Genomic DNA, 72,089 nt, shown 5'->3' on the forward strand with positions numbered 1-72,089 from the left:
TCATACTACGTGGAACATTTCAGTGAAGTGAAGTGAAGTGATGTGAAGTGAAGTGATGTGAAAAATGTTTTGAATTCCCTAAATGTAGATCATGCAGCCAGAATTGCCACCGCCCAAGAATGTTTTGCTACAAATGGCATTCAAGAAACGATACAGTACATCTATATCCGTTTCTCCAAAATACCTGACATTTTAAAGCAGCTAAAAGTTCAAAATAATTACTTGGGACTAACACTTTCTCTGAAAGTTTAGTAACATTGTCGTCAGAAGCACTAGGGTTGCAAAACTTGCATTCGAGAGACTGAATCGGGCGCTAGAGAAAAATTACGGCTTCAAATGACAGTGTCAAATTTTTAAAAAGCTTTCTGGGGAAGACACAACTGTTGAAGAAGAATTCACTGCGATACATTTCACATGCATCTGCGCCGACATCGTGAGACGTCAGAAGAACATTTTACTGTAGAAAACATTCATGACAGACGCAGGTATCTTACACAGAAAAGTTCCCAGAAAGACCTACCTTGTGTACTGCAACAGCATTTAATAAGGTAGAAGCATATTTGAGTGTAGCCATTTTTGCTTATTTTCACGAATTTTCCTGCTATTTTCTTGCTTATTTTACTGATTTATTGTGCGTTGAAATCCAGACTTTTGTCATGAGAAACTTGGGTTATTTTTTAATAAGAAACGATTCCTGAAAACTTTTTTTATTCCTCAGCTCAGTTTTACGTTTAAGGCCAACACGATTTTAAAACTTCGCCTACCATATTTACTATTTAAAGACAATGCGAACGTCGGCTTTATTCTTTATTCTATGAACCAGCTCCTAAAAGTGGTTAAAGTTACAACAAGCCTAACACCTAGAGAAAGGGCAGTTCTTTTTGGGACATTTCTATATCCGTTTCTCCAAAATACCTGACATTTTAAAGCAGCTGAAAGTTCAAAATAATTACTTGGGACTAACACTTTCTCTGAAATTTTATAACATTGTAGTCAGAAGCCCTAGGGTTGCAAAACATGTGAAAGGTTTATTATGCTCTGTAAAGAGCATCGTTGGATTTTTCGCTGGTGACAATACAGATCAAATCATTTTTACAAGGGATATCCTTAGAAGATTTAGTAGACAGTATTGCAGCACCATGAGATTATTTCACGTTTTTCTGTCACCTTACCATAGACGAAGATTTGTCGTACCACATATAATGTCTTATTAGCCAATGATGCTTCAAAAGTATCGAAATTTAACCAGGTGAGCTGTCAACATACTCTTGCATGGAATTTGGGTGTTGATGAACACTGTGTGACTATTTTGCGCTATCTTTAGCTTTTAGCAGAAACCAAATGTCAGCAACATACTGACCATTATTATCACGACTATTAATTTCAAATTCCAAATAACTGCAGAAAGTCTTTTTAAGAGCTTCACATTATGCTGTTTGGAGGATTATACATTCATCGTGATTTATTTAAAATAAACAACGGTGGTTTTCGGTAGATATGCCGCTACATACATACATTTCGTTCTCTGACAGGCGTCTACCACTGTTTGTCCACAGGGAGCCAAGAAAAACCGCGCACTGGTATGTTTGGACGAATTTGGTAATAACTTCGCCATTATTCACGTTTCCGCATTTACCACACACACGTCGAAAAGATACGAATGCCACACTAACTCCTGTGCTGATTTTCGGCACGATTGCGTTCTGGCCGCGAGTGTTAAGATCGATATTGGCCTCGCCGTAGGTACTGGGGCGGCGAGTGGCCCTCTGGCGACTAGGAGTGGAGGATTAGAGGGGTACCGAGCGAGAAGGACAGAACTGTAGTGTTGGGGGTCCTGGATGGTCCGAATTGTGCATTTAATAATTCTTGCACTCTGCGGCTATGGACGGATGGTGAAACCGAGACGCTTGGGAATTAAACGCTGCTGTCGAACGATAAGCCGCGGGCTCTGCGGCCGTATGGACGCAATTGCGGCGAGTTGTGGCCGATGTCGTTTGTAGGTGTTTTGCCGGGCAGATAAACAAGACAGCGTGTGCCCAACCTGAACAAGCTCTGCTGTAGCATGTTCGCCCACAATAAGGACGTCATGATATCGGAGAAGAAAGTAGTGGAATACGGTACATGCAATAACCTTCAGTGAATTCTGCGGTGTTCGTTTGCGTAACTGTGTGGACATTGAGCAGTAACTGTCACCTTTCAAAGGAACTGACTAGTGTGTAAAGGCGTGGCTAATGCCTGATGGGCGTTGTCATAAAGTTATTACATTACTTATTTGTGAACATAATTTTCTGTTACCAAGATTACTCATTGGATAGAGTTGAAATTCGGTTCTGCGCTTTAGTTCAGCGGGTTATAAATACTGGAATTTACCGTGTATGCTAACTGTCAGTTTGTTCAAAATGGCTCTGAGCACTATGGGACTTAACTTCTGCGCATCAGTCCCCTATAACTTAGAACTACTTAAACCTAACTAACCTGAGGGCATCACACACATCCATGCCCGAGGCAGAATTCGAACCTGCGGCCATAGCGGTCGTGCAGTTCCAGACTGAAGCGCCTAGAACCGCTCGGCCACAAAGGCCGGCTAACTATGAGTTTGTATATTTTTTTATATGTGCGTACTAAAGGAAAGTTAATTTTAAAGTTTGAAAAGTAACTTTCTACCATTACGATTCTGTAAGATTTATTTTCAAGTGATGTTGTTTGCTATTGGTATTGGTTGAGAATTTACTATCCAAAGGAACAGTTTTTTAATCATTCTTTTATGAAGTGTTTTAAGACTTGTTTCTTTGGTGAACTATTATTAATAAATTACGTAAATTAATAATGTTGTGTAGGCAGTTATTGAAGGCACCCATCTCCATTAGCCACTCAACCATGGCCAGTTAGGAATGGGCATTGATGTAGCGCTAGGGAACTAGGGGCTATTTGTTAAGTTGTGGCAACGCTAATCCTGTTGTTTATTACTGAAGTGTCTAGTTACCCCTAAATTAAGTAATAATTCTGCACGCTCCTTTCCTACATTTCAGTGTTTATATGCCCGGATTGGAGTCGCGCTACGTTGCATATACGCTGCGGCAAAACTCTCAGATCGAAAACTGTTGGTGGACCCTCGTACAGGGTGTTCCAGAAATGTTGCGACAAACTTTGAGTTTTTGTAGAGGGTGTATGGGGTAGCAAATCGAGGACGGGAACCTGTGTCCGGAAACATTATTCACCGTCGCTACAGAGGGTCGAAATTATAAAAATGGTTCAAATGGCTCTGAGAACTATGGGACTTAACATCTATGGTCATCAGTCCCCTAGAACTTAGAACTACTTAAACCTAACTAACCTAAGGACAGCCCACAACACCCAGTCGAGGCCGAGAAAATCACTGACCCCGCCGGGAATCGAACCCAGGCGCGGGAAGCGAGAACGCTACCGCACGACCACGAGCTGCGGACTCGAAATTATAGACACCAGCGCCTATCACTAGGCCACCCCTTCGGCATCAAATGTGACTTTATACCTTGACGTAATATAAGCGGACCATCTCACAATGTTGTTTGTTATTCAGTGATCGCGACTGATTGCCACGATGGCCAGTGGAAAAGATGGAGCTAGCTACTGTGTAGACAGGCGTTGTTGGATGACGGTTTCTGGCATGAGTTTCCATTGTATACCTTGCATCGTGGGCATAGGGTTCAAGGGCTTCCTGCGAAGCAATTAGCTCCATGTTCTCCATTTGCGATCGTTCAATCAGTAGCGGTCACTGAATGTCAAACAACATTGCAAGACATTCCGCCTGTGGTCCATCAGCGTTCAAAGCCCTTATACTGCTGAAGAGATGACGTAGTGGCAGGTGCAGGCGCCTGTAATTTCGAAGCTATGAGGCGGCGTTTCCCGTCAACGGTTCCTACCTCGATTTGTTCCTCAAGACACCCTCTACAAACTCTCAAAGTTTGTCGCAACATACTGGCACGGAACACCAACGCCGACGATTTTCTTGAGACTAATTTCACCGTTCACATTGATTTCATGTGTCGTTTATTTGTATACCTTCTAATAGACCTCAGTATTACCAGTGTATAGTAAAGTTGTTCATGCGTCGTATACGGATACTATACTCATTTATCTCAGTATTGTCATTTTTGCGCCGGCCAGTGTGGCCGAGTGGTTCTAGGCGCTACAGTCTGGAACCGCGCGACCGCAGGTTCGAATCCTACCTCGGGCATGGATGTGTGTGCTGTTCTTAGGTTAGATAGGTTTAAGTAGTTCTAAGTTCTAGGGGACTAATGACGTGAGAAGTTAAGTCCCATAGTGCTCAGAGCCATTTTTTGGTCATTTTTGCGTTCTATCACTAACTGAAGAAAGGAATACAGTGTAATAGTTTTGAAAAACCGATTTAAATATTCTGGCTTTCTTATTATCCCTATTTAACAATGACTAAGATACTGAATGCGTCATAATTCACTTACGTAAGAACATCTTCACATTTTTCTATACATCAGTCCCCACAATTTTTCTTTGGAAAATTGGAATCTATCGTAGATACCTAAGGGTTCAATATTTCCAGTCGTGTTCTAGAGTCGAATATCTCGCTCATCCAGGTACGTCATACCAGCAGGTTATTATGAATCTTTTACCGTTTCTCTTTATGCTGATTTTTAAATCAGCCCACGTGTTATTTTTACGACTTACATCCATAAGCAGCTGGACTGAAAATCATATTCCTCCCAGAACGTACAAATTTTGCTCCAGACTGAATCCTTAACTCAGCAGCGGTGTGTATGTAGTTTTGAAGTTTCATAGTAAAATAGGGCCAGTTCTGAGTTGCGACTCGAAGTCGGAACGTGGCATTTCCCAGGCAATTTTTCACCGACTGTGCCCTTCACATCTGCCAAACCACTCCAAGGTTGATCTTTGTCAGTATCTCTCTCCCACCTTCCACACTGCACAGACGTTCTCTAGCACACCTAGTGGCTAGCAGCCCTGGAAGAAAGAATATTGCGGAGGTATGATGGAGACTTCTTGTGGGGTTTGGATTGAAGGGGAGTGGTGTGACGAGGAGGGGTGGGGGGTGGTTGAGTTAGTCGTGGTTGGACAGTTCAGCCCGTAAGAGCATAGCCTGCGTAGCTCAGAGTGCCGAATTCGTTTCCCCGTCCTGCACGTAGTGTTAAGCTGCCAGGAACTTGTATATATATTTTCCTCACGTGCCAGCCAAATAAACGATTACATTTAGTATTACGATTTCAAATCATAGTGGGACTGTGAATAAACCTCTATAGACCGCAGTAACTCCATTTTGGTCGATAGGTGTTACAGTCCTGATTTCGTTCCTACACAAAAAATGAAATGGGCGCAGGAAGCATTTCTCGGGATTTTGACCGCCAGGAGCAAGACTTTTTAGTTGACGGTACTTCGGCAACTCACGCGTGTATCATGATGAACTGATGATGAGAGTAACACACACAACCAGACCAAAGCGGATAAAATTCCCTACTAGAGCGGGAATCAAATGCGGGGCCCCGTGATCGAACCTACACAACGATAATGAAACTGCAGCTACCTTACGTAATTTCGCTAACGGTGTACCATTCCCACTGTCTGAATCTAGTAAGCTTCTTTGGGGAAAGTCTGTTTTGTGGTATTTTAGGGGAAACCCAAATTGGTAAACTTAGAGCGTGACACTGAAGATGTTAAGGAAATATTTTTATTGTTAGGTATTTATAAATATAATTTACATGATTGTTACAGTGAAAATGTAATGTTTTATTTAAACTGTATAAATGTTAGCGAATCTTTATCGGAAACAGATTTTGTTTTTACCGTGAAAGTCCATTGTTTTAGTTCTCTCCATTGATGTTTTCATATGACATCCTTTGACAACGTAGTTTAACACATCCAGTGCCTCTTTGTACCTTCAATAATCTTATGATGTATAAGGTTATTGTCACGTATTTTGAAATGTTTCCGTCACTCTGCTTTCCAACCTTATACAGCTTTTTCTACACGTGTGTCAAATAATGTATGAGACAGAGGTTACACTTGTTTGTATACGTGATATATGTCTAGTTGACTCTTTTGTTAAATTCATACAAAACTGCAGCTGTACAACTATTTTCATTCCATAATGTGTTCTGGAATGACCTTTGTTAAAATAGCCCACAATACAAAGACTTAAATAGAACCCTTTTCACAATAAATTAATAGGCAATAAATAAATAAAGGCACTTTCATGTTCAGGTCTAGCAGAGTTAATTATATACAGTGTATGGTAGAGTCGAAGACAGATGCGAACGAGAGGTTGAATGTTTCACATTTCAGTTCAGCTCGTTCCATTCCCGCAAACTCAAGACTTTTTTTTTTAAAACTGAGGTGTGGTTTCAGCTGTGTTGCATTTATCTAAACAGTAGGTAATTAATTAATCCAAGTTTGTCACTGTTCTTGAATCTTCAAATTTAAGAGGGGATTTTACTCTGCCTCTAGAAATACAAACGTGGAAATGCAGTGTCTGATCGAACTTTTAGTAACTTCACATTTGGAGTCCAACAGAGATTAACGTTAGAGTCAGGACCACTATATGGCTGGATTTCACGTGTTTCTCAACTGATGTTTTATCACAAATAGACACACATGTATAACTATGACAGTTTGTGGTAGGCAGAATTTTATTACGGCACCTGCCTGAGATCAAAGTGGCCGCGGAGCAAATTTAGAAAGAGCCGTCTAGTGTTATATGTTATTAACCATAACATCGAAGTAGCTAAGATTAGAAGCAAGTGTGTCTCCCAGCCCTAGTTCGTATAAATGTAGAAATCCTGCTGTATTGCAAGCACATCTTAGGCATCGGTACAATAGTGTTAAGCTGGAATTTGGTTCAGATCAAAAACGAATACGAAGGAGTGTTGTACCTATAGGAAAGTGTACCTGAGAACACATCGCGTTTTCGGTCAGTTCCGCACTCTGCTGACTGATTTTAGAATCACATTAAGGATTACGCACTACAGACCAACACAAGCATGTCGGCCATTTTCTACAGTTTTTGTTTCTACAGTTATGGTTGCTGCATGAGGTTGTGTTTTGTACAGCGTTTGTAAATATCTCGAGTTCTGTACGTTTAATTGCTTTGTAATATATTAAAGCTATTTCGAATATATTGTTAATTTTATCTTACAGAATTTTATGGAAAGTAAAATTCAATATATTTCTAGAAGTAGCAGTATAATGTCTGGAAGGCACAGCCATACTTCGTCGGTCGTGCACCATCTAGTGGCTTCAAGCAGAAGAAGATCTTATACAAACTATTTGCAAATTAAGTGAGTTTTCACATTGACCCTGCAGGTGTATGCATTTCTTACGTGAAACACCACAGTAGTGATGCTTTATTGTGATGTGTTTCACATCAAAAGAATCATTGATAGCGTGGGGTTAGGCCACGTTCAGCAGCACCAAATGGAGGAATGACTGAAAAACGTGCAAGCAGACAGCGTTTCCTGATGTGAGCGAGAATCACTCATAAAATATCACCGATGATCGCGCATTGTCTTGTAACTAAAGACAGAATTAACATACCTCTATTAATTATGTATAATATAATTATAAGGCAGTAAGGATAATATGGCCACGATAATTTAGTGAACACTCCATACATTATTTTGTAGCTAAGAGTTCCACATTTTAGAAACGCAATATTATATTCTGCAGAAATGATTAGCATTTCAGTCACCTCAGTTCAGCAAGGGCCCTCTAGCCTAGTAGGCACAGGGTCCGAAATGGGAACTGGTAACTTCTTTCACGCATGATGTCATCGACGTGTATAGAATGGCGTCATGAGGTATAGCCGCCCATGCAACATTCACCTGCTTCCGGAGTTCGTCTGTGGTGATCAGCGTTGGGTCACAGCGCTGCATCCGTCGTTTTACCATGTCCCACGCATTTTCAACTGGCGACAACTCTGATGGAACAGGGCTAAAGGCTGACATCCTGTGACACCAAGAATGCACGCGTTCGTGCAGCAACAAGTGGTAGTGCATTGTCTTGCTGAAAAATGGCGTATGGGGTGTTGTGCTGAAAGGATATGGCTACGGGTCGCAAGATGACATTCATTTACGTCACACTGATCACAGTACCCTGGACAAGCACCAACTGTGATTTTTGGTGCTACACAACAGCACCCCACAGTATAGGGCTGTGAGTGGCGATATACGTCTTGCGCAAATGCAGTCACCGTGATGCCGCTTCCCCTGTCTGTGGCGAACCAAAATTCGGCCATCGTTTTCAGACAAACAGAACTTGTGGCGTCGTTCAGTGCCTCACTACCGTCTAGCATGTTTCCGCGCATTCGTCAAAGATAGGCGGAGAAGTGGACGCTGGACACGAAATCCATGCCGTAATAAACGGCGGCGGACTCTCACCCCTGATGATGTATGATGCGTTACACGCGCTGTTGCGCCAGAGCTGAGGAGGACGCAGATTTATCCTACAACGCCATTTGGATGAGGTGACGATCTTCTCGGGGGGTGGTCTGGACTGTGCGACCTGAACCACCTCTATGGCCTTCCGTGAACCATTCTTCATACACCCGTTGTACTGCCGAAACACGTCGTTCCACACGAGCAGCAATTTCCCGGATGGATGCATCACGTTCTCTCATACCAATAATGCGCCCTCTTTCAAACTCACTGATTTGACGGTACGGTTCGAGCATACATCTTCGAGGTAACCAGCACGTCTGCTCAAGTCACAATGATCCAGTACCTTCGGTTTATAGCGGAAACGAAAACCACAGGCACGTTTCACCGGTAGGCGGTACTGGGCCACTATATTGATGTTGACCATGAACTTGTTGGCTCACGTGGTTCACAGCTAATCGTTTCTGCCGAACATACTAGTGTACATCTCCTGTGGATATGAACGTCCTATCTCTAGTTGTTCAAGGCGTTCATTTTTATTTTCCTGAGCATGAGGATGTTTGTACACCTTACTGCTTGAAACAACATTATCTTTGTAACTGATACAAAGTGTGTGTGTGTGTGTGTGTGTGTGTGTGTGTGTGTGTGTGTGTGTGTGTGTGCGCGCGCGTTCCTCTCGCCATCCTGCCTTCCTCTCAGAACCCGTTGTCCGTTTCCACACACACACACACATATATATATATATATATATATATATATATATATATATATATATATATATATATATCCGTTTAAGAGAAACTTTAAAGAAGTTGAATAACTCTGATTCTGGATAGCTTCGATGTTGTCCGCTGTTTTCATACATCGGAACGACCGGCGGCTTACGTGACTTGTCAGTTTACCCGGAAACTTTCCAAGAGAGCAACGCGCGTTTTCTCGATTAGCAAGTACCATCACTGTTGCAGTTATAGCTTAAGGGGCATTTATTCGTTTGTTAATCGATTCCTGTATTTAACACTTCATTGAAACAGTTCTGCAGTCGCCAGGCACTAGTCTCAGAATAAAGTATCAATAGTTTCCTCAACTACATACGTACACCACTGGAGGAATACTCCATGTTAGAAACGTACATCTTTTGTAAAGAGAAAAACACTAGCATGTTTTGACAACCACATGAGGTAGTGGACATGACGAAATAACCAACGTAGTCCACCAATTTCTCCATTTCGTTCAAACACCGGATGATAGAGACATTTGTCGCTTCATTTGCATTATAGCTCCAAATATAGTTCGAGAGCTTTTGATTTGTTATAATTCGTTATAGTTGCTGCTAATAACCATTTAGGTATGGCACACAGCGCGATGATCACTCTTACGAATGACGTTGAGAAAGCTTTTCCTCAAAATAACTGATACTTGCGAAACCACCACGGCAAATGAGACTGCAAGTGCGGCGTCCTAGTATTCTGTATCTGGCAAGGTCGATGATACCTGAAGGAGTTCATCACGGCCATGCTGAAAAGAGGAGAACTGCCTGCAAGTCGCCCAACCGACTCTGGTGTACTCGCAGAAAATATCTCCAGAGACAGGGTTCCAGAACGAAATCTGTGTTTCGTGAGTAGCAGACAGCACTCCACTTGCTACGCTGTCGCTTACAGCCAGTCGCGATTTAGCGGAAACAGATAAAAATCTCTTCAGACAGTGGTCTAAGATAAGTGATCTTCATATTCTATTCTTAGCTAAATGTATTATAAATTGTTTGCTTCTAATAGATAAAATAAATTAATAGACAGAGCAAAGAGGGTATCTTTAGCACTGTCGATTTCGTGATTACTAATTCCTTGACAGTTTTTAAAACGTGATAACCTTTATATTCCATTACATATTCCGTAGTACTCGAAATAAATATGCTTTTTGGCGAAAACCTCTTTTTATATTTCCAGATGTTCACGGGTTGATTAAGCAACAGTCCGCTGAACTCACGTTAATAAGGTCAGTAGCGCTGTGCACATTTTTGTACATCGTGAATTGCTTCTTACTCTAACTAGGCGTATAAATAATATCTTAACGCCATTTTGAGAACAACGATGTTCGAAATCAGGAGCTAATGTAGTCATAAGCAAGGCTGAGATACTGCTTTATTTTAAATTGCGGGTAATCACAGACAATACTTCTAGCGAAAGTCAAGACCGGTTTCGCGTCAATTGGAGGCGCATCCTAGGCTGATCTGTGCAAGAATTATGAAGAAAAAAATTTGTATAACAAGTAACTTTTATTGTTAGAAATGACCTGACGAATTAATGGTACTTAAAACTGGTGTCATATAGCAATACTTGAAGTATACTCGTTTATAAATGTTAACTGTCTTAGAGCCACTCCTCTTCATTGACGTCCAGGTGTAAAAAAGAAGCGCCCTATAAGCGCTAGTCCATAATTAAAATGGAGAGGACTGTATAGAACCTACAGAAATAAAAACCCGGATCAAGACCGTGTGGAACAAACAAAAGCTGCAGAGTAGTATCGCTCCTCGACAAGTTGAATAAACGAGAACATCCTTACTGTGCCACGAGCAGGGAGGTGGTTGAGCGGCAGTAGGCGAGGCAGTATTGGCCGCTCTGCAAAGCGGAAGATTCTTATAGGTGGCGTCAGTGGCGACGGAAATAAAAATGTCAGTGCAGAAAGCGTGAAGGGTAAAGGTGGCTGAATATGTGTTAACCTTCATAAAAATAGGAGGGGGAGGATACTAGTGTTAACGTCTCTTCGACAACCAAGTCATTAGGGATAGATTACAAGCTCTGATTACGGAAGCAAGGGGAAGATAATTGCCTGTGCCCTTTCAAAGGAATCATCCCGGCATTTGCCTAAAGAGATTTATGGAAATAACGGAAAACCTTAATCAGAATGACCGGGGGTGGGTTTGGACCGACGTCCTTCCGAATACGAATCCATTGTGCTAACCACCGTGCCACCTCGCTCGATCTTAAAAATATGTAACACACTGAGTCTCATTTATAAAACTGAAAATGGACAATTGAAACTGAAATCCCTGGGCTAGCAGGAGAGAGCGAATGAGCTTATATTTGTGGAAATGGGCCAAAATAAGTTACTGTCAGTTGCACTCACCATATAAACTTTGTTTGTTAAAACACACAATCACACAAACCAGAATCAAAACTCTCAAGGTTTTAACGAAAGACCTCCTTTGGTTTAATTTAGATCAGCTGTAGGCCACGTCGAAAATCCAAGGCACAAGGCCTAAGCAAGGAATTGAGGTACAGGAGTTGTTCTGGAGATTCCTGTAGATTTTTTTTATCTTCAATAGGCTGAAACTCTTAGCTTAGATTTTTCCCATAGATCGCAGCTGAAGGCCTCACATTAATCACGAACAGTGTTACGGCTTAAGGACGAGACTAAAATTTTCTATGTTTCATCTAAATAGGCTGATAACTCGGCTTACTGCCGCACTTCAAAAAAACAGTTTAACAGCTTAAGGCCTAGGTAGAAGAGCAATTTGAAAAGGCTGAAACCTTTATCTTAAAATATTTCGTGTAAAACTCGACTGAAGGCCACATACTAAGGAATAACAACCTTATGACTTAAGGGCAAGGCAAGGATTTTCAATATTTAATTCAAGAGAGATTAAAACTCGGCTGAAGGCCACATACGAAAACCTAACAATCTCACGGCTTAAAGCTCAGACAAAGAAATTTCAAATTTTTAATTTAAGCTGGAAAACTCAGCTAAAGGCCACATACAAACAAAAAACATTTCTTACGGCTTAAGACCTAGACAAAACTTTTCAACTTTTGATCTGGAAAGGCTGAAAACTCGACTGAAGGCCACATACCAAACAAGAAACAATTTTTTTTCTTTTTTTACGGTTTAAGGCCTAAGACGAAAAGCCTTGCAATTTTAATAAGCTAAAACTTGGCTGAAGGTCACACGGAGCACGTCAGTCTAAAAAGGAAATCAATATGTAAAACACAAGGAGCGGCGCTCAGAAAATTGCAAGGATTGGCCTGGGAAGTAATACTAACGCACGTTTAGGTGAGACAGGCAGCCAGACCGACAACCTCTTAATCAAAAGGCAACCCAACCGCAAGCCAGCCGACGAACTAACCAACAAGATTTCCAACAAAACAAGATGCCAATAGCACAATGTTATGGATACTGGTGCCCAATCCAGCCTAGTCAGAATAAACGCTCAAAACTACCAACAACACCTCAGCTGTCGAACTACACGTCGTGCTGGACAGCATCAACACGACGGGGAAAATCCACTGCCCAAAACAACGTCAACGCCCAGGGCAGGTAACCGGAACGTCAACGGCCACGAGTCAGAAGATACCGCTGGTACACATCATTAATGAAGGAATGAATTAAATTAAGTGAAACGCCACACAGGAAGACGGCTGCAATTCTAGCCTACTTCAGTGCACACATGTTGTTGCATGCGGGAATCTCCCAGAAAGCGACAACCAGCATCAAACGAAAAGATATGAGAGCAATTGATGCTGGATAGTAGGTTAAGTGAGCACTCAAATTTAGTGTCCAGGATCTGTGGGCGACGAACTTCGTAACCCTTGGCCGGCCGGAGTGGCCGAGCGGTTGTAGGCGCTACAAAAAAATGGCTCTGAGCACTATGGGACTCAACTGCTGTGGTCATCAGTCCCCTAGAACTTAGAACTACTTAAACCTAACTAACCTAAGAACATCACACACATCCATGCCCGAGGCAGGATTCGAACCTGCGACCGTAGCAGTCACACAGTTCCGGACTGCGCGCCTAGAACCGCGAGACCACCGCGGCCGGCACTAGGCGCTACAGTCTGGAACTGTAGAAAGCTCGAATCCTGCCTCGGGCACTGATGTGTGTGATGTCCATAGGTTAGTTAGGTTTAAGTAGTTGTAAGTTCTAGTGGACTGCTGACCTCAACAGTTAATTCCCATGGTGCTCAGAGCCATTTGAAGCATTTTTGTCGTAACCCTTGCAGGAAGCGCCTCACAAATCCAACCGCGCATACATGCCGCCAGTGGCTCCAGTCTGACTACGCGCCACGAAGACTTCCTCGCTGCTCTGCCACAACCGACAGACTGCCTAGGCCCAGAAACGGTCAAAGGACCAAATACACGTCGGCCGATGAAACGACTTACCGAACGACCAACCAACTGTCTTTCCCGCTCCAGTCTCCTTCCGTCGCACAGCTTACGTGTGTCGCCAGAGGTCGGCGTGGACTGGCTGTCAGCGCCTCACCGGCGCTCCATGCCCGACTTCACTGCTGCTGCGTTCTGACTGAACTCCAGATACACGACGACCCGTAAACACTATCGGAAGCTCCAGAGATGGTACGACAGTGCACGTATCGCTGCTGATGCTGCCACTAACGGCAGGTAGGACAGGAAGTTAGTGATGCCAGTAAAAGGAATAAGAAAACGAGGCGACAGTACCGCAAGAGAAGATGACAAACAATCAATGGCACCAACAGGAGCCGCGAACGGGTCAACAACATGCAATATTAAGAAAACTTGTGTGGTAATCCGAATTCCATTTTTCAGAAATGTAACACAGCATTAGTGGACAAACGGAAAACGCTAGTTCTCGGAGCGAAAGACCAGTGATAATAAAACAGTGGCTATTGGAGTAATGGCTAGCTATTTAAACAGTCAAAACTTGCTAAAAGACCCTTGTGTTTCAGATCTGTTTGCGCATTCAGGATGGAATTAGTGAGTCTTTTTAGAGAGCGATAAATCTCAGCCTACTCTAAAGCATTAACAGAATTGCCTTTGCTTTCGAAATCTACGCGTAGTAACTGCGTGTTCTTTCGGACATCGCTGATCAGTTGGCCAGTTTCGCGCAAATGCATGCTTAGTACCGACTTTCAGCTAGAGTCAGTTGTGTGTTCTCTAATGTGGGTTCCGAAGTTTCTTCCCGTCTGACCAACATATTAGGCATCACTATCACCACAAGTGATACTACATATCCGTGAAAACTTGAAGTGATCCCGAATTGCAGTCTTTATATGTCTAAATTTTTAATCATTATTTTAAGGATATAAAAAGAAGGAAGCATAACTGTAGAAATCGAACATTTACCTTTAGGAAGATATCCTATATAATTTACTATCAACATATGATCTGCTACTTGCTGGGGTAAGTAGGATCAAAGCTCTTGATGTCACTGTGGGATACGTAGTATTAAATTTCACACTCAACTTCCGTAATATATTTTTGTTAGTGTTAGATACAACACCAGCGTCATATCCATTTGAATGTTCTACAGGTTGTATTCGTCTGAATTCCCGATCACGAACATCATGCGGTAATGCGACACTATAAAACATACCCTTAAAAAAATTATTAATGACAGTGCTGGTAAACCTCTTACGTTATTTGATTTTCAAACAGATGAGCAAAACTGAAGTACTCAGACATTTCTCTCTTTACTTATTCTGACCAACAGTAAACTGACACACAACATATTTTTTAGCGCAACGCAATCTGACTTTCCCGCATCTCGTGGTCGTGCGGTAGCGTTCTCGCTTCCCACGCCCGGGTACCCGGGTTCGATTCCCGGCGGGGTCAGGGATTTTCTCTGCCTCGTGATGGCTGGGTGTTGTGTGATGTCCTTAGGTTAGTTAGGTTTAAGTAGTTTAAGTTCTAGGGGACTGATGACTATCGATGTTAAGTCCCATAGTGCTCAGAGCCATTTGAGCAATCTGACTTTCAATAACACCTACATAAGAATGGCCCTGACTAACAATAACCTATATCTTTCTTCGTAACTCAAACTACTGCAATACAGCGAACGCCAATACTGTCAGCTAAATAAAAGATTCTAACTACTGAAGGCACTAACTACTGATAGGCACAGTTAGCAAATGAAAGATTTTGTTAGAGAACAAACAACGTATTTACCTTAATAGTGTTCAAAAGTCATTATATCTATATATATATATATATATATATATATATATATATATATATATATATGATCGAATTCCCATCAATTGTGACAGACAGACCCAAAAAGGGAAGAGTTGATCCTCAGATTTCAAATAATGAAATTCTAAAACCAATTTCAGTAACTGTAGTAGCTCATCAACTTCGTCAAATGGTAGTCTATTATGTTCCCTGAGATTCTCGTTCATTATGTGATGTAGTTTTTCTGTTGGTATGCTTTAACACATATTTTTTAAATCAAAGGAAACAAGAGGAGTGCTCTCCAGGACTGACAAAGGACAAATATCTACTTATTAACTCATCCCTATTCGAAATGTTGTAATTTATTGAGTATTTAGAGTTTACATTCAAATATTCTGCCAATAACTTCTCTAGATTAAAGCCATGGCCACCCCTGGTGATAATAATTGGGCAGTTAAACATATCTCCTTCATGCAGCATTACAGCACGTTCAAACTTAGGGACAGAGTGTTTCGTCGAAATAATAGATTAGTTTCAGAAGGACTAAAAAAGGTTTTTTTGAGTTGTTTATCGTTTTTTAATGTGTGCTACATATTTGCTGGTTAGAGCGTACCTACAGAGATGTCAATAAAAGTACTTCACAGCCAGTGCGAATCGTTTCATTCAAAATACTGCTTATGGATAAATACTGCCTATTCAAAAATAACCCCATTACTGTCACAATGAAGAAACTCAACTGAAGACGTTTCCTTCATGTATCTGACCAAGAAGTTGATCACTTTGAAAAGAAATTCGAAGTTCTTCCTCAGATGATGTAACCGTGCTAGGTGGTACAGGGGTTAAGACATTTGACACGCACTAGATACTGAAGAAAGGAGTGACCAGGGTTGTAACCTACCCCACAATATTTAAACAGTGCATATGTAGAACAAGCAGTAAAAGAAGCCAAGGAGAAATTTGCAAGAAGAATTGAAGTTCACGCAGAAGAGACGAAAACATTAAAGCTGGCTAATGCTATTTTAATCGTGTCAGAAAGGGCAGGGTACAGGGTGATTATAATTAATGTTCCAGTAAAAAAACGCTGTAAAGAAAGGAGCCGCTGCTCAGAATGACGTCAAATTTGAATTGAAGAAGGGGAAACGTTACGGAAACAAAAATAATTTAATGGAAATTTTACCCTCGAAAAGATATGACCTTACGGTAAACGACGCCGTCGACGTGTACCACATAGTTACCTTGGCAGAGTTGAGCGGTACCGTTTGAAGTGCGAGCGGATATTCCATTGCCCATATTCTACATGTCCTTGTAGGTGGGCTTCGTCTATCACCAGAACTTTCCATGGTCATTCTTTGCCCACTTTCGTGAGGGCAGGAAAATCTAGAGCAAAGATTTGTCTTACTGACAGGTCGGCATGAAACAAATCTTGAACATGGGTAATTATGTATGTATAGCAATCGAAAATGTTTTGTAAAATTTTATGCACCGCGTTCAGAGACACGTCCTAAGTTCGGACTGTTGTTTGGGCATTGCATGCTTGTAAATCTCCGCTCGAGAACACCTGCAGTGTTGTGGCGACCTCTTCTGTAGACATCGGATCAATTATTTTCCTCCCTGTATCTTTTAGACTTTCGTTATCACTTTATGCACACTGACGTACAGAGTGTACCCCGTATCTTTTATTTTACCTCCAAAATAAGTGGCAGAAGTAGAAGTAAGAGATTAGAAGACATTGGCTGTCAATAGTTATAAGAGGAAATTCTTTCGTCAAGACGATAAATAGGCTAGCATCGAACATAAGTATAAGCGTTTAGGAATTTATTCTGAAGGTATCTACCCCTGTTTTAGCCTTAAACTGGAGTGAAACGTGGGCAATGAAACAACGTAGACGTGGTGAGAATCGAAGCCTTTCGAATATGATGTTAATGAAGATTGCAGAAGACTGGATGGGTAGATTTCATAAACAGAAGAGGTACTAGACGGAATGGAGAAGTTTTAAGCTACTACTTGACAAACTGAAGGGATAGTTTAATAGGATACATCTTCAGGCATCAAAGAATAGTTGGTGGAACGATACGTGCCGACAAAAATTATAGAGGGGAAGGCTTGATATAGTAAGTTGGTTGAGATTGATGTAGACGGCAGCAATTATCAAGAGACGGGAGGAATTGGGCAAGACTGGCACAGGATGCATTTCAGATTGAGCAATTCATCGACAACGAATATACACTCCTGGAAATTGAAATAAGAACACCGTGAATTCATTGTCCCAGGAAGGGGAAACTTTATTGACACATTCCTGGGGTCAGATACATCACATGAGCACACTGACAGAACCACAGGCACATAGACACAGGCAACAGAGCATGCACAATGTCGGCACTAGTACAATGTATATCCACCTTTCGCAGCAATGCAGGCTGCTATTCTCCCATGGAGACGATCGTAAAGATGTTGGATGTAGTTCTGTGGAACGGCTTGCCATGCCATTTCCACTTGGCGCCTCAGTTGGACCAGCGTTCGTGCTGGACGTGCAGACCGCGTGAGACGACGCTTCATCCAGTCCCAAACATACTCAAAGGGGGAGAGATCCGGAGATCTTGCTGGCCAGGGTAGTTGACTTACACCTTCTAGAGCACGTTGGGTGGCACGGGATACATGCGGACGTGCATTGTCCTGTTGGAACAGCAAGTTCCCTTGCCGGTCTAGGAATGGTAGAACGATGGGTTCGATGACGGTTTGGATGTACCGTGCACTATTCAGTGTCCCCTCGACGATCACCAGAGGTGTACGGCCAGTGTAGGAGATCGCTCCCCACACCATGATGCCGGGTGTTGGCCCTGTGTGCCTCGGTCGTATGCAGTCCTGATTGTGGCGCTCACCTGCACGGCGCCAAACACGCATACGACCATCATTGGCACCAAGGCAGAAGCGACTCTCATCGCTGAAGACGACACGTCTCCATTCGTCCCTCCATTCACGCCTGTCGCGACACCACTGGAGGCGGGCTGCACGATGTTGGGGCGTGAGCGGAAGACGGCCTAACGGTGTGCAGGACCGTAGCCCAGCTTCATGGAGACGGTTGCGAATGGTCCTCGCCGATACCCCAGGAGCAACAGTGTCCCTAATTTGCTGGGAAGTGGCGGTGCGGTCCCCTACGTCACTGCGTACGATCCTACGGTCTTGGCGTGCATCCGTGCGTCGATGCGATCCGGTCCCAGGTCGACGGGCACGTGCACCTTCCGCCGACCACTGGCGACAACATCGATGTACTGCGGAGACCACACGCCCCACGTGTTGAGCAATTCGGCGGTACGTCCACCCGGCCCCCCGCATGCCCACTATACGCCCTCGCTCAAAGTCCGTCAACTGCACATACGGTTCACGTCCACGCTGTCGCGGCATGCTACCAGTGTTAAAGACTGCGATGGAGCTCCGTATGCCACGGCAAACTGGCTGACACTGACGGCGGCAGTGCACAAATGCTGCGCAGCTAGCGCCATTCGACGGCCAACACCGCGGTTCCTGGTGTGTCCGCTGTGCCGTGCGTGTGATCATTGCTTGTACAGCCCTCTCGCAGTGTCCGGAGCAAGTATGGTGGGTCTGACACACCGGTGTCTATGTGTTCTTTTTTTCCATTTCCAGGAGTGTATTTTTTACAAAGTTCCGATGACTGTCTATAACGGTTTTTCTAGGTATTATATCCGATATTTGTTTCAGAGTGAAAGGTCCGCTCGTCAGGTTTTCCAGCAGTCAGTCGATGTTTTTCACCATGACGTGATGAATTTGACGTACTAGTGTATTGTGAGAAGCTGGTTTACTGTGAGCCGCGCGGACATTCCTCTAATACTGATTCGTTTACAGTGTGCAAATATACAGTTAATAAAGAGCAATATAAAATCATAGAGAATAATGCAGGTACGTCTGCTTCGCCAAGTCATGGTCAATGGACCTGAGAATCGAGAAACTTTTGGGATGGAGCTTTCGCTCTGAAATACATATCGCAAATAAGAAGCTGAAAAACTGAAATGCAGATATTAGATAGATTTAATTTATACAATGTTTGTCCCTCACTGTCTCTGCGCCAAGTGAAAACATCTTCGATTTGGAAAAGGTCACGATTCTGATTCGGAAAACAATTTCTCGTATAGTCAACTCAGGGAAGTGTTATGTTTTACATGGAAAAATCTGAATTAATGATGATACTGGAAACCATGTCCTAAATTCGTGACAGTTTCTGTCCATTATCAACCCACTGAAGCTCTATTTTTGGTTTCTCTGCTTTGTAGATTATAAATTCTGACAAAATGTAACCATACCCCTTCAACAAAGCTGGGCACGTTAATTGCCACAGTTATTTTAGTTGATTACCGTTAACATGGAGCCGATAGGATACAAATAAACTATTACTCCTCCTTTTTGGCGTTCTTTCCTCTGTTTCGTGGTCTGCCTGCGGTCGACTCTCAGTCATCCAATATTTTATACTTTGTGCTTTTATTATCTAATTGCCTTTCCTGTCGCTAAAACTTCGCTGTAACCCAATATTAGGGGACTTATGCGAATTTTGATACGTGACTCTCTCTCTCTCTCTCTCTCTCTCTCTCTCTGTCTCTTTGTTTTTGTGTGTGTGTATGTGTGTGTGTGTGTGTGTGTGTGTGAGTGTTCGTTCGGGTTCGTACCTTAACTGCTCGCATGTTACGATCTTGAGGCAGAGATAATGACCGGTCCGGCGTTGGACTAGACAGGTGTGCAAAGCCCTCTAAAACCCACGTATAAGCAAGCCGGTGGACCAGTAGGACAACCGTAAATCCCAGGCGTCGATTCCATCCGTTTTTGATTTACCTCCCTGTCTCCTGGCACGCAACGAGTTACGGTGAGCGAACACAAATTTAAGGAGATCAGCACATGACGCGCAACGGCGATGTATTGTGCAGAGATCGTAGTTAGCCACAATCATCATTTCAGAATTATTTGTGAACAGCTGCATGTCGAGTTATTATGGTAATTCCCAAAACAAGTTTTTCCGAAATTACCGTTTTTATCAACACTGATCTCTTTTTCGCTTGTGTAGTTACGACCACATGAACCATCTGCATTATAATTGCTAGCGGCTACTTACTGCAATTGTGACACGTCAATTAATAACATAGCGGAATGTTGGACTGATTCTCTAAAATCCCTCAGGGAATAGGTTATTAAATACTGAGTTGTCGGATTTTGCCTCCCACATTACGCGATTAGTTTCACGATTAGTTCGAGCATTCACTCAGTATTGGTTGCGTCACTTGACACCCATTCGGTGTAACTCAGTTTTAAATCCCAACATAGCCATCTAGATTCCCAAATCCATTTAAAGCAAAATTCGGAATAATTCCATTCGAAAAGATGCGATCGATTTCCTTCCTCCTCCTGAATCTGGGCTTATATTCCCTCTCGAATAACCGCGACTTCTACGTCACCATACACCCAGTCTTCCTTTCTTCATGCAATACTGTGATAAAAACTCTTGTTTCGATAATACATTTTAATAAGATTAATTCACATAATAAGATACTACGAAGTAACTACTAACTAAGAATTTGAAAATTTATTCCATAATCGTTCGCTAAGCAATCAGAAAAGATTAACAAGACTCAAGCCTGCTTCACAAGTAGGTAACACAATGTTGTTTCCTCATTGCATAGGGACACAAAAATACTCAACATACATTCTTTTGTCAATCGTATCAGTAGTTTCACTTACCGTCACTTGAGTGTTAATGAAAACGGTAAATATTTGAATAAAGAAATGTAATACGTAATAGCGAGATGCAACTGTTGTTCAACAGTGACATCCACCACAGAACTAAAGTGAGAAGGCAGTGTTTTTGTGATGAAGCAGCTGAATTTCTGAAACAGTGTGATACAGTCGTCCGATAACTGTCTCAAAAACAGAAGTTAACGAATCATTGCAGGTCAGTTATCATATGCTCCCTGGAGTCCCCCAGGATTTTGTCTTTGGTCTACTGTTTTTCTCATTATACATCCATAGCGTTTAATTTGTGCTTCACTCTTGTAACTACCAATCAGATCCTGATGATATTCACTTCTACCTATGTTTCAGCCCTGAGAATATTTCTGTTGTCGTATTAGGTATGAATGATGATCTCTGTTCAGTATCATGATGGACACAAAACATGAGTCTTATACTAAGTCCTAAGAAGTCTCAGGTCATTCTCGTATCATACCGAAAGTAGACCAGCAGACAGTTGTGTCAAAACGTTTCTCCAGTATTTGTCACCGGTACCTAGTTATCGCTTCAAAAATCAGTAAGACTTTGGCGTAATCGTAGATGAGAATCTAAATTGGTAAGAACAAACTGTCGCAGAGGCTGGAAATCTGTCTCCTGTCAACATGCTATCCAAAAAGCTACGAAAGTGTTTACACCTCAGATTTCCAGCCGGAGTGGCCGTGCGATTCTAGGCTCTACAGCCTGGAGCCGAGCCAGGTTCGAATCCTGTCTCGGGCATGGATGTGTGTGATGTCCTTAGGTTAGTCAGGTATAATTAGTTCTAAGTTCTAGGCGACTGACGACCTCAGAAGTTAAGTCGCATAGTGCTCAGAGCCATTTGAACCATTTCATCTCAGATTAAAGAAAAATTAGTCCGGTCTTCAATCTTGCCAAATCTTTGCTGCTACGATGCTGTTCAACAGGACACAAACAGTGACAATTCCAGACGACTCGAGCTAGCGACGAATGCTCGAGTAAGATGTGTGTGTGCAACATATTATTGCTTCCTATTAAGTGTAGTGTTGTACCTAGAGAATGATGCACCTAGGTTCAAAGAACGGTGACTGACGCCCGAACAACAGCGACGTACGTGTATTGAGAATAGAAAATAGTGCATTGAAAATGTCTAGCTGCTAGTCGAAATCTGTCTTAGCGTAACAAAATCTAAAAAAGGACGACTGATTGGTGCACTATATAATATATACTTCTTCATAAAGTAAACACATGAGACACACAGTGACACCGGAGTTAGTCCTCAACAGAAAACAATATAGTATTTCTAAATGTTGAAAAAAAATCTCCGTTCGTGTGATTTTCCCCTTTGTGCCGATACGCAGTACAAAATATTAAATCGCACGGCAAGTCTGATACAAAATGGAGTAACATGAAAACTGTAAAACTTATTGAAAGTATCAAGCGGGAACTCTCCAAATGAGATTGTAATTAACTGTCATAACAGTAATTTGTAATAAAACGAAATAATAAAAAACCAAAAGACTTGCGTTATTACACTCTCTCTCTGTTCTAGCCTTGAAGATAACGCACACTACGGCGGCCATTTCGCATTGTAAGTTGTGAATTTTAAAGAATATATTGCAATTTACGCTAATTATGCATTTTTCTTTCATATAGATAGTGACCTTCATGCAGAAGTAAAAATAAGCTTTATATTTCGAGGTTTTCAGCACGCTGGATAAACAACAAGAACGGCCGAACAAGCGACTATTCTTGGCAGACATATTGCATAGGAACACTTTCATTATAAAGAAATGGATGGCAATCACAATTAGTAAAGAAAAGAAAGGGCATTAATTAATTTATTTCATATCAAAGTAAAAACTAAAAACTTTCGGTTAAGTATGCACATTGGCGGCTTCTCGGCAAAGCAAAGATTACTTCGTTTAAAAAGGAAATACTTTCTTTAATTCAAAGATTTCTTTTAATTAATTTCGCTACGGTAAAGATATCCTGTCGCAATATTTTAATGCGATATTGTTGTTATTGTTGTCTTCAGTCCTGAGACTGGTTTGATGCAGCTCTCCTTGCTACTCTATCCTGTGCAAGGTTCTTCATCTCCCGGTACCTACTGCAACCTACAAACCTACATCCTTCTGTACCTGCTTAGTGTCTTCATCTCTTGGTCTCCCTCTACGATTTTTACCCTCCACGCTGCCCTCCAATGTCAAATTTGTGATCCCTTGATGCCTCAAAACATGTCCTTCCAACCGATCCCTTCTTCTAGTCAAGTTATGCCACAAACTTCTCTTCTCCCCAATCCTATTCAATACCTCCTCATTAGTTACGTGATTTATCCACCTTATCTTCAGCATTCTTCTGTAGCACCACATTTCGAAAGCTATTCTCTTCTTGTCCAAACTAGTTATAGTCCATGTTTCACTTCCATACATGGCTACACTCCGTACAAATACTTTCAGAAAAGACTTCTTGATACATAAATCTATATTCGATGTAAAAAAATTTCTCTCTTTAAGAAACGCTTTCCTTGCCATTGCCAGTCTACATTTTATATCCTCTCTACTTCGACCATCATCAGTTATTTTACTTCCTAAATAGCAAAACTCCTTTACTACTTTAAGTGTCTCATTTCCTAATCTAATTCCCTCACCATCACCCGACTTAATTCGACTACATTGCATTATCCTCGTTTTGCTTTTGTTGATGTTCATCCTATATCCTCCTTTCAACACACTATCCATTCCGTTCAACTGCTCTTCCAAGTCCTTCGCTGTCTCTGACAGAATTACGATGTCATCGGCGAACCTCAAAGTTCTTATTTCTTCTCCATGGATTTTAATACCTACTCCGAATTTTTCTTTCGTTTCCTTTCTCTGCTTGCTCAATATACAGATTGAATAACATCGGAGTGAGACTACAACCCTGTCTCACTCCCTTCCCAACCACTGCTTCCCTTTCATTCCCCTCGACTCTAATAACTGCCATCTGGTTTCTGTACAAATCGTAAATAGCCTTTCGCTCCCTGTATTTTACCCCTGCCGCCTTCAGAATTTGAAAGAGAGTATTCCAGTCAACAGTGTCAAAACCTTTCTCTAATTCTACAAATGCTAGAAACGTATGTTTGCCTTTTCTTAATCTTTCTTCTAAGATAAGCCGTAAGGTCAGTATTGCCTCACGTGTTCCAACATTTCGACGGAATCCAAACTGATCCTCGCCGAGGTCCGCATCTACCAGTTTTTCCATTCGTCTGTAAAGAATTCGCGTTAGTATTTTGCAGCTGTGACTTATTAAACTGATAGTTCGGTAATTTTCACATCTGTCAGCACCTGCTTTCTTTGGAATTGGAATTATTATATTCTTCTTGAAGTCTGAGGGTATTTCGCCTGTCTCATACATCTTCCTCCCCAGCTGGTAGAGTTTTGTCATGACTGGCTCTCCCAAGGCCGTCAGTAGTTCTAATGGAATGTTGTCTACTCCGGGGGCCTTGTTTCGACTCAGGTCTTTCAGTGCTCTGTCAAACTAACACTAAATGTAATCCTTGAGATTACGTCTACATATTTGTCTCTAGGGGCGCTTCCCATAGACATCGATTTTGCAACAAATTCTAAAAGTGCCTCTCGCAATCCTATATTAACAGGCGGTGAGTCGAGTGCTGTTAAATAATCAGAGCTCAGGGAACTATTTTACGAAAGTATAGATTCCGGTCCCCCATATTATTACCGTTATTTCTTGTATCCGCTCCGCCAAATATGTGGTCTATTCACGCTCTTGCCACGCGTAAATATCAATAAAGTTAGGCTTTAAGACTTACTTACACTCTTTTCGCCACATTCGTTGAGGACACCATAAGTATACTTGAGACGGTGTCCGGAACTGGGCGGTAACGTTACACCTTGATTTCGATATCTTGATGAAAACTTTCTTCCTGTTCCTCACTGAAATCACCAAGACTGACAGGAAATTTATTTAAATGCTTATGGGGTAAATGCACTTTACGCTCAGATTACCTACAGCTGGTATTCAGCGACACCAAAATACCAGTGTTCGTTGTTTCTATGTGGCACATAGCTTTTTCCCTTCGTCTTCACTGGTCATCGGGTCTCAATTAGAAACGGAACTCATCACTAATGACAATTCTACTCTAGTCAATGAGGTTCTAGACCGAAGACGTGTCAGCAGACGTCCTGGACAGCGGCGAGTTACCAAGCTGACTGTTGCCCACCATACGGCCTGACAACAACCGAGTGATGGTCTGGGGTGACAATTCTTTTCATAGCAGGACCTCTTTGGTTGTCATCTGCGGCACCCTTACAGCATAGCGATATGTCGACGATATCTTATGCCTCATTTTGTTGTTCTTTATGGCAACCCATCCTTGCCATACAGTTCAGCAAGACAATGCTCACCACACACATTGAGAGTCAGCACTGATTGTCTTCGTGCTTCTCAAACCCGACCTCGACCAACAACGTCGCCGGATCTCTCCGCAATTGAGAACCTTTGGATCATTAGGGCCTTCTCGGGATTTTGACAATTTAACGCGCCAATTGCATAGAATTTAGCGCGATATCCCTCGGGTGGAAGCCTAGCAACTCTAAAATCAATGCCAAGCCGAATAACTGCTTTCATAAGGACTGGAGATGGACCAACGTGTTATTGACTTGCTAAATTTTTGAAACTCTTTCTCTTCAATAATGATTCGATTTTTCTGGCATTTTAATAATTTGTTTATCTGTACATTTACATCACGTATACTAATTTTCGTCTCATTCGGATAACTCCTTCGTAGTGCGTATTTTTTTTTTTTTTACCTTATACTTCGAAAATCGTATTCTGCTGGCAATTTTGTTGACACTGGACACGGTTCTAAGACCTGAAGCTGCTACATAGAGGGGCTAAGGGCAGATTTATGGACTTCCCTCGAGAAATGGAGATATTTTGCTTTCAGACATCATCTCATACCATCTTCTCAAGGCGTAAGGGCAACAAGAGGCAACAAATTAATTAAAAGAGGGTTTCCATACATCCAAAGAAAGACAAATAACACGTTGTAAGTACGGCTAGAAGTGGTCTTGAGCGATGGCTTATTAGTTGGACAAAATTCGTAATTCATGAACCGACCTTTCTTTCTCCAGTAGCTACAGCCAGTGCATGTATCTGTATTATTATTATTATTACTCACACAAAACCAAGTTACATATATTTCTATAAATAACAGTGAAGACATTCTAGAAGTCATTTTCTACATAGTTTTTCCTTGAGATAAAACTGGTATACACTTGACAACCACACATGTCACTTTTCAAAATGCCAGCCAATTTGGAAGAGATAATTTCTCATCAACGCGTGATATGTATCCATAATGTATAACCTTGTTTTTCAATGGTAGCATTGATTTTAGTTTCTCACATAAAAATGTTAGTATTTAATTTGCGCTACATAAAAGTGCGTTCTTCTTTCTGGTTTTAACATAATTAGCAAACAGATTTTAGTATTGAAGGATGCCACTGAAATTTCATGAAAGGTTATTACATTACACTTTTTAAAAGCCATTTTAAAAATGTAGAACACAAATGATACTCAGCAGCGGCTGCTTTTATGAGGACGCGCGCAAGATCCTACTAGCGCCACTAGTGGGCGCTAACCATCGGTTCTGGCCCTAGTCATATCATCTTAGCTTGATGATGCGCTCCCTCTGGGGCTGTGTCGTTATGAGTGCTGTGCGTGGGACACTGGGCTGGACGGGTGTGCCAGAGTATTCTGTGTCCTGGCGACAGCAGGAAGGTGAAACAGTTGACCGTTGCTATCGGCGAGTTTAACGGGCAATGAGTAGCTCTCGTCGCGTGCTAATTTTGGTGTGCTAAATATGCCGGGATGCACTTGTTAGCGGCTACTAGCAGTACGGCAGTATTATCTGGTGCCTACCTGGAATGCTGGAGCTATTGGCCTCCTTGACATTTACTGACTGTTCAGTAATTACAGCACTTGAAGAATGTTAATTTTGCCCCTCTGTTGAGTTAGCCAGGAATGCGATTCGATTATGCCCACTTTTGGGGCTGCGTGTGTCAATATGAAGGTTTCTGCAATGTGTTTTTTGCAATGTTAATCTGGTACTTGAAATCATTATCATTATTTAATACTACTGCTTGTAATTTATTTGTTGTAGACCTTTATGGCTCTTGCTGGAGCGAGTTATTAGTTTTGGCCTGTAACTAAAGTTGCGTACGCTCAGCTAAAGGATACGCACGTGCGGGTCATGTGTGTGTGTATGCTTGTTTGCACACTCTTGCTCTGTGTTCAGGAGCCCTTCGGGTTGTAGGTGTACATCTTAACCGGCCATCTGCAATTTGGTGCGTATTCAAATTACAGTGTCTATTAGTCCTTAAGAGGCCCCTCTAAAGGTATACCTTGACTTATTTATTATTGACTGAATTATTATGTAAGTAGTCTTTTAAATGACTTTATACATTGTTTTTTGATGTTGCTAGAAAGGTTAACTTGCAATATTTATGAGCATGTCGCTCTTAGACTGCAGTTTTAATAGTTGACTTTCTTGAAAATCTTTAATTGCCTGTTTAAGTATTGCTGTGTATGTTAATTTCTATCAAACCTGTTTGCTGTTTCTTGTTTGGTATACGTTGACAGCCTTGTGTCGGCAGCGGCTGACGCCTTGCGGTTCTGCTGGTCCGGACGAGGGACGCGTTTTCCTTCTTGGTGAAACGTCCCCTTAGAAAAATTTATGAATGACTGTGCTGATAAACCTCTTACATTATTTGACTTTCAAACAGCTGAGCAGAACTGGACGTACTCAGACATTTCGCTCTTAACCTATTCTGATCAAAACTAAACTGACACAACAATATTTTTAGTGCAACGCAATCTGACTTTCAAAAATCCCTAAAAAGGAGTGGCCCTGACTAACAATAACCTATACTTTTCATGAATCACTTACCTCATAAAAATCTTCGTTGCTCGAACTACTGCAATACAGCGAGCGCCAATACTGCCAGCTAAATAAAAGATTCTAACTACTGAAGGCACTAACTACTGATAGGCATAATCAGCAAATGAAAGATTTTGGTAGAGAACAAACAAATTATTTACCTTAATGATGCTCCAAAGTCATCATATATATGACATCCAGTCTTACAAAATTTACTCTCTCTGATGGACACACGTCCAGATCGTCCGTTCTCAAAACTCCGCCATTTCTCTCCCCACATCCACCACTGCTGGCGGGATCCTCCAACTGCGCAACGCTACGCACTGTTAACAGCCAACTGCCCAACACTACAATGGCGAATATTCCAACAATGCCAACGAGCCACAGACTGCACACAGCACAGCCAGTGATTTTCATACAGAGCGCTAGGTAACGTTACCAACATAAAAACCTAAACAGCATACTTACATTGGTAACATTTAGTTGGCTTATGAAGGGATTGTGATTAATAAAAATTATTTATTTGAGGATGATAAATGACGCATCAAGTTGAGCCTCCGTTCCATGTGTTTTACTTAATACCGATCGTTGTTTTGGGTCTCAGCCGAATGAAGCGTTCGGCTTGGCATGTCACACGCTCTTCTGCGTATCTCCCGTTCCATTCACAAGTCGTGTAGTTTACTGCCGTTCTTTTGACATCGTGCCGTGATGAGGGTGTCACCGAATTAGGACTTGACTTCAGTGATTTTGGGGAAGTAATTTACTCAGTGTTCCTATTATTGTAAGGTCCTTGTGGGCGTGTGATGAAAGTCTATGGGCAAACTGAGTTATCTGTGTCGTCTCATTTTTCCGACCTGTTATACCTTTGCTTACTGGCGCAATCCGTTTCCTGTCACGCCATCGGGTGGAGCTTCGGTCTTCTTCTAGCTGGTTCCGCGGTCAGAGGCAGGCTATTGACGGACGGTGGGGCAGCGAGAGAGAGGAATCTGTGACGAACGGTGAGCGTGCCATTACGGGGCCTGATTGGCGGTCGCTTGTCCAAGTGGGTGGCTACTTGTACGGAGCCGTGTTGGTATGAAGTGTTGGGCTCTACACTGTTGCGCCCGATTATCTGGATTTGGGACTGATCGTGTGCTGATGTCGTCACTGTGATCACGTTCACTTTCTCTGGTAACTGCCCGTCCTACCTTATTTTTGGGTAAGGTCTGGTTTTCCCGTTCACTCACTAAATTCGCCCGGCCCCCTCTGTGTGAACTCCGCTTATGGGTGATGTGTTTGAGTGTATTTAGACTGCCTTCCTTTTTATTGCAATTCACCATTTTGGTGATCTTTGTCATTAGTGCAGGTTGTGAAAATAATATGTTCTAGGGCATCACATATAATAGTGACCACTGAGGTCGAACATCGAGTGTGATCTTTGAGGTGGCAAGTTCTTGCTTTCCCGACTTGTGCATAATATGTAACACCATGCATGATCGTGGTAAGGAAAGGCCAGCAGTTCTATAAATGTTGGCTAGTTTTCTATATTTACATTGGAAATTCTTGGTGACATCCAGAATTTCTCCTAATGCAAGAAATTTGTTTACCATTGTTTCATAACAACTATGATCTCATGCTTAGGTGTTAGCGCTCAAGCAATTCTTGCTACTTTTAAGTTTACTTAAGTGAATATTTTTTGCAGCTCTTGTCAACAAAACATGGCTCAAATGACTCTGAGCACTATGGGACTTATCATCTGAGGTCATCAGTTCCTTAGAACGTAGAACTACTTAAACCTAACTAACCTAAGGACGTCACACACATCCATGCCCGTGGCAGACTCAAGCGCCTACAATCGCTCGGCCACAGTGGCCGGCTCTTGTCAACAATTGGCAGTTTAATCAAATTATGTTTGGTCATTACTGTGGAACGATTAACCGGTTAGTCACCTTTGTTTCAATTATGCAGTCGTAAAATTTACTTTGATCGGTGTCTGAGGCGGAGTTTGCATTTCGTATTCTTGTGCCGGGCCTTGAGAATTAACTTATTTTTTATGCTCATTCTTGCATGAATTGTATGTCTTTTTTTTGTACTTCTCGAGTTGTTCGTAGAGTTGGAGCCGTTGGTCGCGGCGTGTTATCCAGTATCCTCCGATTCACCGGCGCGGCTGGCCCACGTCGGCTGTGTGTGTGCGTGCGTGCGGCGTTGTGTTCCGCTTACTATCTTGCGGTAGACACCGAGGAGGCACGCCCTCCTCGATTGCTATAGCATTTCCCTATAAGTTCAGTTCTTAACCTCTACGGCATTCCGACGTACGTTGAAATCAGTGTCCGCTACCCCAAACCATCCTAGCCATGTCTTGTCTTGGCCAGCCCGTCTTTTGTTATTGTCGGCCTTAACGTTTGCTTGATTTCAAGATCTTTAAATTCTTAATTGCAGATTGCTGTAAATTTTACAATTATTACCTTTCCGTTCCAAAATTGTTAGTGCCCAAAGTGCGCTCCAAATCTTTTATCGTAATCTCTTACTTACAAATTTTGAAATATTGTGAAATGCTGAACTGGTAAAATTTTGAATATTGTAGCATTCCTCTATGAAAAGCTGCTAATGTCGGGGTTGCTCCAGTTTTGTACGATGCTGAAGCTGTAAATTGAAGCTATACTTTGATTTCTAAACTGCTAGCGCAAAAGCGTCCTCACGTTATTTCAATCGTAATCCTAAAATTGTAAAATTTTTCTAAAAAGTGCCACTTTCGTTGTTTTAAGTTACCTAATAAGTGGTTTTTAAATTGTCATGGTAATGCTCCTCTTGTAATTGTAGAGAAGTCACATTTGCGTGGTCGAAATTTTACGGGTGCCTAAACAGTTCTAGAATTGGTTTTACGAATGTTGAAATTGTTATTTTAAAGTAGCATTACTTGTGCCGAAAAGGCAAAAATCTGTTAAGTTTCGTTTGCCTGGCTTGTCACCCTGAAGTCACTACTAATCTGTATGTTGTTATATCTTGTTAAATAAAGAATACAAACTATTGTGAAACAACAAATGGCTTTCCGTAAACTCCGTCTGCACCTTCCTCCCGCCCGTTAACTTTTCTTCTGGCAGGGCCACTGAGATCTCATTGAGCACTGAGTTTCTATATTTCTTTAAAAAGTAAGTTAAACATTTTAATAGTGTTTTAGGCGCCCAGTAGTTTAACCACTTGATTTATGTGCGACAGCCTTGTGGCCTGTGAGTGAACTATTGCTGTTTGCTTCGGGTTTTACACGTGGGTGGCGTCTGGCCAGCTTGGCCGTATCTTGTCTGTATGGGAGTAGAATAACACTTTCTTGACACCAGAGTGTCTTCATTAGGATTACGCTCCCTAGTAGTGTTAGCAAAAGGAAAATTTAACGTGACATTGTACCTCCTAACGGTGTGGTGGCTTATGGACTTTCGGTATCATAATTGTAAGTACATTTGTCCAATTTCTTGCCTTGGAGTAGGCCTGAAGTTTACAGTTGCAGTGGAGATGTATGCATTGTAATGTATTATTTAACGTTTGTTGAACTTATATTTCAGTCGCAGCCCGCAGTGCTGATGTTAGTCGCGCTGATGGTGTGCCGCCGCAGGTTTATTTAATAAATTAACTGTTTGTAATCGTGCCACCATTGTACTTCACAGTTGACGTGTTCTTAGAGCACCATTTGTAATTTTATGTATAACGCAGAAGTCTTTATGAACTATGATATTAATTTAAAAACCTCTGTTGGTATGAATTTGGCAAGAGTCTTGGTAACTGTTAGTTGGGTTACGAAGGAATTGTAATTAATAAAAAATGTTTGAGAATGATAAATGACGCATCAAGTTGAGCCACCCTTCAACGTGGTTTACTTAAATTAATCACCATCCTTGTTCTGGATGTCAGACACTAATAAAGGGGCGGCTAGCTACCGAGGTCAGTTGCATGGAAATGTAAGCAGCAAGCTCAGTTTAACTGATTAACTTTACTGCCAAGCGGTAACTTGGTCAATTGGTTTTTACTTCAATATAACGGCATGTAAATTCGAGTGTTTACAAGATGATGTATTTTTGATGCGGTTTTCATTTATACTCGTATTTTGTCTGATTCCCATTACGTTCTTGTATTCGTGTAGCACTGAACACAGCTACAGTAGCTGAAATTGATCTGCAATAATGTTAAAACGACTCATTTTTTAATTCTCCATATTCATTACTGTACATACTGTCATTACTGTTATTTACATACCGTTCATGTACGAAACAAATTGTAATACTTACTAAGAATGCGTCATTAGGTGTAACAGAGGTTCTGGAGGTCCTAATCTTCCCATGTTTGTAGTCTAGTGGTTGCGTTTTTACTCGAATTTGGCCATTTTAAACAATATTTTGTTTTTATTCTAGTGGTAGCGTTTTTACTCGAATACGGCTATTAAAAATTTCACTTGCCGCTAAGCAGTGGAATGAAAAAATCTTGAGATAACAAAAATTTGAACAGAATTTATTTTAAAGTTACCAGTGCTTCATTGCATTGTAGACACAAAATAAAATGCAATTGTTAGTGGTCAGACTTATATACATTTGTCTTGGCATGGTACTTTGACAGGATTGTCTGTAAGGCAACCAGCTAAAATTATTTCTACTCTTAAGTCAGCTTCTTCATTGAGTTGACAGGATTTCGTTGTCCAGACTACAAAGCCCCTGCATACTTAATGCCTTCAAAGTTGAAACCATCTCTTGACGGCGATAGTTGTGAAGGACACAACATTTGGTAACGCTAACAGCGAAGGTTCAGCTTAACACTGATAGGTCTGTGAAATATTCTCCATTTATTCATTTTGGTAAAAATCGATTTCTTGAAGGACGGGTAACTTCCAATATATGGTCTCATGACAAAATTAGATTAGGTAAGGCGGTATTGAAAGCCTTGTCAGTCTTGTTACTGATGAATGGCTGCACTTTTGTTGGTAACTTATCAAACTACTATGCACTCATTCGAACATAAATTATTTCCATATTCTCTTAAATCTCTAAATAATGGCATGAGCGCTCCTTTTAGTAGCCTGAACTAACCAGTGGGTGACCCAAAACCTGCTCTTGTGTTTCTTAATGCATTCATAAACCAAATAAGCAAACGCCGCCTCTTCTTTCTGCTTCCATACGGGTTGGCCTCCAATCTAGTGGTGATGCGCGAATATCGTTGCGATGCCGCCGTGTCTGCACTGAAACGATTTCTGGCGCTGGATTCTCGATGCAGGCACGCACGGCTGTTCCTCGCTCGTGTGCGTCGAGCACACACGGCCACAACGCAGCAACAATCACGTAGAAGTAATACATAGGAATCCCACCTGTACACAAGTAGGCAAAAGAAAGCAGACTATACTTGCTTATTTGGTTTATGAATACATCAAGAAACACAAATGGAGTTTTTGTACTCACCCAGTGATTAGTTCACAGCTGCTGAACAGATCGTTCGCGACACTGTGTATGGGTTTCAGAGGAGAAAATCATAAATTCATAATATTCGAATGAATGTACAGTCATTTGATGAATTAAGAGTAAAGCCAACTGGTCATCTTTCCACTTAATTCGGTAGTATCTGCACTCTTTACACACGTGCATTATCAGTACATAATCGGCCTATTAACACTGTAAAATAGTGAGGAATGGTTGTAAATCTGTGTGAGAAGTCTTGCACAAAGAGTGAACACCGAAATCCACAAAAGAAAGCGGACTAAAAAATGCCAGGGGATTTCAAAAGTGTATTTTGTTTAATGGACAATGAAAACCCTTTAACTGAAGGAGGAAGTTCAATTAATAGCAGAAGAAATGTTTTCGCTGGTTACTTTTTAGTCAACGCTGGCAAAGTATCATGGCGAGACAAATGTATGTAAATCCGATTGGTAACAGTCGCAGTGGCCGCTGGATTAATCTCTGCCGCAATGTGAAACTATTCATAATTAATTAACCATAATTAAAGTTCCAATTTCAAAATGCTGTAAAAGAGAACCACTTCTCAGAATTAAGACACATTTGAACAGGATTGGTCCAGCGGTTCTAGGCGCTTCAGTCCGGAACCACGCGGCTGCTACTGTCGCAGGTGCGAATCCCGCCTCGGGCATGGATGTGTGTGACGTCCTGAGGTTAGTTAGGTTTAAGTAGTTCGAAATCTAGGGGACTGATGAACTCAGACTTAGTGCTTAGAGCCATTTAAACCATTGTTTGAACAGCATGTTACTGATGTAGAACAGAACTTCGTGTGGAACAAAAAAAAAGCTAACGAAAATTTGATCAATAGATGGCGCAGTAAACGTCAAAATATGCACACTAACAGAAGCGCGTTACACGGCTGTTCTCGGTTTTAGTCCAAGACGCCCAGCCTAACTGTCTCTATGAAGGATCGCTCGTTACTGGTAATAGTCTTGTACGAGAACGGTGATTGTACGCCAGTAGCCCTGCAGAAGTTCGGACACTCAAGTGTGTGGAAAAAGGCATTGATCCGATATCTGCTAAGGGTGTGGGGCAAAATGATTACAAAATTTCATCTTCTTTTGAAGTGCTGTGTGTCAGAGGGAGGAAAGCAGTTGATAGGACGTCTTTTGCAGATGTGGCCACAGCGTTGTAGGAGGGGTTGAGCGGTGATGTGCAAACATGCAGTGCACGAGAAACTGCCGGAACGTTGGACTTGACTACGAGCACGGTGCTTGAAATCCTACGAGACATCCTGCATTGCTAGCCATACAAGATCACTCATGTTCAGGTGTTGCATCCTATTGATCTGCCAGCGAGACAAACGTTCTCTCTAGAATTTCTTGCTCGCATGGAAATGAACAATGAAGTACCATAGAATATTCTGTTGAAAGACGAAGCCCATTTCTTTCTCCAAAGATATGTCAATACGCAGAATTTGCAGAATATGGCAACGGAAAATCCACACGCGCTTCAAGCGGTACCACCTCATTAAGTTTACTGTGGTGTGCGGTTGATGACATCCTACATCGTAGTTATACAAGTGGCGTCTTTTTGATCCAGCAGTCATTATGAATCAAGACACAACGGAATTACAGACATTGGCTGCGAGAGGGCATTTGTTTAAGTCAGTGGGGAAAGGTTTGAAATCCTGGTCTCCTACAAAGTTGCAACCTTTCGCCACTGATTTAAGCAAATGTCCACTCGCAGCCAATGTCTGCAATTCAGTTGTCCTGATTTGTGGTAGGGCGGAATTTTTTCCGAGGTGGTGACTCCTGTGGGCCCTGTTGCCTGTATCGTCACTGGCAAACGCCGTGAATCCTTTCCACACCCCCGTCATTCCAGTCCGCCAGCACCTTGCATGTGTGGGTAGGATCACTTTTATGCAACATGGTGCTTCCCCGCTCACTGCACAGACATTGAATCTGCTGCTGCTCCAGAGGCATTACGGAAATGCTGGAATTATCAACCGTCGTTTCCCTACATTCTGGACGTACGCATCACCTGATCTTAATCCGTGTGGCACCTGGCTGTGGGGTTATCTGAAAGATGTGTTCAGTGCTACTGATGTCATTTTGCTTTTTGTGTGGTTTTTAGCCTCAGAGTTTAAAACAGATTTTTACCGTCCTATGTGGTACGACCTTGCCAGAACTGTTGACTACCGAACTTGTGCAGTCACGCACAGTGACCAGTATGGGTGGTGTAGTGTGAAAATCAACCACAGCCGTTGTATTGAGATTCATCTGCCATTTGAAGCCGACCGCGTGTATGTTAATGACGTTAAAGCGCTTACAACGCCATCTACTGGTAAAATTTTCTTAAGAGATTTTTCTTTTTTGCATGACGATTCCCCCAGCGTCAATAAACACACACACACACACACACACACACGCACGCACACACACACGCACACCGTCTGAGCACCGCCGTGTTATCCTCAGACCTTAGGCGTGGCATGTGGTCAGTACTCCGCTCTCCCGACCCCTACTTATGTCATGTAGCTCCTCACGAGGGCTGAGTGCACCCTTCTTGCCAACAGCACTAGGCAGAATCAGACGGTGACCCAAGTGCTAGCCACGCACGACAGTGCTGAACTTTGGTTATCTGACGGGAAGCGGTGTAACTACTGCGACAAGGCCGCTGGTCTGCGTCAAATTTGACGTCATTCGTGCGATAAAATGGCAGTGCGAGCTGGCGATAATAAATCACAGGTGTGTCGCGCCTAAGCCATCGCGGCCAAGCACGCGCACACCCATGGCGAGACGCGATGCAAGCTGTTGCTTCCCTACAGGCAAAGAGATTATATCACGTTTTCGATTAAATATCAAAATCCACCACGGGCCGCAACTGTGATAAATAAAGAGAATCCTTAAGAAAAGAAAAGGAACTTCGGCTTCCTCTTCAAACTCTAGGATACTTTTCAGGATTTCATTTAGGATCTAAGTTTTCATTACCTTTAGCAAATTTTCGTCGTGCCTTCCGTTGGACATTCAACAAACATCCAAACAAGAGTGAAACTCGTCCTCTGCTTTTGTAAGCATGTCTGGAACCAGTGCATTCACTGCTGTTGTCCTTCCCAAAATTGTGGGAAGGGAAAGCTCACCGACGGACACTTTTACATGCCCCTTTTAAACAGAATCACATACTAAGAGATCTGGCGACCATGCAAGCCAACGGTGCTCTCTGTGATCCATATGTAGCCTACCGCCGTTCTGTCGTTCCGGTGAAGTGCTCTCGAAGAAACTGACGCTGCGCATTACTAAATTGGCCTAGTTTAGACAACGTAGCGGGTAGTGAAGCGATAAAGGCACTCGATTAGCATTCTAGTGGTCGACGGCTCAAATCAGAGTCCAGCCATCGTCACTTAGGTTTTCCTGCGATTTCCCTAAATCGCCCCAGTACCTGCCGGGACAGTTCCTTTGGAAACGGCAAGGCCGATTTCATTGCCCGTCTTTTAGTAATCCTAGCTTGTGCGCTACATCTCTAACGATCTCACTGTCGTCGGGACGTTAATCTCCTTCCTTCATGCTTAGACGGAGTATATGAAACGGTTTTTGCTGTTGTGTTAATTGCACCTAGACGGGCGGCACACAGGCGGAAAGAACGAACACCTATATCCCTCCGTACGAGTTCTGATTTACCTTATTTTATCGTGGTGATCATTTCTCCCTCTGTAGGTCGGAATCAAAAAAATATTTTCGCATTTGGAGGAGAAAGTTGGTGATTGGAATTTCGTGAGAAGATTCCGTCGCAACAAAGAACGCCTTTCTTTTTCCCATATTTCGCGATAGTATTTAGTTGAATTTACGGCCTTTAGATTTGACTAATTTATAGTGTAACCGTAGGTTAACAGATTCCTCATGTGGATGACCTCACACTTCTCGTTATTTAGGCTCAATTGCCAATTTTCGCACCATTCAGATACCTTTTCTAAATCGTTTTGCAGTTTTCTTTGATCATCTGATGACTTTATTAGTCAATAAACGACAGCGTCTTCTGCAAACCCTAAGACGGCTGCTCAGATTGTCTCCAAAATCGTTTATACAGATAAGGAACAGCAAAGAGCCTATGACACTACCTTGGGGAACGCCAGAAATCACTTCTGTTTTACTCGATGGCTTTGCGTCAATTTCTAAGTACTGTGACGTCTCTGACAGGAATTCACAAATCCAGTCACATAACTGAGACGGTGTTCCATAAGCATGCAATTTCACAAGCCGCTTGTGTGGTACAGTGTCAAAAGCCTACCTTGGCAGCCACCATGAAGGTGTCGATGGTCCGGCGGCGATTGTGATTAACAATGCCCATCGTAATGTGAGATGGTCAGACTGCTAGAACTAACGGCCAACAGGACTATACTGATTCTCCACCAACCAGTAGTACTAGATCGATCTCCTTGTAGAACTATTTCAACATGGCGCCTAAACAGTAGGACCACTTGGTTTGGACTAACAGTACTAAGCACGGAATGATGTCCAGATGGAAGAACAACTTGGGTCCGAAAGAGACAGAGCGCCTGCTGTGGGGGCTGTTTAACAACTGGGGTTAAACGGCAGAATACGCGTTTGCATAGCTTGGATCAGGATACAGTGCTAAGCTAGGTTGGCTGCCACTGTCTTCCTCTAACCAGCAGGACTGCTTCTCTGGCTGCTTGTGTGTATCTATGAGCGAAGGTCCGTTCAGACTAGGCACATAAGGCTCCCTTGCAAAGCAAAACGCCATCCTGTCGAAAATTAACAATTCTTGAATGATTAGCAACCACTTACCGCAAAATTTACAGACAGTATTCCTATGTAGTTTCACGATCAACGCCTATTTTTTACCTTTCGTTCTCTCGCGACATCCATAAAAACACTAAGACAGAACAGAAACGGAAATAGATGTGACGTACATATTCAATCAAACAAATGATTACAACATCCCACCGCTGTCCAGGACGTCTGCAGACACGTCTCGCTGGTCATCGGGGCCCAGTTCGAAGCGGGACTCATCACTGAATTCTACTCCAGTCATTGAGATTCCAGATCCCGATAGTCAGCGGAGGCTTTTCTGGAGAAGACTCGGACAGCAGTGGGACATCCAAACTGACTTATCGGTCATACGTCCCGACAACCAGAGGTGATGGTTGGTTGTCATCTGCCGCACCCTTACAGCACAGTGGTACGACGATATTCGACACCCCGTTTGTTGCCCTTCATGGCAACAGTAGTTTGAAGAGTGTTTCTGAGGGTTGGGGTAAAGCGTGCACACGTTAAAAAGTACTGAAACTGCCGTCATGATGTTTTAATGGAGCAGAAAGTCGAAAAATCTGTGATACAGTTTGGAGTAGAAAGTCGTGACGGAAAGAGTGACCAGGACACTGTGTCTCATAGATTAGGGGAAGGAAGTTGAGTGATTCATTTGATGAACTTATAATTTATTTCAAGACTTGAGATTTACAACGTAATTTACGAGTTTGTACAATAATAAAGAAAAATAATTATTAATAACTAGTAAGTTTGTTGACATATGAAGCAGTTTTCTGTTTTCTGCTGCGCACTGATTGCATCAGCTCGTTATTTACATACAACTCTCGTTTCAGCAATTTTCCATTTTCAAATAATCCTGCGATATGCAATAAACGTTTTTAATATGAAATTATAAAACTATAAGTTTGACGTCTTACTGTTTTTTGAGAGATATTTATATAGTATCTTAGTCTGCCTCCTGAGATTGTTTCTCAGATTCTGTGGCATTTAAATCTGTCAGAACTATGTATAGTCCTTTTTTATTTGCACTTACATTCGTTTGACGGTATGATTCACTCCAGTGACACATGTATGTTTACAACGAATTTACGTTTCATATGCACCGAATTTGTGTTAAACATATACAATAATATTCTGGGCTTTCACGTATCGCGGAAACAATTTCTATTGAGAGCTCAGCTCTTTCTGATTAATTCACTGGCGTAGCGAGGTTCTGAAATTTATCCTTTTCTTAAGAAATTAGTTTCCTAAATATTACTTGCCTTAATTTCTGAGTTAAGAATTTTGTCTAAATATCCGTCCTTACGGGTATCCTCGAAGAATTCGAGATTTATATCCAGACAAAATTCGTAGTGCACAAAAAGAATTACACCACACTAAGTATTTAGAGAACTTTATTGACTTGTTAAAAGCAAAATCATAAATTTCAGCGCCTCAAGACTCTAAAGAATAAATGAAAACGGAGCTGTCGAGATAAATTACATCTGTGCAAAATACATTAAAAAACAAAACAACGTAGTCTTTGTACATAGCTATGATCACTGAAATTAAGCGAACATGAATTTTAAATTCGTTGTAAAAATCTTTTTTTCAGTTGCTTCTATATATCGACGAAGCAGTGACGGAACGAAAAGAAAAGTTTAAGAGTCGTATCAAAATTCAATGTGGAAGGATAGCTATCCTGCGGAAAAGGTGAAGAACTACAGGATCTACTGAATGGAATGAACTGTCTAATGATTACAGAATATGGATTGAAAGTAAACCAAAGGAAGACTAAAGAAATGAGAACAGCAGGTCCGCGAATAGCGAGTACATACCATTAAAACTGGTGATCACGAAGTGGACGAAGTTAAGAAATTCTGCCAGATTGGACGCAAAATAACCCAGGACTGAAGGAGCAAGGTGTTCATAGAAAGCAGACTAGCTCTATCAAAAATGACATTCCAAACCAAGAGAAATCTACTGGCATCGAACACAGGCATTAACGTGAGGACGAAAATCTGAAAATGTACATCGACAGCGTTGTATGATAGTGACACATGCACTATAAAAAAACTGGAGTAGAAGGGAATCGGCGCATTTGAGGTGTGTTGCTACAGAAGAAGTTGAAAATTAGGTGGACTGATAAGATGCAGAATAGGCGAAGAAAGGAGCATGTGGCAGATATAGAAAAGAAGAAGGGACAGGATGGTAGGATATGTGTTAAAACATCAGAATAACTTCCATGGTACTAGACGGAGCTGTAGAGGTTAAAAATTGAAAGAAAAACAGAGATCGGAACACATGCAGCAATTGCTTCTCTGAGACGACAAGTTTGGCAGAAAAGAGGAATTCGTGGCGGCCCTCATCAAACAAATCAGAAGACTAAAACAAAAAGCGTCACTGTAGTCGATTGTGCTGCCAGACGAAGATACGTGCACACCTTACATCGGTTTCTGATAAACTTAAACAGCACGGAAACTGAGAAATAGTTCCAACAGTCACTCCAAGAGCCAATATTGTGACACATAAAAAGTAAATATCTACCACAATAGATGTAAGCCATCAAACCCATATCTTTATAATTTAGTACAAAAAACTGTATATTATGTTTTGCAGGATTACTTCAAAATAAACTACCGAAAATAAACTCATCGCATGTAAACAACGATCTGATAAAATCAGTATGCAGTAAAAAACGGAAAACGCTGTAAATAAACGTGCAGTACACAAGCTGACCGGGTTAAACATACACTATGTAACCAAAACTACCCGGACTGTCAGAAAAAATATACGTTTTTCATGTTAGGTGCATTGTGCTGCCACTTGTTGCAATGTACTCCATATCAGCGACCTCAGTACTCATTAGACATCGTGAGAGAGAAGAATGGGGCGCTCCACGGAACTCACGAACTTCGAACGTGGTCAGGTGGTCGGGTGTCAGTTGTGTCATACGTCTGTACGCGAGTTTTGTTCACTCGTAAACATCCCTAGGTCCACTGTTCCCGATGTGATAATGAAGTGGAAACGTGAAGGGTCACGTACAGCACAAAAGCGTGTAGGCGGACCTCGTCTGTTGACTGACAGAGACCGGCGACAGTTGGAAAGGGTCATAATGTGTAATAGACAGACATCTATCGAGACTATCACACAGGAATAGCCAACTACATAAGGATCCACTTCAAGTACTATAACAGTTAGGCAGGAGGTGAGAAAACTTGGATTTCATGGTCGAGCGACAGCTCATAAGCCACACATCACACCGGTAAATGCCACGCGACGCCTCACTTGGAGTAAGGAGTGGAAAATTGTACGATTGAACAGTGGAATAATGTTGTGTGGAGTGACGAATCACGGTACATAATGTGGCGATCCGATGGCAGTGTGTGCATATGGCGAATGCCCAGTGAACGTCATCTGCGAGAGTGTGTAGTGACAACAGTAAAATTCGGGGGCGGTGGTGTTATGGAGTGGTCGTGTTTTTCAGGGATGGAGCTTGCACCCGTTGTTGTTTTGCGTGGCACTAGATTGATGTTTTAAGCACCTTCTTGCTTCCCACTGTTGAACATCATTCGGGGATGACGTTTACATCTTTCAATACGATAGAGCACCTGTTCATAAAGCACGGCCTGTGGAGGAGTGGTTACACGACTATAACATGCCTGTAATGGACTGGCCTGCACAGTGTCCTGACCTGAATCGTGTAGAACACCTTTGGTATGTTTTGGAACGCCGACTTCGTGCCAAGCCTTACCGACCGATATCGATACCTCTCCTCAGTGAAGCACTCCGTGAAGAATGGTCTGCCATTCCCCAAGAAACCTTCCAGCACCTGATTGAACGTATGCCTGCGAGAGTGGAAGCTGTGATCAAGGCTAAGGGTGGGCCCACGTCATACTAAAGTCGAGCATTGCGAATGGAGGGCGCCACGAAATTTTAAGTCATTTTCAGCGAGGTGTCCGGATACTTTTGATGACACAGTGTATATTACGTTGGTGTTTCATTTCGTAGCGTTTTTGTTTTGCATGTTGGTATTCTAGCTGCTGACCTAATTCATGCTGCGAAACCATCCGAAAAGAAAAAGTTCATTCTTGTGACTTAAACGTTTGCCACATGTACACTGATGCGTGGGCCTATATCCCCACATACCATTTCATACTAAACAGATGTTAACGAGATGGAGCGTCCGCTGAGTGTTAAGGATATTAATATGCTCTGTCATTTTTATGTTCGTGAAATAATGTGAGTGTGGGAAGTCATATCATTTTTCTACCTAGTATCGCACAGATTTTTTAATGACAGTTGATTTCAGAGGGCAAATGGTTGTGAAGGCACTGGCCACAAATTGATCCCATATTAATGCCAGATACAGCCTAGATTACGATGAAACCTGTTATAAATTCTGGACTGTGAATCTCAGATCAGATAGTACTTAGGCCTAGCTGCTATCCAGATCATAAATCGTCGGCAACCAATCTGCATATCCGTGCCCTCGTAGTATGACTTTAGAAAGCCCCTCATTAGCCCACTAAAGCTCGTTCCACAGCTCACGCAGGTTTCGTTCCTTTCCAGTTTTCTGGAAAATACCTGTTGTTCACTGGGTGATTTCCAAGACGCGGATTGGTAGACAGGTCTCGATGGGCGGAGCCTGAGCTAACCGCCGGCCTCTCTCCGCTGCGGAGTGCTGGAGAGAGTGCAGGTCGCGAGCAATTAAAGAATAATCGCCTCGGCGTCCGCCAGAGGCGCTGTCTCTGCTCACAGCCGGTTGCCGGCTCTTTTGCATAAACAAGGCAGCGGTAAAGTGCGCCTGGCAGACCGACCACCAGAGTAGCTGGCCGCCTAAACGGCTGCGGTTGATTGTGCCATCGCGTTTATGGATGGGCTGGGCTCTACCCGTCCTGCGTAACCTTTCAATAACGGCACTGGTACCGCAGACGTCACAACCCTCGTCAGCCTTAGAAAGGCTGCTTCCAGGGACCAGTTATTCGCTTAACGGACAGCTAAGTGTTTTAGAGTCCGTAAATGAACCTGCTGTATACAGGCTGACCGGTTGAAACGTATATTATGTTGGTGCATAGGTGCGTAGCGTTTTTGTTTTGCATGTTGGTACTCCGGCTGCTATGGGTTTATTTGGCATATCTTAAAGTTCACTGTTACTGTTTGAGTTTACGTATTGACATTTTGTCATTTAGAGACAATGAATGGAGCTGTGGACGCTAGTAAATGGAGTGCCAAGCATAGAAATAGGTACATTTCCGACATATTCTTCTATTTGAGTTCAGTACGCAGGTGACAGCAGTGGAGGTGGTCAGATACATTTGCGCCGTGCTTCGGAATAATGCCACTGGACAGAGTATGGCAAGAAAATGATTTTCTCGTTTTAAGAAGAATCGTTTTGACGTTAATATCTCTCTACCTTCAGGAAGACCTGCGGGGTTTGATGAAGATACACTACTGGCCATTAAAATTGCTACACCAGTAAGATGACGTGCTACAGACGCGAAATTTAACCGACAGGAAGAAGATGCTTTGATATGCAAGTAATTAGCTTTTCAGAGCATTCACACAAGGTTGGCGCCGGTGGCGACACCTACAACGTCCTGACATGAGAAAAGTTTTCAACTGATTTCTCATACGACTTTGATAAAGGTCGGATTGTAGCCTACCGTGATTTCGGTTTATCGAATCACGACATTGCTATCTTCGCGTTGGTCTAGATCCAATGACCGCTAGCAGAATATGGAATCGGTGGGTTCAGGAGGGTAATACGGAACGCCGTGCTGGGTCCCAACCTCCTCGTATCACTAGCAGTCGAGATGACAGGTATTTTATCCGCATGGCTGTAACCGATCATGCAGCCACGTTTCGATCTCTGAGTCAACAGATGGGGACGTTTGCAAGACAACAACCATCTGCACGAACAGTTCGACGACGTTTGCAGCAGCATGGACTATCATCTCGGAGACCATGGCTGCGATTACCCTTAACGCTGCATCCCAGACAGGAGCGCGTGCGATGGTGTACTCAGCGACGAACCTGGGTACACGAATGGCAAAACGTCATTTTTTGGACGAATCTAGTTTCTGTTTACAGCATCATGATGGTATCATCCGTGTTTGGCGACATCGCGGTGAACGCACAATGGAAGCGTGTATTCGCCATCGCCATACTGGCGTATCACCCGGAGTGATGGTATGGGTTACCAGTGGTTACAGGTCTCGGTCACCTCTTGTTCACATTGACGGTACTTTGAACAATGGACGTTACATTTCATATGTGTTACGACCCGTGGCTCTACCCTTCATTCGATTCCGGTGAAACCCTTCATTTCAGCAGAATAATGCACGACCGCATGTTGCAGGTCCTGTACGGGCCTTTCTGGATACGTACAAAAAATGTGCGACTGCTGCCCTGGCCGTCACATTCTCCAGTTCTCTCACCAACTGAAAACGTCTGGTGAATGGTGGCCGAGCAACTGGCTCGTCACAATACGCAAGTCACTACTCTTGATGAACTGTGGTATCGTGTTGAAGCTGTATGGGCATCTGTACCTGTACACGCCATCCAAGCTCTGTTTGATTCAATGTCCAGGCGTATCAATGCCGTTATTAAGGCCAGAGGTGGTTGCTCTGGGTACTGATTTCTCAGGATCTATGCAACCAAATTGCTTGAAAATGTGATCACATGTCAGTTCTAGCATAGTATATTTGTTCAATGAATACCCTTTTATCATCTGCATTTCTTCTTGGTGTAGCACTTTTAATGGCCAGTAGTGTAGTTTAAACGCATTAATCCACAAGGATCCACGTCAAAGTACTCCAGAACTGAGAAATGTGATGAAGTGTGACCATTCCACCACCGTGCGACATTAGCATGCTCTAAGCCAAAATCACAAAAATCTGTGTATGGCCATATGTGCATGTCTGCAGGCTCATCGTCAATTGGCTCGTGAACAACACCGATCATTCCTATCCTGTATCGTTACTGGTGACGAGAAATGGCGTCTTTGTGCTAAGAAGTGGAAATGACTGGTTCGGCCCAAACGAAGCAGCAACTCCCCGCACAACGACCTACGCGAATACACTGAAGATAATGCGGTGGAAATGAGACGGTGTGGTGTACTACGAATTTTTTCCCCCGAGTTGTATCCATCACTGCTGACATTTATTGTCAACAACTGAGACGTCCTGCAGACTCCATACAAGAACAACGACCAGGAAGACTGCGTGAAGCGATTCTACTCCAAGATAACGCCTGTCAGCTTTCTGCTAGATTGACAAAAAACACTATACGGCAGTTGGTTTGGGAAGTCATTCCGCATACACCTTATTCACCTGACATTGCGCCACTTTCACCTTTTCCACTCTCTATGGAACAACATTCAAGGAACTTCCTTTCCGGATTAAAATGGGCTCCGAACGTAGTTCGACGAGTTTTTCCTCAAAACAACGTGATTTCTGTAGCCACCGAATAGAGAATTTACCCCAGCGTTAGCAGAGTGTTTTAAATAGTGTAGGAGAGCATATTATTGATGACTAAAGTCTCTGTTATGTGTATCTGTTATGTTTATTAAACTTAGGGAAAAAACTCCGTTAACAATCCAAAACATATTAACTTGGAACGTAATTGAGGTAATTATTGGCGGTTTGGTTCTACAAATATGGTAACTCAAAATGTTTCCTGTGTTTGCGTGCGGCAACCGGTACCGCGGGCGCACGCACATGACTGTTTTGTTCACGGAAACGCACGTCAGCAGTCATGTGGACTCCGCAGAAAAGGTACGTGCTGATGTTGAAGATGTGTGCTGTGGCACAACCTCCTCGTGACGTGATCCTTCAAAGAGATGCCGCTCCGTGCCATTTTGCGAATACTGTGAGCGATTATTTGGACCATGAGTTCGCAGGTCGCTGGCTTGGGAGAGGTATTCCATCGATTACTTGGTCCCTTAGAAGCCCAGCTATTAAGCCACTTAATTTTTTTCTGCGGGGAATTATCAAGAATCAATTGCACCAGACACCAGTCCATGATATACCAGATCCGCTTCATAGCACTCGTGCTGCTATCGCAAATTATACACCTGCAATCCAGTGAAACACTTGCAGAGAAGTAGATTTCAGATTACGTGCGTGTCACGCCAATAAAGGTGCTCATATCGAGGTGTATTAGATCTCTAAAAAAAGAAATTTTAAGTTACCATGGTTGTACAAAACTACCATCAATAAATCTCAGTTAATTATTACATGTTTGAACTGAAGACTATGTGCATGGAATGTTGAAAAAAAGAATTGCCGTGTGACGAGAGCCTCCCTTCGGGTAGACCGTTCGCGTAGTGCAAGTCTTTCGACTTGACGCCACTTCGGGGACTTGCGCGTTGATGGGGATAAAATGATGAGGACTACACAACACCCAGTCCCTGAGAGGAGAAAATCTCTGATGCAGCCGGGAATCGAACCCGGGCTCTTTGGATTGAAATTCTGTCACGCTGACCACTCAGCTACCGGGGGCGGACTATGGAATGTTGATTTATGGACTCTAAAACGCGAATAATTGGCTTTGGTAGCCACCGTTATAAGACTCGCTATGGTTGTGACGTCAATACCGCCAGCCCTGTTATTGAAAGGCAACGAAGGATGGACAGTAGAATAATCATTTGAAAAGTGTCATACTTAAGCCACAAACAGCGACATGGACAAACGAATGTAGCTTGTAGATAGTACTGCATAATAAGACACGATCAAAAAGTTTCGTTCGAGAACCGTACAGCTCAGAATCAGTATGCCAAACAGACAGACATCGCGGTGGGCACTGAGGCAATCGCACCATCGACGCATGAAGTTGAGGATACCTGTTTGATTAACACACGGTGTCCTGCAGCATGAAGACGTTCGTAACTTCCTGCTGCACATCCTTTTCCTACAGGAAACATCGACCCTTCTATGCATTTTTAAGGGAGCAAAGAACTGATAATATCTTGGGGGAGAATTCAAGACTACAGGGCGGGTGTTCGACTGCCTCCCACGTGAGATGGTGTAATCTCTGCGTTACGATATCTGCAATATAGGGACGTGCGTTATCATGAAGCAGCAGCATCAAACAACTCTGAGCACTATGGGACTTAACATCTGAGGTCATCAGTCCCCTAGAACTTAGAACTACTTAAACCTAACCAACCTAAGGACACCACACACATCCTTGTTCGAGGCAGGATTCGAACCTGTGACCTTAGCGCCTAGAACCACTCGGCCACACTAGCCGGCTAAGTAGCAGCATCACTTATTACTTTTTTCCCATATGTTTCACCTTAACTTCACGCCTTAATTTCTCCAGTGTTGCGTAGTGGTGATCCCCAATCATAGACACACCAGATACCACGAAATTAATAAGGGTGAAAACCGCGACCAGCGCCGAAAACAGGACACCCCATACACATTCTCCAGTGGATGTTTGAATGCATTTAGTAATAACATTGCATAGTTCACATTTCAGACATTTACCGAAAGCACGCCGAAAAGACATGAATGCCAAACTCATCCCTTGCCTATATGACGGTGCCTATATACTCTCTTCGGAATAGCGCTACGTTGCTCATACGCTGCATCAACGCCCTCAGAAGCAAACTTTTTGATCACCTCTTATACCTTTAGAAAATAAAAACGGTGCTGGACCGGTTCAAACGAAATTCTTCCTTCAATGCTAGAACTATACTGATACGGGTATCATACAATGTAGAACCGAAGAAACTGGTACACTTACATAATACCAGCCGGCCGCGATGGCCGAGCGGTTCTAGGCGCTTCAGTCCGGAACCGCGAGACTGCTACGGTCGTAGGTTCGAATCCTGCCTCGGGCATGGATGTGTATGATGTCCTTAGGTTAGTTAGGTTTAAGTAGTTCTAAGTTCTAGGGGACTAATGACCTCAGATGTTAAGTTCCATATTGCCCATAGCCATTAGAACCTAATACTGTGTAGGGCCCCCGCGAGCACACAGAAGTGCTGCAACGCGACGTAGCAGGGACTTGACTAATGTCTGAAGAAGTGCTCTAGGGAACTGACACCAGGAGTCCTGCAGGACTTTCCATAAATCCGTAAGAGTACGAGGGGTTGGAGATCTCTTCTGAACAGCACGTTGCAAGGCAATGTTCATGTCTGGAAAATCTGGTGGCCTGCGGAAGTGTTTAAACTCTGAAGAGCCACTCTGTAGCAATTCTTGACATGTCGGGTTCACATTGTCCTGCAGGAATTGCCCAAGTCCATCGGAATGCACAATGGACATGAATGGATGTAGGTGATCAGAGAGGATGCTTACGAACGTGTGACTTGTCAGAGTCGTATCTAGACGTATCAGATGTCCCGTATCACTCCAATTACACACACCCCACACGATTACAAAGCCTCCACCAGCTTGAACAGTCCCCTGCTGACATATCGGGTCCGTGGATTCATGAGCTTGTCTCCATAGACGTACATGTCCTTCCGCTGGATAAAATTTGAAACGAGACTCGTCAAACCAGGCAACATGCACCCAGTCACCAATAGTCCATTATCGGTGTTGAAGGGCCCAGGCGAGGCAGAAACCTTTGTATCGTGCAGTAATCAAGGGTACACGAATGGGCCTCGGCTCCGAAAGCCCATATCGATGATGTTTCGTTGAGTGGTTCGCACGGTGACACTTGTCTATGGCCCAGCAATTTGGGGAAGGGGTTCACTGCTGTGCCGTTGAACGATTCTCTTCAGTCATTGTTGGTTCCGTTGTTGCGGGATCTTTTTCCGGCCGCAGCGATGTCGGAGGTTTGATGTTTTGCCGGATTCTTCATTTTACGGTTGTTGTTGTTGTGGTCTTCAGTCCTGAGACTGGTTTGATGCAGCTCTCCATGCTACTCTATCCTGTGCAGGCTTCTTCACCTCCCATTAACTACTGCAACCTACATCCTTCTGAATCTGCTTCGTGTATTCATCTCTTGGTCCCCCTCTATGATTTTTACCCTCCACGCTACCCTCCAACACTAAATTGGTGATCCCTTGATGCCTCAGAACATGTCCTACCAACTGATCCCTTCTTCTGGTCAAGATGTGCCACAAACGTCTCTTCTCCCCAATCCTATTCAGTACTTCCTCATTAGTTATGTGATCTACCCATCTAATTTTCAGCATTCTTCTGTAGCACCACATTTCAAAAGCTGTCAATCTCTTCTTGTCCAAACTATTTATCGTCCATGTTTCACTTCCATATATGGCTACACTCCATACAAATACTTTCAGAAACGACTTCCTGACACTTAAATCTATACTCGATGTTAACAAATTTCTCTTCATCAGAAACGCTTTCCTTGCTATTGCCAGTCTACATTTTATATCCTCTCTACTTCGACCATCATCAGTTATTTTGCTCGTCAAATAGCAAAACTCCTTTACTACTTTAAGTGTCTCATTTCCTAATCTAATTCCCTCAGCATCACCCGACTTAATTCGACTACATTCCATTATCTTCGTTTTGCTTTTGTTGATGTTCGTCTTATATCCTGCTTTCAAGACACTATCCATTCCGTTCAACTGCTCTTCCAAGTCCTTTGCTGTCTCTGACAGAATTACAATGTCATCGGCAAACCTAAAAGTTTTTACTTCTTCTCCGTGGATTTTAATACCAACTTTAAATTTTTCTTTTGTTTCCTTCATAGCTTGCTCAATATACAGATTGAATAACATTGGGGATAGGCTGCAAACCTGTCTCACTCCCTTCCTAACCACTGCTTCCCTTTCGTGTCCCTCGACTCTTATAACTACCATCTGGTTTCTGTACAAATTATAAATAGCCTTTCGCTCCCTGTATTTTACCCCTGCCACCTTCAGAATCTGAAAGAGTGTATTCCAGTCAACATTGTCAAAAGCTTTCTCTAAGTCTACAAATGCTAGAAACGTAGGTTTGCTTTTCCTTAATCTAGCTTCTAAGATAAGTCGTAGGGTCAGTATTGCCTCACGCGTTCCAATATCTACGGAATCCAAACTGATCATCCCCAAGGTCTGAGGGAATTTCGCCTGTCTCGTACATCTTGTTCACCAGATGGTAGAGTTTTGTCGGGACTGGCTCTCCCAAGGCTGTCAGTAGTTCTAATGGAATGTTGTCTACTCCCGGGGCCTTGTTTCGACGCAGGTCTTTCAGTGCTCTGTCAAACTCTTCGTGCAGTATCGTATCTCCCATTTCATCTTCATCTACATCCTCTTCCATTTCCATAATGTTGTCCTCAATTACATCAGCCTTGTATAGACCCTCTATATACTGCTTCCACCTTTCTGCTTTCCGTTCCTTGATTAGAATTGGGTTTCCATCTGAGCTCTTGATATTCATACAAGTGGTTGTCTTTTCTCCAAAGGTCTCTTTAATTTTCGTGTAGGCAGTATCTATCTTACCCCTGGTGAGACAAGCCTCTACATCCTTACATTTGTCCTCTAGCCATCCCTGCTTAGCCATTTTGCACTTCCTGTCGATCTCATTTTTGAGACGTTTGTATTCCTTTTTGCCTGCTTCATTTACTGCATTTTTATATTTTTTTCCTTTCATAAAACATTTTACGGTACTCTCGTGAAATGGTCGTACGGGAAAATGCCCCTTCATCGCTAACTCCGAGATGCTGTGTCGTATCTCTCGTGCGCAGACTATAATACCACGTTCAAACTCACTTAACTCTTGATAACCTGCAATTGTAGCGGCAGTAACCAATATGACAGCTGCGCCACATACTTGTTGTCTTATATAGGCAGACCTGTTTACATATTTCTGTATTTGAATACGCATGCCTATACCAGTTTCTTAGCGCCTCATTGTGTATCGGCACGGACTTGATGTTCCTGCCATTGGTCATTTGAGGCGTCGTATCGCATGGAAAGCTTGTGCTTGACCTCTGAAACCTACGACGTGGTCTAGAACACAGTAGAACTTTATACAACTGACTCCGACCGCGAAAACGTAGGAACTAATTATAAAGACATTTTGTAGAGTAACAAAGTAGAAAAATAATTAGGACGCCATTAAATCGCTAAAAAGCTGATAATATTTTTAAAATGAGCAATCAGACGGTAAGTTTCCGACTAAAATACATAATTGTATCGATGAAGGTTCTGTTCACTTTTCTTAACCATTTCATCGGATTATACCGTAGTCGCCATGTGGTTCTGTGAATAAACATGTCGACTTCCTGGGAAACCAGAAACACACACTTCGTCTCTTCATCTTTCATTATATAACGAAAAATGAAGTTTGTGGTGCAATTTCACACACCACAAACCACTAAAGATGTATTTTTTCGCCGGCCGCGGTGGTCTAGCGGTTCTAAGCGCTCAGTCCGGAACCGCACGACTGCTACGGCCGCAGGTTCGAATCCTGCCTCGGGCATGGATGTGTGTGATGTCCTTAGGTTACTTAGGTTTAAGTAGTTCTAAGTTCTAGGTGACTTATGACCACAACAGTTGAGTCCCATAGTGCTCAGAGCCATTTTTTTGTATTTTTTCCGCCTTCATCTAACATGATGTTCTTTAAGTGTACCGAAACTGTGCAGTACTCTTCACACATATCACTTTTTCAGTTTTCTACGTTTTTATTGAGTAAAGTTGTTCTGCGTGCTTTTTTAAAATGAACTGAAAAATATTAATAACAAATGGGTAGTTAGGCCCAACAGAGTACTCGATTTTATATACAGGACCCTCTTCATGTATATTCGCTGACAATGTAGTTTCGTAATGGTGCGAATAAGCCATGTCGTCAGTCTGATGGTACGAGAACACTTAAAAAAGATGGTTGAAATGGCTCTGAGCACTATGGGACTTAACATCTGAGGTCATCAGACCCCTAGAACGTAGAACTACTTAAACCTAACTAACCTAAGGACACCACACACATCCATGCCCGAGGCAGGATTCGAAACTGCGACCGTAGCGGTCGCGCGGTTCCAGACTGTAGCGCCTAGAACCGCTCGGCCACTCCGACCAGCGAGAACACTTCATTTTATTATATTATTTTTTCATTTGGATATAGTCTGCGTCATTCCTCCTTTACTTTTCGAACTTATTTGCCTTGTAAATTTGAGGACGTACTATGAGTATGTAGTGGGACGTGAAATTGAAGCGTCACCCATCCACTAGTGTCAGCCCAGTTTGCAGGCGAATGTAAGTTTAATTTAGTGTTTTGTTTAGGTATTTTGTAATATTTAGAATTGTTGTGAAGTATCTAAAGTTTTGTATTATTTTTATGTTTCATGTACGGAGAGGGCGGCGCAACGAACGGAGACAGCATCTTCGCTGCCGGGACGAGAGAGAAAATTTCTGGCCACTATACGTCGCGGTCGACTGCCAAAGAGCAACAAAGATCCTGAAACCGAGTTGTTGCGTCGTGCTTCTAAAAACTGGAAAAATAAGAATTTGTAATGTTTCTACAACAATGACGTCATAGAAAGTTTAATCATGTTGTAAATGTTCAGTCCTCTCTTGTCAAGGCTCAGGTTCACGTCTGTTAGCATATAGGAAGATAATAAACTAGTGTATACAACAAACGTTTAAATACGTGTTCCGAGAATTTATTTATGAAGAATTATTGATTTATTTGACAAGATTATTAATTTTGACAACGTTCATCGCGAGTTTGAGCCTTAAAAGTTTATTCAATGTGGTTTTAATATTTATTAAAGCAGATTCTTGCATTTATATAATGTCTGAGAAGAAACAAACGACATCTAAATTCAAAAAGTTTGCGCAAACCAATTGGACTGAGTGACGTAATTCTGCGCACACGACTCAAATGATGAGGTTTCGTTCAAGAACCATTCAGCGACCACTTATAAAAAGAGTTTAAATAATTCTGAAGTGTTTCGTAACTGACGTCGGTGACGAAGTCTGCACATGGTCATATGTCAAAAGAAAATCATTTATACAAAACTTACGCCATTACACTACACCGTGGTGACCTTATAAATGGGACTTGTGTGCAACTAAGGCACACAGGTACGAAACAAAACATCAAGAGTCCTTCGGAAGTCAACGCGAGTCTTCGTGGAGCCTTCACCAGCCAGCGGCGACTTCGCGGATGTGGGCATCTGACGGAGCGCAGCCAATCAGTACGGTCACTCAGTTATTCCACGAGAAGGCGCATCTGTTGGGTAGCAGCTGAACGCTGCAAACCCCGACAACCTTTTTCTCCCTAAACTAACAGGCCTAGTACGTCATCTGGGGGGCATTCCTCCGGCTGGTATTAGAAGTGTTGATGAGGACTTCGCCTGTCTACGGTGCGGCCGGGTGTGGTTGCAGCCAGTGACGTCTCCGGTGTTCGACTCAGCGTTCTGCCGGTTGCGGAAGCCGGGTCGCAGCATCTCAGCGGCTGTATCGACGGCTGTTACTTCTGCAGCCCATAGCAGCACACTGATCACCGAGAACTACAAACTGCAATATTTGTGTCCGTTGAGTCTGTATTAAGTTGGAAGTGGAGTGTTGTACATAGGGAGAGTGCTTTTAATAGGATTGTTGATTACAAGTCTGCGTGTGTAACTAGTTAATATTTTACAATGATATCGGGAAGTGAAATGTCAGACGAAGAGCAATCTGTGTCCGATAGGAGCATGAGATCCCTTTTTAGGGCGATCGCTAAATTAAAACAATCTAACGGGGATTTTTTAACTGAATTAAAACAATCTAACGGAGAATCTACTGCTAGATTAAAAGAGGAACTAAAACAGGAATTAAAACAGTCTAACGAACAATCTATGGCTAGATTAAAAGAGGAACTTAAAGGGGAGCTAACAAAATCTACAGACAGGTTACAGGAACATCTTAATGAAACCAGTCGAGAATTAAGTGATAAAATAGAGGCTTCTAAAGTTGACATGTAGGAAAAACTAGTAGGACTTAGGAATAAGATCGCTGATAATTGTAAAAGGTTAGAAGAACATATCCAGGAATCGCGTGAGGAAAAAGCTCGCATGCGAAATGATATTACTGACTTAACCAAGAGACTAGTTAATGTCAATGTCTTAGTTGTAAATGAAATAGATAAAAATAACGATAAGTTACGAGATGAATTTTCTATGCAAACAGAAACTGTTCGTAGAGAGTTATTAGAATCTATTAAAGAGGTTTCTACCAAACCTGTAGAGATTTCTATAATAGATAATGTAGAAATAGATACATTAACTCATCGAGTAGAAAAAGATCATACTGAAATAGAAAACATGAAATTTTTAATTACCGAAATATGCAGTAACCTTGGGACTTCCAAAGATAATAATATTGACGAAGGTACAGAGCGTTCACATCGTAAACACAGTGAAGAATCGATATGAGCTAACCGTGTATCCAATACGGAAACGCGAATACAGGAAATTACTAAACGTTTATCAGAATTAGATAATAATGAAAACATTTCAAGTAGTAGAAGTAATAACGTAATCAGAGACAACAGTCGCATCGTGTTTGCTAGCTCGGACGACAACAATACAAATAAAGAAATCACGGCAAGCAAATCCGACGCAACTCCGTCTCTGTAATCTAAGCAAAATCCAACTATGTCTCTCGCAGAATGTAAGGATGATATAACGACAAATTCAAATGTAGCAAGTCGATTTCCTGTCTTCAAACCAGGAGGCGAACTTCACCCTATAATCTTTATAAAAGCTTTTGAAACTTCATTATCTCCTAAATGGAGAAATGAAAAACGGATTCAATTTGTAATGGGACATTTAGAAGCAGAAGCTGACGAATGGGCTGTACTGCATAGAACTGAATTTAGAGATTGGGATGATTTTGTTAAGCAGTTTAAACAAAAGTACTGGTCAAGAGGAAAACAACAACACTTAACTTTAGAGTTATTAGACCCTCCTCCTTATTCTAGACGGTGGGGAGGTTACAGGAATTATTTCGAATGGCATTTAAACCGTGCTAAATTAATTGAAGAACCAATTATTGAATGTCATCTAATACGAGTCCTAATTAGTAGGTTACCGTATTATGTAAAGGAAAGAAAAATGTTATTCTACGAATTGTCTATCCAAACAAGAAAGGAAGAGTTGGAATCTTTATTGTTAGAATTTAGAGCCGTCTTCTCAGATGAACCGGGGAGAATCAAAGATATCATTTGTAAACTTAAGATTAAAGATCAAAAACCATTGTTTAAGAAACCTTATCCTATTTCAGTCCAATTCAAAGAACTTATTGTGCATATAAACATACTCGGTGGGCCAAACTAATGCGTGAATTCGAAAAGATGTTAAATGAATTGCCTCATCTAACGACGGGATTATCACCTATAGAAATTTTAGGCAAACGAATTATAGGTGAGCCTTTACTAGCTGCTCTACCTTGGCCACCAGTAAATGAGATCCAACAATGCATTCCAAGAGACAAAATTCGCGAACAGATTATTAAAAATGCTGAACGGTGAATTAAAAGTTATAATCAACATGCTATAGAACCCTCATTTCAGGTAGGAGACCTTGTGTTAGTACCGATCTCATCCTAAAAGTTTGAAGATGAATAAGGAATGTAGAAAATTCTCCTTTATCTTTGAAGGTCCATATGTTGTTCATAAGATTGTACATCCCAAAGCGTTACTTCTTATCGAACCTTCATCAGGTGTAATTAAAGGATTATATAGTATCGATCGAATTAAACCCTTCATTCCTAAATAAGTTAATATTTAGTATATGTTATATATGGACTAGCATTCATAGTTTATTAATGTGAAGTTTTTCGTGATAGTGACGTGTTATTAAAAAATGACAGAAAGTTTAAACAAGTGTTCTACAATAATCTACTGCTACTTCAAAAAGGGAAAGATAACTAAAAGGGGATTTATACGGAAGAAATTTTTGTTATAAGGTCAGAAGGAATTTTCTATATTTTATATTTACTCGGATAGTAGGAACCAAACGGAATGGTTAATGATTTTAGGGACCATGGGCGTCCAGAGCTATATGGCTCACGAGAACATAGCAGAGTGCCTTTAATAGAGATTTGTAATAGTGTTAATATAGAACACACCAAACGGGGCTCTCTCGCTTATTTCTGCTAAATAAATTGCCACTACCCAACAAAGTGTCCGAAGGTAAAGAAAGCCGTGTCGAGATTCTAAAGAAAGTTTTGCTTGATTTCTTCTTGATCTTAGACATAAATAAAGCATTATGGAAAAGAACAACGTAAAGTAAATAGTACTATTAGTTATTGTAAGAAACTTATTAGTAATATATATTTTGGAAAGAATAACCATAGTAAATGAATAAAACCGGAACTAACCTATCACAATTTGAACGCTCTGTCCTAATGTAACAACGTTAAAGAACGTACTAAATTATTATTTACTAGCAACTTTAAATGAAAAGGAGTAATCTCCATATATTCGGTTATGAGTTATCATAATAGCACAATTAAAAGTAAATGACAAATAGTCACAACAATATCGTCATAAAAGGATTGAATCTATCTAAGAGCAAGGGCTTTAGATTACGGAAAATGCGAGAAAAATGTATAATATTAACGGTTAAATATTGTATATAGTAGAAGTTTTATTTTCGGTTAAAACCTGAGCTTGTGGGTGGGGTATGTAGTGGGACGTGAAATTGAAGCGTCACCCATCCACTAGTGTCAGCCCAGTTTGCAGGTGAATGTAAGTTTAATTTAGTGTTTTGTTTAGGTATTTTGTAATATTTATAATAGTTGTGAAGTATCTAAAGTTTTGTATTATTTTTATGTTTCATGTACGGAGAGGGCGGCGCAACGAACGGAGACAGCATCTTCGCTGCCGGGACGAGAGAGAAAATTGCTGGCCACAATACGTCGCGGTCGACTGCCAAAGAGCAACAAAGATTCTGAAACCGAGTTGTTGCGTCGTGCTTCTAAAAACTGGAAAAATAAGAATTTGTAATGTTCCTCAACAATGACGTCATAGAAAGTTTAATCATGTTGTAAATGTTCAGTCCTCTGTTGTCAAGGCTCAGGTTCAAGTCTATATGTAGCATATAGGAAGATAATAAACTAGTGTATACAACAAAAGTTTAAATACGTGTTCCGAGAATTTTTTTATGAAGAATTATTGATTTATTTGACAAGAATATTAATTTTGACAACGTTCATCGCGAGTTTGAGCCTTAAAAGTTTATTCAATGTGGTTTTAATATTTATTAAAGCAGATTCTTGCATTAATATAATGTCTGAGAAGAAACAAACGACATGTAAATTGAATAAGTTTGCGCAAACCAATTGGACTGAGTGACGTTATTCTGCGCATACGACTCAAATGATGAGGTTTTAATTACAGTTTCGTTCAAGAACCATTCAGCGACCACTTATAAAAAGAGTTTAAATAATTCTGAAGTGTTTTGTAACTGACGTTGGTGACGAAGTCTGCACATGGTCATATGTCAAAAGAAAATCATTTATACAAAACTCACGCCGTTACACTACAACTGCCGACATTGGTAATTTCGTCTTGAAGTTAGTGTGACTATACTGGACAAGACATTCTTTTGTTATATTTCCGACAGTCTACCACCTACAATGATTTCCTCGTCGCCGGTAATTTAAACCGCAGCACTCTTTTTTACTTCCAGCCGTTTATCTTTCCGTAGTGATTGCTATAGATCTGGTTTAAGGCTATTTTCCTGCCTGCGAATTCTACAGACCCATAATCTGATACTTCGTAAATCTTCCAATGTTGCACAAATTGTCTTTGTTGCGACATCACTGTCTCGTAGACCTTATTAATTGACTGTGTTCTCCGTTGACTCCACTACTGTAATTTCGATCTCAGTAATTTACAAGTGGCAGCAGTTGCAATCAGTATACAAGGTGGTCGGAAACAGTCTGAAAAGCTTGTAAGGTTGTTGCAGGTTAGGTTATGCCGAGAAATAGTTAAAAAAAATTAGATACGTTGGGTTGTTTCAGAGTCAATCAGCATTGAAGTTAGCCAATCAGGACGTTGCTAGCTCAAATTCAAGCGGCCCGCCACAGACGATGTCGCCAAACGTGTTCTTCTTTAGGTTTCCTAAAATCGAAAAAGAGTTGAACAAAAAATGGAAGTGGGAAGGCAACAAGATCGAACCCGAGTCAATACTAAGCAGTCTCGTGCGCAATCATGTATGGTATCGCAACAACTAATACCTATTGCATCTGTGGGGCCGCTTTAATTTTTTGCCCGCTACGGCCTGTTGGATATCTTCAGCGTTAATTCACTCGGAAATGGCGCAACTTACATTATTGTTTTCTTTACAATTACTTCTCAGCACAGGTTACTCTGCGACACCCTCACAAGTATGTCTGGCATTGATGTATATATTTGTATTGATTGCAGCTGTAGGCTCTTGAAAATTATATCAGGTCGAAACTGTAGCAGTGGGTACAGTAATAAACAGTACATTCAAAGGCTAATAAAAAAAGGTATTTAAGGAACTTGCAATATGGGTTTGTCCTGCTATCAGCAGTTCAATATTCTCTACTCTTACGAACTCCCCAAATGGTAAGGACTGTTGGCTGAAGAACGTAACCAGCCGCAAATACTTAAAAAAAAGCTTTATTTTAACGACACAACCGATTTCGTGCTGTCATGCACATCCATTTATATTAATGTATTAGTCAACAGCATGCATCAACAGACGACTTTCTGCTTACGAATACATAAAAATAAATGTAAAAATTAGACATCTGAAGATAGAAATGATTGCCAAAACTGTTTATGACATTCAATGATACTTTTTTAAAAGTATTGGCGTCTGGTCCTGTTCTTCGCTGACAGAGGATGAAAGTCTATGAAACTCTTACTGTTCCAGTAAGATCCTCCAGAACTGCTTTTCTTCTTTTTTTTTTGTACTGCCATCTATTTCGGATAATGGTTCAGTCTCAAGTGGCAAATAGATACAGTAAAGCTATCATCAGCATATATATAAATGTACAATTTTAGGTTGTATTAGAAATTTACTTAAGTTATGAAGTCTTAACTGTTATTTTTCAAATATGATCTGATTAGGTTATGTATGCGGTTGGATCTAAGAATGTCGATTTCTGTTCAGTAAAAGATTCGTTAGTAAGAAGTTTTTTGACGAGAATCTGTTTATATCGCACGTAAGTTATATCATTTACATTTTTTAATGAATTACCTTTGACTGATAAGAGTTTTGTCGAAGTATTCAATATACTTTTCATTATAAAGCTCTGTTTGTTCGTTTAAAGTGTTACTTGGACTCTTTACCAAATGTGTATAGATATGTGTTTCCCCTCAAATGTTCCTGTGGATACCTTGCTTGGCTGTATGAAGAATAGGGAGGAGGGGAAGGAGAGAGAGAGAGAGAGAGATAGAGAGAGAGAGAGAGAGGGGGGGAGGGAGGGAGACGGTGAGGGGGACGGGCGGACGAGGGGACGGGGAGAGGGAGGGACGTGGCAAAAAACTGTTATTCACGTTGGCATCTAGAATGTATGAGCCTGGGGACGTACCATCAGACTTTCGGAAAAATATCATCCATAAAATTCAGAAGATTGCAAGAGCTAACAGATGCGAGAACTGTCGCACAATCAGCTTAACAGCTCATGATTCAAAGTTGCTGACTAGAATAATATACAGAAGAATAGAAAAGAAAACTGAGTGCGTTAGAGGACGACCAGGTTGGCTCTAGGAAAGATAAGGGCACCAGAGAGGCAATTCTGACGTTGCGGTTTATAATGGAAGCAAAACAAAGAAAAATCAAGACACGTTCGTAAGATCTGTCGACCTGGAAGAAGCGTTGGACAACGTAAAATGATATAAGTTGTTCGAAATTCTGAGAAAGGCGGTGGTAAGCTATAGGGAGAGACGGGTAATACACAATAAGTACAAGGCCCAAGAGGGAATAACAAGAGTGGACGAGCAACAACGAAGCGCTCAGATTAAAAAGCGTATAAGACAGGGATGTATGTTTGCGCGGGTCGGGCTTTGCATGAGTCATTTATCTTGGTGTAGTTTCCAAGCAGAGGAAGGAGTACAGAACGGTAGTCCGTGGGTTGTGCTGTCGAGTCCCTATGCGGAAACTAGTTTTTATATTCAATTGAACGTTACTTAATCTACTAATAAACAGAAGCATGATCAAAACAAAACGCTCCTATACTGCTCAGTATGCTTTAATCCTTTCTGACGAATTCAGCTGGAATTGGGAAGGATGGAGTAAAGAGTTCCTGAATCATTTCCGTCCAGCGAGGAAGCATCAACGTGGTGAACGCCCGGTAAAACTCCACTGGGAGACCATCTGGTCCTGGTGATTTGTTCTTGGCCCCTCTGTTGATCGCATCTACTACCTCTTCTGCGGTGATTGCAGACATCATGGACGTTGACTCCGCTACGGTGAGTGTCCGGTCGGGGGAAGGAAGGAGATCATCAGGAATGGGCGTCGCCATCTGTTCATCATCATAAAATTGGCGATAATGTTCAGCAAAGGCAGACACCACCGCCGCCTGTGTTGTGTGGTGAACACCATCGGAGGTCGTGATGTGGGAGACGAAGAGTCGACGTCGACGACTGTGGTCGGATGCGGCATGGATTGTGCCTAAACCGAAGGGAGGGTCTCATGTCTCTGCATATCGCCCCCTTACACTCCTGAATGCAGACTATAAAATCTATGCACGCCTCTTAGCAGCGCGCATGCGTACCGTCTTACCTACGGTCCTTTCACCTGAGCAGACTGCACGTGGTTGTGGGGCCACCTTACAAACAGCCCTAGGAGAATGCCGTGACCTCATTGCACTGGCGTCGGTTTGTCGCCTTCGTGCAGCACTGGTATCCGTCGATTTCACGAGTGCCTTTGATCGCGTTCGACACCCATTCCTCCTCATGGTGGCGACACGTATGGGGTTCCCATTACTTTTTGTCGATGCCATTCGCCGGTTACTACATCCTGCCGTCTCGATGGTACAAGTCAATGGGAGGCTTGTAGGACCGATTCCTATACGCCGCTCTGTACGTCAAGGATGCCCTGTGTCTACTTTACTATATGCCATTGCACTTGAGCCCCTCATCACTGGACTTACCTCTATACTGCAGGGCCTCACTTTGCGTGACTACACTTTTCACTGTAGGGCTTATGCTGACGATCTTCTCTTTCTCACCTGCTCCTCCACGGAACTCAATGACGCCATCCAATGGATCCCCAGTATGGACATCTTTCTGGTAGCATTCTTAATGTCCGTAAATCGACTATGATGCACATTGGGCGCGGCCTCCCGGCTATGGTGCCGAACCCACTCCCAGTCAGTACCACCCTTCGTTACTTGGGTATCGAATTTACGAGCTCCACACACCGCACAGTGGCCCTGGCATACCGGCGGCTTTTGCAGTCGATTCGGCACCATGTCCGCGGTCAAGTGCACCGTAACTTAAACCTACTCCAACGTGTGTCTTTTGTCAACATGTATGTAGCCCCTAAACTGGTACACGTCGCCCAGATCCTCCCAATGCCGTTACTCCTTGGCCGCCGCATCCAATCAGCCTTTGGATATTTCGTGTCAGCAGGGGCACTTTTCAAAGTCCGCTACAGCACTTTAACATTGCCTCCTGCAAAAGGTGGCCTCGGACTCGTCAACGTGCGGGCACGATCTTCTGCACTCTTTGTCCACACTCTGTTGCGGCACTGGCAGGGGACGGTTCCGTCCTTAACACGTAGTCTCTTAGATATCCTCCGACCAGCTTCTCTCGATCCACCGATCAATGTGGCACCTATTTCTCCATTATTGTACCACGTCGCCAATTGTTTCATAGAACTCAGCTACGTTCGGGCCGATCTTCCAGTCGCCCGTCCTCCCCGTACAAAAGATTATTATCGTTTGTTTATGCTGTCCAACCCTTGCGACCCCATGGTGCTACGGCATCCTGACATTAACTGGCGCACAGTTTGGGGGTGTGTGCATGCACCCTTTTTACCGTCGTCTGTGTCTGCACTCTGGTATGTTTTAGTTTATGGAAAGTTCCCGACTAACAGTCGACTTTATCGCATAGGACTGGCCACCTCCCCACTCTGCCCTGACTGTCAGCTCGAAGACACCGACGAGCACCGTCTTACGTGCCCCCTGAAACAAAACTTATGGCTCCTCATCCAACGAATCGTGGGCTTTTACCTCCGTGCCCCGCCACCGACGGTAACCCCGGATTTCCTGTTGTTGCCCCAGACATTTCACTACCCTCTTGCTAAGCACCATACTCTCATCTGGTTTCGAGGACTGGCTTTAGAATACCTCTTTCAAAATGGTCCGCATACAGTCCTTGACTTCTGGTACAAAGTTGTGACCTCGCATAGCACCCTCACCCGAAAACCATCTTACCGACAAACTTTTGCTGGTTATCTCCGCAGCGTCTTCCTTGACCCCCCTCAAAGCTGGGATGTACCATGCATACCTGTCACATGATGCAACACCCTTATCCACGTTCCCATGCATCGACAAAAAAAATAATAATAATAAAAATAATTAAAAAAAAGCAAAAAGACAGAATATGTTATACTTTGTTGTATTTAATGTTTTTTTTCTTTTTAATATATTTTTTTTGCATAACTAACAGTTATTTGTATATGTTTAAATGGAATGGTACCTTGAAGAACTCTTGCATAGTGAATATATATGTACTTTTAGTTTCTTCAATACAGATTATTACAAAAAAAAAAAAGTTGGTAGAGCACTTGCCCGCGAAAGGCAGAGGTCCCGAGTTCGAGTCTCGGTCGGGCACACAGTTTTAATCTGCCAGGAAGTTTCATATCAGCGCACACTCCGCTGCAGAGTGAAAATCTCATTCTAGTTGGATGTTAATTATCGTTAAAAGTTAGTTTTAAGCTTTAAAAATGTATGTTGTTTTGCACTGATTTGTTATGATCTCTGGTGGTCTCCCACAGATCACATAGTAAACCTATTTGAATTAAGAGTGAGGGGGTGATTAAAGTTTTGTGTTAAACTCCACTTTCATTGTTACCCATAGTTCCGACTGGCCCTCACACTTTATCGCTTTACTGGAAGACGTGGTTAGAGAACGTGTAATTCTTAGCTTTGCTACAACTTCGTTTCATCATACGTGTGTTTAGAACATCGTGAGGTTTATATCATACGTCTGAGTAATTTGAAGTCAGTATAGAGACCAAATTCAGTATTACTGATGGATATTTTGGCCTCCCTAAGCCATTCATTAGATTGGTGTGGACGTCAGAAGGCGGCAGCGCAGTACGGTCTTCGCAGAAAGAGAGAATAATTTGCAGCGCCGCCAGTGTGTTCTCTGTCTACAAGAAATGTATTCGCTATTGCCAATATAAATAGACTCCAGTTGCACAAAGTATTGGTGACAACGAAAATTTGTTTTGAACCGGGTCTCGAACCCAGATCTACCGCTTTACGCGAGCGGTCGCCGTAAACGATTCTGCTATCCTAGCACGCCTCCAGGACCAACCCAAAGTTGCATGCATGCCTGAAGCACACTGCGGAGTAGATCGTAAAAACACAAGCACTGCGATGTGGTAGACATAATAGTGTTCTCTGTCTGTTCCACATACCACACTCCAACCGCTGTCTACCCTGGTCACGGAACGCCAGGATGGACGATACACTGGGCCATTGTTTCTGCTTCTGACTTTTCCTAGTAGAAATTATATACTCTGAAAACTATCGCTTATCGGTCCATAACCTCATACTGGTCGTGTTTACTTTCTACCGACCACAATTAACACTAAGTGGCTAAGTAACCTCACCATACTTGAACTAACAATAAAACCGACGTTACATATCTGTCCACCTGCCATGGGCAGACACTGCGCAGTGTCTCTGTTGGCTAGAGTGCCATTGAGCCGTGTCACGCCACCTGCCATTTGAAGTGCACATCACTACAAAATTCTTGCGCATAAAGTAGATGCACGCTTTGTGTGATGTCATCTTATCACCTGTTCTTAAGATGCCCCTCTTCGACTGTTCCATGATCGTTCAGTGTATGTGTTGTGTTAGTCCTCTGAGCTTGTGCACAAAAGCGAACACCGACGAATGTCGATTTAGTAACAGTAAAAGTCAAATGACAAAACACTTTAATTAGTAGAAAATGAAACGTATCTTTATCGCTCTCCGTCGCTGCGAATAGATTAAGCAAACGTGGAACAGCATAAAGTGTGAATCATCTGAAACTTCCACAGCAAGCACTGCGGAAACTGGATGTCCTATTGGTGTGCTGTTTTCACGGAATGGAATGATAGCCAGGGGCTCGCACTGTTGGCCAATAAACACATAATAATAATACTTAGTGTCCGGCCATGGCGGCCGAGCGGTTCTAGGCGCTTCAGTCCGGAACCGCACGAAAGCCTATTAACATCAGCAAACTGAAAGTATAGTATAGAAACTCTTCCAATTCATCTGTGGCATATAGCAAACCAGTGCTTAACAGTACCGGTTAAAAACAGTCTTGGTTGCAATTTTAGCTTTTTATTTTTCATCTACGCGTTTCGCCTTATTTAGGCATCTTCAGGTTGTTCTTAATCTGGTATTTCTTAGAACGATCCTTTAGACAGTGTAGCCAAAGGGCATCGTCGAATACATCAGACCAACATCACCTTCGTTAAACTCAGTAAAAACTCAAGTCCATCTAAAACGTTTTTGCTGAGTTCAACGAAGACGATGTTGGCCTGATGTATTCGACGATGCCCTTTGACTACACTGTCTAAAGGCTCGTTCTAAGAAATACCAAATTAAGATCAACCTGAAGATGCCTAAATAAGGCGAAACGTGTAGTTGAAAAATAAAAAATAAGTAAAATTGCAACCAAGACCGTTTTTAACCTATACTGAAAGTATAGTAAACTAGAATGTCAGAATTTGTTCCAGGATTCTAGTGTGAGCCGCTTACGAGGTATCTTACTTTAAGAAGTATTCACACCGACACTTCTACTTCTTACATTCCACCTGCGTAGTTGCTAGGTACGATGTTGCTATGTTTGCTTACAATGTGCTTGTATATTCCTTGAGTGCATTGCGTCTTGTTAGTCAGTTGGTGTGTGACAGTCGTGAGAGGACGATGGGATTTGCCAAATAAGGAAAATCCAACATACTCAAGGTGCATGGAGAGTGTAGGAAGACTACAGTTCATTCTTGTAAGGTATACGCGGCAAGATATCCCAACAGATGTGAATATCATTTATCAACCTCTTCAATCAGTTACGTGAAAGTGCTAGTGTAACGCCTAGACAAATTAACAGAGGGAAATAAGTTACTACAGAAGAGCGCAAAACTAACGTTCTTGCTGCTATTGCATTTGGTCCGCACGTTAGCACCCGCGCAATCGCATGGGGAAGTGGCACGAGTCATAAAAGTGTCCTACGCATCCTCCCTCGGCGTAAGTTCCATCGTTATCACATCTCTTTCCATCAAGAGCTGCACGGAAATGTTAACTTCTGTAAAGTGGCGTTAGGATACTCCAAATGTTTCTTGTTCAGTTACCAATCATGCCCAGGTGAGCTGCGGAAATATGCACCAGCTCGTCTGTTGACAATCCCGATTGGCGTCTTCAGGCGGAATGCCAGTGTCCATTGAATGTAAACGATTGGTTTGGGGTACTGAACCATCAGCTCATAGGCCCTTGTTTCATAGACGGAACACTGAATGCGTCCAAGTATCGCAGCCTTCTGATAGACCGTCTCCCAGAAAACGTACTTCTGTAGACTAGGTGGAACCTGTGGTATCAACATGATGGCTGTCCAGCCCATAATGCTTGAAGTACTACAGCATGTCTTAAACTGTTTCCAAATCGTTGATTTGGACGCAGAGAACCTTAGCTTGGTCGGCCTGTTCCCCGGATTTGCACCTGTAGATTTTTTTTCTGTGGGGAAAACTGAAAGACGCTGTCTACAAGGACTGTTCAAGAGATTCGACAGGAAGTAGACTGCTCCAATCGCACCATCAACAAAACAGACTCTGCTAACAGTATACTACGCCTTCTACATCGCTGGCAACGGGTACTGCACAACGCTGGAGACTACTTTAAAGGTTTTAAAGGACAGTAACAGGTGCTGACATGTAACTCTTTTGTATCGGTTGTGAATAAATAGTTGCCACTAAGTTCCAACCCTCGTACGTAGATGTAGATGTAACTTTGAATACTATTTCCGAACTGCTGTTTGATGTGGTAGATTTAGCAGCGTGCACACTCATATAATAACGATATTTTGGAACAGCGCATGGTGGTGATGCCCTCTCCCACTTCCCCCCAGTCCCATTTTCAACAGAACGAACACCTTTTGTGTTTCAATAATGTTATGATTCCGATGGTTTGATGACGTATTCAAATCCAACTTCCATAATTACAATCAAGAGAAACCTTTCTCATTGCACAGCGTTTAGCTAGGAGCTGACCATCGCCACACAATGTAATTTTGGTGGAAATTGGTTTTTAATCTCCTGTTGCATGTTCAGATACGCCAGCTATGCCTGACCGTCTCCGTTGCGAAGATTTACGTAAGTGTGTGTTATTGTGATACTCTTTTATCTACTTGTGGTCAGCCAGCGATTAAAAATTGATATTAGATCATGAAAATTCATGTAACAGAGACAGCTTATAGATCATGGCTTTGCCTAATTGTCTGATGATAGTAGATCAGTTCTCAACACAGTGTACGCCACTTGCGATGTTAATAAAAGTAAAAAACCGGCGTAGCAAGAAAATAAAATATAAGAGAAAACGTACTTGACGGCTCAACTATTAATAACTGTTTGTATGAAACTGTGTAAAGAAAGGAATGAAAAGGTGAAAAACTGAACTACGAAGTTGAGTTTCGAATCTGCCACTAACGAACCAACTTCCTCAGATTACAAGAAACGATCTACTTTTGGGAGAGAACTGGTCTCAATGTAGTTATCCAAGAACACACCTTGAATACAACAACACAAAACATAGTCACATGCTTCGTATTTGACCTCGTCTTATTGAGATTCTGTCGATATTACTTAAATGTTTTTTTTTGTTTTTTTTTTTTGTTCAACCAGATAACTCTGGTATCCCCTTTAAATCATTTACTTTAGCGACTTATAATTTATGTAACTCCGATCACGTTCTGCAACAACGGTAAACAGTTTGTAACTATTCACTGTTTGTTTTCTGGTTTATAAACCCAAGCTAGTTTGTAGCAACACTTTTATGACTAGTTGCACTAGGTGCAAATACACGTATATGAAAAACCCCGGGCAACGCAGAGCAGCTTTTGTTGTCAAGATTAATTAAAATATTCCACTGCGCTGTCGACAAAATACAAACGGAAAGTCATACTTGCTAATAAAGAACGCCAAAATTTCTAGAAACTTGTCCCCGAGAAAAAGGAATCTGACAAATTAGTATTATACCACAGAACAGGTACACGAGATTATAAGAGTGAATAGGGTCACGGCAGTTACCGTAATCTAACTATGAGAATTCCGTATGCTTCAGAGCCCAATGTGATGCAATTAGCAGTTTAAATCTGTGACATGACATCGAAAACTGTCAGGACGGCATTCCCTCTCTTGTGCCAACCATCTCGCAGTGTACTTACACCGAATGACCTCACTTTATTTATTTTGTATTAGCCGAGTACTCGCCGTTGCCCTGACATGTATTTATTGCAATCTATTAGCCGACCTCTTCTTTCCCCTTCCCTCTCCACGTTATCACAATCAGCCCAGTAGCACATTGGTAGTTCTCATTCCCACAGCATTTCTTTCCAGACCATAACCGACATGCGTATCAAATACGTTTGAAATCGTTCCATGGTTTTAGGATGAGATTTTTCGTAAGGTCATGTCAACATTTTATGTATATTTAATATATTTCACACGTATTTGTTGTCATATTTCACATGTCTCGCTAGAAAATTTCGTCCTGCAGTTTCATATTCACGCTGCTCAAAGTTCATGATGCCGCATCTCCTGATCTATGTGCTATACAACGATGTAATTTTGCAGGTATATCCAATGGTGTAAGTGATTACTGTCTGCTAAATGTGTTAATCTATTTAATATAAGTCCTGCATGACCCGGCAGTTTTTAATGCATTTTAGTCTTCATCTCCTCATAACTTATAAGTTATGTGTCGCATAATATTTTCCTTGGTACATTCACCGATATGTGTGGATACTGTCTGCCAAATGTGTTGCGAACAGAAGTCAATAAGTATTAAATTAAAACGTCATGTATACTGCGCAGTTTTTCTCACATCTTCTTGTGTATGGCGTCAAATCCCCTGAGATACGTGTTGTGCAATGATATAATTTTTATGGTATATTCAGTGGGATGTGTGAATACTGTCTGAAAAAGTTGTCTCGAATACAGTCGGTAGTAGAAAAGTACTAAATTAAATCATTGGGCTTCATATGACAGTTTTGCTGCATGAAAAGCGTAAACGTAGTAACCGATAAACCTTTCTCCTTTCACCACTTTGTGGTGCTTGTAAGCGAGAAAAAATTTCGTAACGGATTAAATTGATGTATAAAGTTTGTTCCCAGTCACTAGCTGCTCTCATTCTCAAATATTTCGTAATTAAAGTCTGGCTATTCGCGCGTCTTGCACTACATTGCTTCTTCAGCCCCACTCACACTCGTTTGATACTTGGTTGGTTCTTATCCCAACAGCGAGGATTTCCAGACAGTAAGAGATAACTGTAGTAAGTTTAGTTGAAGGAGATACATAAATATATGTACGTACATCTATTTCTACAATATCAAAAAGAATAAACCGATTTAGCACGTCTATATTTCTGAAACTAATAAATATACTAGACAATGAATTTTGTTTTCCATAAACGGGAAACTCAAAAAAAAATTTTCACACCCTCAAGCTGCACGACATATGTCATTGCGGTATTTAAGTTGTTCCCACACTGCAGCGAGCATGTCTTGAGTTAAAGTTTTCACAGGTGCTGTTATGCTACCTTGAAGTCCAGTAATGTAAGGCTGAATCACTTTGGCCAGTGCGACCTATCCATCGTTCAGTAATCCTTAGATTTAAAAATTCCCACACTTCCAGATGCCAGTGCGACAGTGCCCATCCTGTTGTAAATGAAGAATATCGAGATATGTGGAAAGAGAAATGGCAAAGAGAAATGAACCATACACCTTTTCCCGTGAAAATGCACGAAACACAGAAAATTTTGGAGTGTCCCTCTCACGTTGTACAGCTTCATGTGGTTGCTCCGTACCCCATATTCTCACATTATGACGGTTCACCTTTCCATGTAATTGGAATGTTTCTTCGTTAATAAAGATAAAGCGTGCAAGAAAACTGTCATCCTCCTTCTTGCCAAGACCAAAATTACAGAACACTAAACATTGATGTCACCTTCCCGAAATGCTTGCACTAGGTGAATTTTGTATGGTTTCATGTGTAAACGTCGACGCAACGCACGCCAGACGGACATCGGGGGCTGTCGAGCTGCACGGCGAACTTGTTTCTGCGGACTCCTTGTGAAACTATGGCGGACGTCACGGCCCGGCGGTTTGCCTTTACACAAACAACCTGTTTCTAGGAATTGTTCAGGCCATCGTCTAATGCTCTGTGCTGTTGCTGGAACCACACCAGACGAAAGTCTCGCTGCACAGTTATTATAGACCCGCACTGCGCAAAACGAAGAAGACAAAAAGCTTTCTGTTGTCCCGACGGCATTTTTATTAGAACTCAAGTGGGCGTACACTGCTGCTACCTATCTGGAACCACGTAAAACGCGAGAGTTTGGTCTTCCCAACAGTATGTTGTTCACGCAAATATCTCAAATAACATAATAGTTATGACTCTTTTAAAACTAATAATTCTTTTTGATACACCCTGTATGTATGAATACCTGTGTCTTCCCATACCGTAGCACCCTACGGCTCCCACTAGTACCATGAAAGTCGTTCCCTTACGGCTTCACAAGATTCCTACAATTTTGTCCGTTGTTCTACTTAGCGTGTTCGCACGTAACGCTTACCTCGGTGAATCTGCTTGGATATTGTCATTTTTTTTTTTTTATCTTGCTTTTAATTTCAAAGATCCCTCTGGAACGTTCACCACAAACGGTTCGGTTCTTATCTCTTGCCAACTTTCCCACAGTCCATTACTCATTTCCATACCATGCTGCACCAAGGTCATTCCTTCTCGGACACTTCTTTCTCTATTTCAGGCTTTATTTTGGCGACGAACGCTCTCGCTTTCTTGTACTAGTCCGCCTCCTTAGGCCACCTAGCCTCGTTCCATCACGCTTTCAATGCATCAGAACTTCTTCACATCCTCTACCAACAATATGGCTCCATATTCCGATCCACCGATTGTACCTGATCTCACTCCTGCTGCTGAAACTTCCGTCTTTCGTAACTATCAATCAACGGAAAATATATGTATTTAAAATAGCAGGTAAAAATTAGCTTCACACCAATAGAGAGTCCACTCCTTCCAATGTGACTATATAACAGTAGACCAGATGTGGTTTAAAGTGAAAGAAACAGTATCTACGGCAATTCAGATACATATACCAAATTATTAACAAGAGATGGTTTTGATCCTCCGTGGTACACAAAACAGGTCAGAAATTGTTTTAGAAGCAACGATAGCAGCATTTAAAACTTAGAAAAACGCAAAACGCCCAAGACTGGCGAATTTGTACAGAAGACTGAATTTTATTACGACTTTCAATGCGAGATGCTTTTAACAGTTTCCACAACCAAACTGTTTCCCGAAATTTGGCAGAAAACACAGTGATTCGGGAAAGAGACAACCAATACCTTTACCGAGCAATAACAATGGTGATGTTATTCATGACAGTGTCACTAAAGCAGAGTTACTGAAAAGGTTTTTCGAAATTCCCTGTCCAAAAAAAGACGAATTAAACATACCTGATTACGAATCTAGAACATGAGTAACTTAGAGCAAGTTGTCGTCGGTGTAGCGAAGCTGCTTAAATCGCTTAATGAAGTTAAGGCCACAGGCCAATATTGTATATCAGTCAGGTTCCTTTCAGGGCATGTAGATGCAATAGCCCTATACATAGCAAACACATACAACCGCTCACCCATATGATGATCGGTACAGAAAGATTAGGAAATAGCACAAAACAAACCAACACCCAGGAAAGGAAATGCGAGTAACCTGCTGAATTATAGACCCATATTGTAGAGGTCGATTTGCAGTAGGTTTATGGAACACATACTCTATTCGAACACGTGGAAGAAAAAGACTTATTGCCCAATAGCCAAGACGGATTCAGACAATATCACTCTCATGAAACACAGCTAGCTCTCTATTCTCACGAAGTAATGAAAGTTGTCGACAAGAAATGTCAAATTGATTCCATATTTATAGATTTTCATAAACTTTTTGACAACGTTCCTCACAAGCGATCTCTTGTGAAATAGCGAGTATCGTGTTAACTGTGCGACTCGACTCGTGATTTCCTGTCAGGAAGGTCGCAGTTTCTAGTAACTGATGGAAACCCATCGAGTAAAGTAGAAGTAAAATCTGCTCTTTCGTAAGGATGTGTTATGGGTGCTCTGCTGTTCCTGGTCTATATAAACGACGTATAAGACAATCCGGGCGCCGTCTTTCATTCTTCGCAGACGATGCTGTTACTTACCGTCTTCTGACCTCAGCAGACGACCAAAACAAATTGCTAAATGATTTAGATAAGATATCTGTATGGTGCGAAAAGTGGCAATTGACTCTAAATAAAGAAAACTGTGAGGTCATCCACATGATTACTAAAATAGTGCACTTAATTTCGATAAATCGCACAAGTATGAAGGCTGTGAATTCATCTAAATTGTTAGGGACTGCAATTACAGATAACTTAAATTGGAAGGGTCACGCGAATGGTAGTGTGGGAAAACTGAACTAAAGACTGGATTTTATTGGCAGAACAATCAGAAAATGCGACAGGTTTACTGAAGAGGGTGCCTACATTACGCTTGTTCGTCATCTT

This window comes from Schistocerca gregaria, chromosome 7 (assembly GCF_023897955.1).
Source record: "Schistocerca gregaria isolate iqSchGreg1 chromosome 7, iqSchGreg1.2, whole genome shotgun sequence".
In the NCBI taxonomy this organism is placed as follows: Eukaryota; Metazoa; Arthropoda; class Insecta; order Orthoptera; family Acrididae; genus Schistocerca; species Schistocerca gregaria.